This window comes from Staurois parvus, unplaced genomic scaffold (genome assembly GCF_062004578.1).
Source record: "Staurois parvus isolate SC_StPar_1 unplaced genomic scaffold, SC_StPar_1.0 ptg000251l, whole genome shotgun sequence".
Classification (NCBI taxonomy): Eukaryota; Metazoa; Chordata; class Amphibia; order Anura; family Ranidae; genus Staurois; species Staurois parvus.
In genome coordinates this window covers 6,318,578-6,390,666 of record NW_028318047.1, presented here as the reverse complement: position 1 = coordinate 6,390,666, position 72,089 = coordinate 6,318,578, and the positions used below count along the sequence as shown (strand labels likewise).

At 45.1% G+C, this 72,089-nt stretch overlaps 2 long non-coding RNA genes across 2 annotated transcripts; both read left to right on the top strand.

The window, feature by feature from the left end:
• Positions 1-25,828: 25,828 nt before the first annotated feature.
• On the top strand, positions 25,829-31,613 carry LOC149459650 (uncharacterized). Its single transcript, XR_016313236.1, has 4 exons — positions 25,829-25,918; positions 26,962-26,984; positions 28,686-28,885; positions 31,465-31,613. It is a non-coding gene; the product is annotated as an uncharacterized LOC149459650 (long non-coding RNA).
• Positions 31,614-50,564: 18,951 nt separating this feature from the next.
• Positions 50,565-61,668, top strand: LOC149459649 (uncharacterized). The gene is made up of 4 exons (XR_016313246.1): positions 50,565-50,699; positions 52,540-52,562; positions 55,604-55,821; positions 61,460-61,668. It is a non-coding gene; the product is annotated as an uncharacterized LOC149459649 (long non-coding RNA).
• The last annotated feature ends 10,421 nt before the right edge of the window (positions 61,669-72,089 follow it).

Below are 72,089 nucleotides of genomic sequence, written 5' to 3'. Positions count from 1 at the left end.
GCAGCAATGGGAGGCCGTACAGGGACCCATGACACACTCTGGACCTGGCAGCAGCATGAGGAGGCGGTACAGGGGCCCATGACAGATTACGGGCCTGGCAGAAGCATGAGGAGTCGGTACGGGGGCCCATGGCAGATTACGGGCCTGGCAGCAGCAATGGGAGGCCGTACAGGGACCCATGAAACACTCTGGACCTGGCAGCAGCATGAGGAGGCGGTACAGGGGCCCATGACAGATTACGGGCCTGGCAGCAGCATGAGGAGTCGGTACGGGGGCCCATGGCAGATTACGGGCCTGGCAGCAGCAATGGGAGGCCATACAGCACCCTATGACAAAATGGAACCCACCAGCAGTGTGAGGAGACCTGAAAGTGGCACATGGCAGAGTGTGGCGATGAAGACAGCAGCAATGGGAGGCCGTACAGGGACCCATGAGACACTCTGGACCTGGCAGCAGCATGAGGAGGCGGTACAGGGGCCCATGACAGATTACGGGCCTGGCAGCAGCATGAGGAGTCGGTACGGGGGCCCATGGCAGATTACGGGCCTGGCAGCAGCAATGGGAGGCCCGTAATCTGCCAGCACCCTATGACAAAATGGAACCCACCAGCAGTGTGAGGAGACCTGAAAGTGGCACATGGCAGAGTGTGGCGATGGAGACAGCAGCAATGGGAGGCCGTAAAGGGACCCATGACACACTCTGGACCTGGCAGCAGCATGAGGAGGCGGTACAGGGGCCCATGACAGATTACGGGCCTGGCAGCAGCATGAGGAGGCGGTACAGCGGCCCATGACAGATTACGGGCCTGGCAGCAGCATGAGGAGTCGGTACGGGGGCCCATGGCAGATTACCGGCCTGGCAGCAGCAATGGGAGGCCATACAGCACCCTATGACAAAATGGAAACCACCAGCAGTGTGAGGAGACCTGAAAGTGGCACATGGCAGAGTGTGGCGATGGAGACAGCAGCAATGGGAGGCCGTACAGGGACTCATGACACACTCTGGACCTGGCAGCAGCATGAGGAGGCAGTACAGGGGCCCATGACAGATAACAGGCCTGGCAGCAGCATGAGGAGTCGGTACGGGGGCCCATGGCAGATTACGGGCCTGGCAGCAGCAATGGGAGGCCATACAGCACCCTATGACAAAATGGAACCCACCAGCAGTGTGAGGAGACCTGAAAGTGGCACATGGCAGAGTGTGGCGATGGAGACAGCAGCAATGGGAGGCGTACAGGGACCCATGAGACACTCTGGACCTGGCAGCAGCATGAGGAGGCGGTACAGGGGCCCATGACAGATTACGGGCCTGGCAGCAGCATGAGGAGTCGGTACGGGGGCCCATGGCAGATTACGGGCCTGGCAGCAGCAATGGGAGGCCATACAGCACCCTATGACAAAATGGAACCCACCAGCAGTGTGAGGAGACCTGAAAGTGGCACATGGCAGAGTGTGGCGATGGAGACAGCAGCAATGGGAGGCCGTACAGGGACCCATGACACACTCTGGACCTGGCAGTAGCATGAGGAGGCGGTACAGGGGCCCATGACAGATTACGGGCCTGGCAGCAGCATGAGGAGTCGGTACGGGGGCCCATGGCAGATTACGGGCCTGGCAGCAGCATGAGGAGTCGGTACGGGGGCCCATGGCAGATTACGGGCCTGGCAGCAGCAATGGGAGGCCATACAGCACCCTATGACAAAATGGAACCCACCAGCAGTGTGAGGAGACCTGAAAGTGGCACATGGCAGAGTGTGGCGATGGAGACAGCAGCAATGGGAGGCCGTACAGGGACCCATGAGACACTCTGGACCTGGCAGCAGCATGAGGAGGCGGTACAGGGGCCCATGACAGATTACGGGCCTGGCAGCAGCATGAGGAGTCGGTACGGGGGCCCATGGCAGATTACGGGCCTGGCAGCAGCAATGGGAGGCCCGTAATCTGCCAGCACCCTATGACAAAATGGAACCCACCAGCAGTGTGAGGAGACCTGAAAGTGGCACATGGCAGAGTGTGGCGATGGAGACAGCAGCAATGGGAGGCCGTAAAGGGACCCATGACACACTCTGGACCTGGCAGCAGCATGAGGAGGCGGTACAGGGGCCCATGACAGATTACGGGCCTGGCAGCAGCATGAGGAGGCGGTACAGCGGCCCATGACAGATTACGGGCCTGGCAGCAGCATGAGGAGTCGGTACGGGGGCCCATGGCAGATTACCGGCCTGGCAGCAGCAATGGGAGGCCATACAGCACCCTATGACAAAATGGAAACCACCAGCAGTGTGAGGAGACCTGAAAGTGGCACATGGCAGAGTGTGGCGATGGAGACAGCAGCAATGGGAGGCCGTACAGGGACTCATGACACACTCTGGACCTGGCAGCAGCATGAGGAGGCAGTACAGGGGCCCATGACAGATAACAGGCCTGGCAGCAGCATGAGGAGTCGGTACGGGGGCCCATGGCAGATTACGGGCCTGGCAGCAGCAATGGGAGGCCATACAGCACCCTATGACAAAATGGAACCCACCAGCAGTGTGAGGAGACCTGAAAGTGGCACATGGCAGAGTGTGGCGATGGAGACAGCAGCAATGGGAGGCGTACAGGGACCCATGAGACACTCTGGACCTGGCAGCAGCATGAGGAGGCGGTACAGGGGCCCATGACAGATTACGGGCCTGGCAGCAGCATGAGGAGTCGGTACGGGGGCCCATGGCAGATTACGGGCCTGGCAGCAGCAATGGGAGGCCATACAGCACCCTATGACAAAATGGAACCCACCAGCAGTGTGAGGAGACCTGAAAGTGGCACATGGCAGAGTGTGGCGATGGAGACAGCAGCAATGGGAGGCCGTACAGGGACCCATGACACACTCTGGACCTGGCAGCAGCATGAGGAGGCAGTACAGGGGCCCATGACAGATTACGGGCCTGACAGCAGCATGAGGAGTCGGTACGGGGGCCCATGGCAGATTACGGGCCTGGCAGCAGCAATGGGAGGCCTGTAATCTGCCAGCAACCTATGACAAAATGGAACCCACCAGCAGTGTGAGGAGACCTGAAAGTGGCACATGGCAGAGTGTGGCGATGGAGACAGCAGCAATGGGAGGCCGTACAGGGACCCATGACACACTCTGGACCTGGCAGTAGCATGAGGAGGCGGTACAGGGGCCCATGACAGATTACGGGCCTGGCAGCAGCATGAGGAGTCGGTACGGGGGCCCATGGCAGATTACGGGCCTGGCAGCAGCATGAGGAGTCGGTACGGGGGCCCATGGCAGATTACGGGCCTGGTAGCAGCAATGGGAGGCCGTACAGCACCCTATGACAAAATGGAACCCACCAGCAGTGTGAGGAGACCTGAAAGTGGCACATGGCAGAGTGTGGCGATGGAGACAGCAGCAATGGGAGGCCGTACAGGGACCCATGAGACACTCTGGACCTGGCAGCAGCATGAGGAGGCGGTACAGGGGCCCATGACAGATTACGGGCCTGGCAGCAGCATGAGGAGTCGGTACGGGGGCCCATGGCAGATTACGGGCCTGGCAGCAGCATGAGGAGTCGGTACGGGGGCCCATGGCAGATTACGGGCCTGGCAGCAGCATGAGGAGTCGGTACGGGGGCCCATGGCAGATTACGGGCCTGGCAGCAGCATGAGGAGTCGGTACGGGGGCCCATGGCAGATTACGGGCCTGGCAGCAGCAATGGGAGGCCGTACAGCACCCTATGACAAAATGGAACCCACCAGCAGTGTGAGGAGACCTGAAAGTGGCACATGGCAGAGTGTGGCGATGGAGACAGCAGCAATGGGAGGCCGTACAGGGACCCAAGAGACACTCTGGACCTGGCAGCAGCATGAGGAGGCGGTACAGGGGCCCATGGCAGATTATGGGCCTGGCAGCAGCAATGGGAGGCCCGTAATCTGCCAGCACCCTATGACAAAATGGAACCCACCAGCAGTGTGAGGAGACCTGAAAGTGGCACATGGCAGAGTGTGGCGATGGAGACAGCAGCAATGGGAGGCCGTAAAGGGACCCATGACACACTCTGGACCTGGCAGCAGCATGAGGAGGCGGTACAGGGGCCCATGACAGATTACGGGCCTGGCAGCAACATGAGGAGTCGGTACGGGGGCCCATTACAGATTACGGGCCTGACAGCAGCAATGGGAGGCCCGTAATCTGCCAGCACCCTATGACAAAATGGAACCCACCAGCAGTGTGAGGAGACCTGAAAGTGGCACATGGCAGAGTGTGGCGATGGAGACAGCAGCAATGGGAGGCCGTACAGGGACCCATGACACACTCTGGACCTGGCAGCTGCATGAGGAGGCGGTACAGGGGCCCATGACAGATTACGGGCCTGGCAGCAGCATGAGGAGTCGGTACGGGGGCCCATGGCAGATTACGGGCCTGGCAGCAGCAATGGGAGGCCCGTAATCTGCCAGCACCCTATGACAAAATGGAACCCACCAGCAGTGTGAGGAGAACTGAAAGTGGCACATGGCAGAGTGTGGCGATGGAGACAGCAGCAATGGGAGGCCGTACAGGGACCCATGACACACTCTGGACCTGGCAGCAGCATGAGGAGGCGGTACAGGGGCCCATGACAGATTACGGGCCTGGCAGCAGCATGAGGATTCAGTACGGTGGCCCATGGCTGATTACGGACCTGGCAGCAGCAATGGGAGGCCCGTAATCTGCCAGCACCCTATGACAAAATGGAACCCACCAGCAGTGTGAGGAGACCTGAAAGTGGCACATGGCAAAGTGTGGCGATGGAGACAGCAGCATTGGGAGGCCGTACAGGGACCCATGACACACTCTGGACCTGGCAGCAGCAAGAGGAGGCGGTACAGGGGCCCATGGCAGAGTGGCGAAGCGTAAGCAGCTTAAATTGAAGGCCATACAGAGGCCTATGTTAAAAATAATAACATGTTTGGGGCATGATTCATGGCGGATTTAGTCAGTTGTGTCAGCAACTGGTGGTTTGAAATCCAGACTAATCCACGCCTGATTCATTTTCACAAACGTGAGTCTCTCCACACTTTGGGTGGACAGTCGTGTCCTCCGCGGAGTTACAATACCTCCTGCCGCACTAAACACGCGCTCCGATGCCACGCTACTGGCCGGGCATGACAGCCTTTCAAGGGCAAATTCAGCTAGTTGGGGCCAAAGGTCAAGTTTCGTTGCCCAGTAGTCAAGGGGATTGTCTACCTCGGTTGGCAGGGTGCTGTCCAAGTAGGTCCAAGCCTGTTGTTTGAGCTCCTGCTCCAGGTCCACCTGATGCTGCTGCTGCTGCTGCGGCTGGTTAGTAGTTTCCTCACTGCGCTGGTGAAGAAAGCTACTCATCATCGACTGCAGACTGAGGCAGCCGCTGCTGGTGGAGCTGCCACTGCTCCTACCACCCCACCCCTCCCCTGCTGCCATGGCAGCGGAACGCGAGCGCACAGGGCCCACAGTGTCTGAGGATGGACGTTGGCGCAGAAAGGCAGAGACCAACTGACTACATAGGTGGTTTTTATAGTACGTTATTTTGGCCTCCCTCTCAGCAGGTGGGAAAAAGGCCACCATTTTTGAACGGTAGCGAGGGTCCAACAAGGTGGACAGCCAAAAGTCATCCCTCTGTCTGATGGTTATTATTCGGCTGTCGCTACGCAAGCAACCGAGCATGCTATGGGCCATTTGTGCCAAGGAATGCGAGGGACTCCCTGCCTCCATCTCCACAGCATACTGCCACGGTGCGTCTGGGTCCTCTGTCTCCTCCTCCTCCTCTACCAGATGCTCCTGCTCCTCCACTCCTGTCCGCTGAGTGGAAAAACCACCCATTTCACTCAATAATTCCTGAGCACCAATGTCCTCCTCTACCTCCTCCTCTTCTTCCTGTCCTGTCCTGCCCCCACAGGGGTCATGTGGCGTTGAGATCTGTGCGCCACGTCTACCGCACCCTGACCAGCCATTGTTAACAGCATTTGTTCCAGGACGTGCAACAGAGGAATGACGTCGTTCATCCCATAGTCCTGCCGACTCACGAATAGCGTGGCCTCCTCAAAGGGCCTGAGCAAGCGGCAGGTGTCACGCATGAGCTGCCAATGGCTGACATCGAAGTTACACAGGGGAGTACCTTTATCCGCTTGTAACATCAGGAAATCGGTGATGGCCTTTCGCTGTTCGTAAAGGCGGTCTAACATATGTAGGGTTGAATTCCACCTTGTTGCAACGTCGCAGATCAGGCGATGCTGTGGAATTCCGTTCTGCCGCTGCAGCTCAAGGAGGGTGTGCTTTGCGGCGTAGGAATGGCTGAAATGCATGCAAAGTTTACGTGACATTTTAAGGAGGTCTTGCAGTGGGATGGTGGATTTTAGGAACCGCTTGACAACCAGATTGAACACGTGAGCCATGCATGGCGCATGGCACAACCTTCCTTGACGCAGAGCAGACACCATGTTCTTTCCGTTGTCGGTCAACATGGTTCCGATTTTCAGTTTGCGCGGAGACAGCCATCTGTCGATTTCTCTGTTCATTACACTCAGAAGTTCCTCCCCTGTGTGACTACGTTCGCCAAGGCATACCAGGTGCAGCACAGCGTGACACCGTTGCGCCCTGCACATGTGATATGCCGGTCGGGTAATGGGACTTGGCACGGGCGTGGCGGCTGAGGACACGGCGGAAGAAGAGGTGGTAGAGGCGGACATCTTTGCTGGACCAAGGACGTGCAAACGTGGAGGCAAAAGCGTTGTGACCTGTCCAAGTTGCTGGTGCGGCTGTGCCGGCACCACGTTCACCCAGTGGGCCGTAAATGACATGTACTGTCCCTGACCGTAGTTACAGCTCCACACGTCGGCGCTGCCGTGCACTTTGGCAGAGACCGACATGCTCAAAGACTGGCCCACCATCTCTTCTACATGTGAATGCAGGGCTGGCACTGCCTTTTTGGCGAAGAAATGCCGGCTTGGCACTCTCCTGACGCAACGCTGTAGTCCCAACATGGGCCCCCTGGCCACGCTTGACTTTCTGGCCACATAGTCGACATACGGCTACGTTTACTTCCTCGGGCGGCTTGACGAAAAATTGCCACACCGCCGAGTAGGAAACTTTGCCCCCGCTACTCCTCACTGGCTGACTGCTACTTCCTCTGTGCACACCGGCACCACTACTGGCCGTGGTGGTAGGCTGCAGTGGAGCTGGTGCTCTACTCCGTGGCCGTTTGCCTCCACTGACACTGCTGCGACCCTGCTGCCTCCTGGGCAACCCACCGACTGTTTTGCTCGCTGCCAAGCTGGCACCCTCTTCTCCTGATGATGCGAAAGCAATAGCCTGATGACGACGAGGCTGCCAAGTGCGATCAGCCTCATCATCATCATTTAGGGTCTCCTCCTCACTACTAGCCCCCTCGGCTGCGTGTGGGTCAGGAGACAGACCTGTCTCTAGACCGGCTACCGAGCCACTCTCCTCGCCAGTACTTCTTCGCCTGGCTGTTGAAGAGGCGGATGTCTCCCCCCGTTCCTGACCGCCCTCTGTTAGCTCTTCCTCACTGTACAGTGGGGCTGTGTCAGGAATGGACTGGCCAGCAATGGTGGGACTCACCTGCCTTTTGATCTGCAGTACCAGGGCTGGCCAGCGGGTGCTCCCAGCAATCAGAGACTCAACTTTGCAGCCAGCTAACACCTGGAACTGATTATGCTGGGGTATTTAAGGGATGGCCAGACCCACAGACTCTGCCTTGGTGTTGTGTTTGTCCTGGGCCCTGTATCCTGTTTCTGTTCCTTTGCTGACCCTGCCTGATCTGAACCGCTGCTGACTTCTCCTGCTCTGATCCCGGCTCGCTCCTGACCATCCCTCTGCCTGACCCTCTGTACCACGCTGCTTGCTACCTGTTCTGATCCCTGGCTTGTGACCCTGACCATCCCTCTGCCTGACCCTCTGTACCACGCTGCTTGCTACCTGTTCTGATCCCTGGCTTGTGACCCTGACCATCCCTCTGCCTGACCCTCTGTACTACGCTGCTTGCTACCTGCTGAACCTGGCCTGTGACCCCGACCAATCTCCGCTTGCTCCCCCTGTACCTACCTGCCCTATTGATATTGACCCGGCCTGCCTCACGACGCTTGCATTGTATGTACTGTTATCTGTGGGTGGTTGGTTGGGTTTGTTTGCACTGTGTTATGTTTTAGTATTGCACTGCGTTTATGTTTGTATTGTTAGTGTTAATAAATTATATTGTTTATCACATATCTGAAGTCTGCGTTTCCCTGCGTCAGTCACACACCTCTGGTCACCCAGGAGCCCTGACATTACACCAAGGCCAATCCTGACCAGAAGTGGCTGCACAGGGAAGCCATCTTGGCTTGTTGATGGGAAGGATGGATCTTGATGAGGTTGAGTATTTATATCTGCTAGTGTTTGATGACAGGGAGTATGCTTATCAAACTCTGAAGGAGTATACCCGGGATGAACTGCTAGAATGCATACGGCTCGCTCATGTTCTAGTAGATCAGGGCACAGAGTTCTCTGAGGTGCAGCCATTGATTGAGGTTTGTGCTGAGTTGGTTTCATCTGGTACCCCCGAATGCAGGGATGAATTTTTGCCACCATTTAGTGCAGACCAGGTAGAGTCCCTGGTGTGGTTCTTAGAGGATGATGTGGGTTACTTTCTGGAGCGTTATTCCACATGTTCACCACAGGTACTAAGAGATTGTATAAACGCAGTGCAGTCATTGACCAGACAGGCTTTGTGTAAGCTCAGCTTTGTTCAACCCATACTGCAGACATGGACAGATTTGTTGCACCCAGCCTCAGTCAGCTTACAAAGACCCCGTCCTGCTTCTAATCTATTTCCTCAAAACTCTATTCCTGCATTCCCAACAGCTCCTCCTGCCCTGCTATCTACCGCATGTCAGTACCCTGTTCCCACTCGCTGCACCTATCCTGCCTTTAACCCTGTAAAAAAGCCCTCTGTAGCAACTGCTCCCTCTCCTGTTCCATCCTCCAGCTCTTCTCTGTCTCCAGCTGCTCCATTCGTTTGCAGACCTGCGTTTACTTGCAGTGCTCCAGTAGTTAAAACCAGAAAAAAGCGAAAATTCTTTCCAACCAATACCATCCTGCCAGTATCCAAACCGGTGAACCTGCCGTCTGAGAACCTGCCTTCCGTGGTTCAGCCTGATGCCTCTCTTCAGCCTGATGCCTCTCTTCAGCCTGATGCCTCTACTCAGCCTGAGGCCTCTACTCAGCCGGACGCCGGCATTCAGCCTGATGCCTCTACCCAGCATGATGAACTGATCCAGCCTGACGATCCTATTAGGCCAGTTGACTCGATGCCCGCTGTTGATCCAGACGATCCGGTACCTGATCCAGTGCCCGCTGTCGTACCTGGTGACTCGGTGCCCACTGCCTTGCCAGATGACGCTGTGCCCGCTGGCGAGCCAAATGACCTGATGCCTGGTGACCCAGGGCCCGCTGTCATACCTGGTGACCCGATGCCCGCTGTCGAGCCAGACGATCCAATGCCTGGTGACCCGGTGCCCACTGCCTTGCCAGATGACGCGGTGCCCGCTGGCAAGCCAAATGACCTGATGCCTGGTGACCCAGTGCCCGCTGTCATACCTGGTGACCCGATGCCCGCTGTCGAGCCAGACAATCCGGTACCTGATGACCCGGTGCCCACTGTCGTGCCTGTTGACTCGGAGCCCACTGCCTTGCCAGATGACACGGTGCCCGCTGTCGAGCCAAATGACCTGATGCCTGGTGACCCGATGCCCGCTGTCCAGTCAGACGATCCAATGTCTGACCCAGTACCCGCGGTCATACCAGTTGACTCGGAGCCCACTGCCTTGCCAGATGACGCGGTGCCCGCTGTCGAGCCAAATGACCTGATGCCTGGTGACCCAGTGCCTGCTGTCCAGTCAGACGATCCAATGTCTGACCCGGTGCCCGCGGTCATACCAGTTGACTCGGAGCCCACTGCCTTGCCAGATGACGCGGTGCCCGCTGTCGAGCCAAATGACCTGATGCCTGGTGACCCGATGCCCGCTGTCCAGCCAGACGATCCAATGTCTGACCCAGTGCCAGCGGTCATCCCAGTTGACTCGGAGCCCACTGTCGTGCCTGGTGATCCGGCGCCCGCCGCTCTGCCTGAGGGCCCGAGACCTGTCGTTCCGCCTGGGGGTCCGGCGCCCGCCACTCCGCCTGAGGGCCCGAGACCTGTCGCTCCACTTGGGGGTCCGGCGCCCGCCGCTCCGCCTGAGGGCCCGAGACCTGTCGCTCCACCTGGGGGTCCGGCGCCCGCCGCTCCGCCTGAGGGCCCGAGACCTGTCGCTCCACCTGGGGGTCCGGCGCCCGCCGCTCCGCCTGAGGGCCCGAGACCTGTCGCTCCACCTGGGGGTCCGGCGCCCGCCGCTCCGCCTGAGGGCCCGAGACCTGTCGCTCCATCTGGCGGTCCGGCGCCCGCCGCTCCGCCTGGGGGCCCGATGCCTGTCGCCCCACCTAGGGGCCCGATGCCTGTCGCCCCGCCTGGGGGCCCAATGCCTGTCGCCCCGCCTGGGGGCCCGATGCCTGTTGCCCCGCCTGGGGGCCTGGCGCCCGCCGCCCTGCCTGGGGGCCCGGCGCCCGCCGCCCCGCCTGGGGGCCCGATGCCTGTCGCCCCGCCTGGGGGCCCAATGCCTGTCGCCCCGCCTTGGGGCCCGGGGCCCGTCGCTCCGCCTGGGGGCCCGGCGCCCCGCCTGGCGACCCGGCGACCGGCGCCCCTCCTGGGGGCCCGGCGCCCGCCGCCCCGCCTGGTGGCCCGTTGCCTGCTGCTCCGCCTGGGGGCCCGGTGCCTGCTGCTCCGCCTGGTGGCCCGCTGCCTGCTGCTTCGCCTGGTAATCCGATGTGCCTCTGCCCGGAGTCCTGCCCGATGTGCCTCTGCCCGGAGTCCTGCCTGGTGTGCCTCTGCCCGATGTGCCTCTGCCCGGTGTGCCTCTGCCCGGAGTCCAGCCCGATGTGCCTCTGCCCGGAGTCCAGCCCGATGTGCCTCTGCCCGGAGTCCAGCCCGATGTGCCTCTGCCCGGAGTCCAGCCCGATGTGCCTCTGCCCGGAGTCCAGCCCGGTGTGCCTCTGCCCGGTGTGCCTCTGCCCGGAGTCCAGCCCGATGTGCCTCTGCCCGGTGTACCGCTGCCCGGAGTCCTGCCCGATGTGCCTCTGCCCGGTGTACCGCTGCCCGGAGTCCTGCCCGGTGTGCCAGTCTTTGATATCCCGCCAGTTACCAGAGTCGGGCGGTGGAACATTTTTCCCAGCTAGGACTGTTTGGAGCGTCCTGAGGCCGCTCCTTGAGGGGGGGGTACTGTCAGGAATGGACTGGCCAGCAATGGTGGGACTCACCTGCCTTTTGATCTGCAGTACCAGGGCTGGCCAGCGGGTGCTCCCAGCAATCAGAGACTCAACTTTGCAGCCAGCTAACACCTGGAACTGATTATGCTGGGGTATTTAAGGGATGGCCAGACCCACAGACTCTGCCTTGGTGTTGTGTTTGTCCTGGGCCCTGTATCCTGTTTCTGTTCCTTTGCTGACCCTGCCTGATCTGAACCGCTGCTGACTTCTCCTGCTCTGATCCCGGCTCGCTCCTGACCATCCCTCTGCCTGACCCTCTGTACCACGCTGCTTGCTACCTGTTCTGATCCCTGGCTTGTGACCCTGACCATCCCTCTGCCTGACCCTCTGTACTACGCTGCTTGCTACCTGCTGAACCTGGCCTGTGACCCCGACCAATCTCTGCTTGCTCCCCCTGTACCTACCTGCCCTATTGATATTGACCCGGCCTGCCTGACGACGCTTGCATTGTATGTACTGTTATCTGTGGGTGGTTGGTTGGGTTTGTTTGCACTGTGTTATGTTTTAGTATTGCACTGCGTTTATGTTTGTATTGTTAGTGTTAATAAATTATATTGTTTATCACATATCTGAAGTCTGCGTTTCCCTGCGTCAGTCACACACCTCTGGTCACCCGGGAGCCCTGACAGGCTGAGCCCACAGCATGCGATACTTCGCTTGGTGAGGGAACACCAAAGGACAGGGGCAGGTAGAGGACACGTGATTTCAGTGGGCTTGCTCCCGGGCCATGCCAACTAACGGTTGTGTCTGACGTACCCACCGACCGTTGGCTGTAGGTGTCAGAGGTGACCTGGGAAGAGGAAGACGACCGAGCCAACCAATCGATGACGGCAGGGTTGTCGGTGGAGACACGACCGCTGGATGACACCGGGAGCACTGGCCTCTGGCTGCGAATAGTGCTGCCTCGACCCCTTCCTCTGCTGCCACGTCTGCTCGCTCCTAAAACATTGCCTCCTCTGCCACTCCTCTGCGTGTTGTCTGACATACTCTTTAATTCAACGATTCTGTGTCCCTGAGTACCGATTCTGTGTCCCTGAGTAACGATTCTGTGTCCCTGAGTAACGATTCTGTGTCCCTGAGTAACGATTCTGTGTCCCTCAGTAACGATTCTGTGTCCCTGAGTAACGATTCTGTGTCCCTGAGTAACGATTCTGTGTCCCTGAGTAACAATTCTGTGTCCCCGAGTAACGATTCTGTGTCCCCGAGTAACGATTCTGTGTCCCTGAGTAACGATTCTGTGTCCCTGAGTAACAATTCTGTGTCCCTGAGTAACGATTCTGTGTCCCTCAGTAACGATTCTGTGTCCCTCAGTAACAATTCTGTGTCCCTGAGTAACAATTCTGTGTCCCTGAGTAACAATTCTGTGTCCCTGAGTAACAATTCTGTGTCCCTGAGTAACAATTCTGTGTCTGTCCCTGAGTAACAATTCTGTGTCCCTGAGTAACAATTCTGTGTCTCTGAGTAACAATTCTGTGTCTGTCCCTGAGTAACAATTCTGTGTCCCTGAGTAACAATTCTGTGTCTGTCCCTGAGTAATAATTCTGTGTCCCTCAGTAACGATTCTGTGTCCGCTCAGTAACAATTCTGTGTCCCTGAGTAACAATTCTGTGTCTGTCCCTGAGTAACAATTCTGTGTCTGTCCCTGAGTAACAATTCTGTGTCCCTGAGTAACAATTCTGTGTCCCTGAGTAACAATTCTGTGTCTGTCCCTGAGTAACAATTCTGTGTCCCTGAGTAACGATTCTGTGTCCCTCAGTAACAATTCTGTGTCCCTGAGTAACAATTCTGTGTCCCTGAGTAACAATTCTGTGTCTGTCCCTGAGTAACAATTCTGTGTCCCTGAGTAACAATTCTGTGTCTGTCCCTGAGTAACAATTCTGTGTCCCTGAGTAACAATTCTGTGTCTGTCCCTGAGTAACAATTCTGTGTCCCTCAGTAACGATTCTGTGTCCCTCAGTAACAATTCTGTGTCCCTGAGTAACAATTCTGTGTCCCTGAGTAACAATTCTGTGTCTGTCCCTGAGTAACAATTCTGTGTCCCTCAGTAACGATTCTGTGTCCCTCAGTAACAATTCTGTGTCCCTGAGTAACAATTCTGTGTCTGTCCCTGAGTAACAATTCTATGTCCATGAATAACAATTCTGTGTCCCTGAGTAACAATTCTGTGTCCCTGAGTAACAATTCTGTGTCTGTCCCTGAGTAACAATTCTGTGTCCCTGAGTAACGATTCTGTGTCCCTCAGTAACAATTCTGTGTCCCTGAGTAACAATTCTGTGTCCCTGAGTAACAATTCTGTGTCCCTGAGTAACAATTCTGTGTCCCTGAGTAACAATTCTGTGTCTGTCCCTGAGTAACAATTCTGTGTCCCTCAGTAACGATTCTGTGCCCCTCAGTAACGATTCTGTGTCCCTGAGTAACAATTCTGTGTCCCTGAGTAACAATTCTGTGTCTGTCCCTGAGTAACAATTCTGTGTCCCTGAGTAACAATTCTGTGTCTGTCCCTGAGTAACAATTCTGTGTCCCTCAGTAACGATTCTGTGTCCCTCAGTAACAATTCTGTATCCCTGAGTAACGATTGTGTGTCCCTGAGTAACGATTGTGTGTCCCTGAGTAACGATTCTGTGTCCCTAAGTAACGATTGTGTGTCCCTGAGTAACGATTCTGTGTCCCTGAGTAACGATTCTGTGGCCCTAAAGTCTCTGTGGCCCTAACTCTGTCCCTCAATACAGACAGGTCTGTCTCTCTTGAATGACCGGAGGCTAATGGAGAATTTCAAGATGGCCGCTATTTATAGCTCCACCATTACACAGTGCTGGCTGGCTGGCTGCTGATTGGCTAATGCGATCACATGTCATGAATGAATGCATTATGGGTCTGCGCGCCTTGTCTGCGCGCCTTCCCAGAGATCCCCGCTCCGTCGCCACACATGTCGCCGCCATTTTTGGGAAAATTCGATTCGCGCATCCGAAGTGTGCTAATTTTCGGATTCGTCGCGAATCGAATATTTCCCAATCTTCGAAACGAATTCCACTTCGCCATGTTCAATTCACTCATCTCTAGTCATGACCATATAGGTTCTATCCCATAGAGGGGAATTCCCAAATATTATACCAAAGGTATGAAATATCACATGTATGCAGTGCAGCGAGCACAGTGTGCGTCAAAAGAGAGGCATAACCATAAGCCTATGTTAGGCAGCAAAAGGATATCACAAATGAAATGCAATACAGTCCCATGCCGGCACATGTGGTTGGGGCCCATTCATCTGTAATATAAGTGACTGATTCACTTATTGGTCCTGACGAAGCTGAGTGAGATACGCCCATCGGCGAAACGCGTTGACGTCATACGTCAGCTACGTCACTTCCGGTCATGCGCACTAGGTGGAACGCACGCTGACCTACAAGGAGGTAGCCATCTTCACATGCCATGAGGCATTCTTAGGCGGCACAGGCGCCATGGAGAGGTCGGAACCCGCGGTATGTCGGCTGATGTTAGCGGTGGTTCCTTGGTTCCATACAGCAGTACCTTTTGAAGGGCAGTACTTATGAAGGATATCCTTTTCTTTCCTACTACCCATTGCACAGGTGGTGAGTGGACTGTTACAGGACATTAGATTAAAGGTCCCTTGTGACCTATATGGCATAAACGTCTATTATCGAGTGAAAGCTCTTACAGTGACTTCCCTCATATTGTTTGTCTTACTACAGGATGGGGACATTATGGTGCTTTATATAGGAAACAAGGCATGCAACATATATTTCAACGGGCAGAGGAGCCGCTGGGCCTTATCTTGTTTTCAACAAAAAGTGGTCTGTAGTCCACATGCTGTGGTGAAGAAATCACTTGAAGCAGTGTTCTGCTACTTGCATCTGTTTCTCCATCCAGGCAACAACTGGGGCGTTATTTACATCTAAGAGTCCTAAGAATCAGTCACTTATATTACAGATGAATGGGCCCCAACCACATGTGCCGGCATGGGACTGTATTGCATTTCATTTGTGATATCCTTTTGCTGCCTAACATAGGCTTATGGTTATGCCTCTCTTTTGACGCACACTGTGCTCGCTGCACTGCATACATGTGATATTTCATACCTTTGGTATAATTTTTGGGAATTCCCCTCTATGGGATAGAACCTATATGGTCATGACACATGTCTTTATATTTATTACATGTGACACTATATACCTATGGTATAATTTTTGTGTATACCTCCTTTGGGAAGTGTTAACCTATGTGCCAGTGCTACAAAGACTTTAGACTTTAGTGGTCATTGTCTTTGCAGCACATCTATCCAGACCGGTCTTGGTGTTATTTTATATGGTTTTAGGTCTGTGTGTATTGTCTCATACTGAGCTGATGGTAAACCAGGGCGATTGCCCATATGTCAAATATTTATATGTAATAAAGCATAATTTTTGGAAATTTTTCTGAGTATCACATTCTGTTCATAATGTAGCCGCTTTTCTGTGAATTCCTTTTCACAAACCCTTCTTTTTTGTATGCCTCTTTGGGCTACTGAATGGAAGCCATATATTGGGTGATACAGTAATTTATTTTGTAACCTCCAAAAAAACTATCTTTAGTCGGTGGGGTAGGCTTCCCTGAAGAGATGGGTTTTCAGGGTGCGCCTAAAGGAGAGGAGAGTAGGTGATAATCTGATGGGTTGGGACAGGGAGTTCCAGAGGATGGGTGACACCCTGGAGAAGTCCTGGAGGCAGGCATGGGAGGAGGAGACCAGGGAACTAGAGAGAAGGAGGTCTTGTGAGGAGCGGAGTGTGCGTGCTGGGCGGTACTTTGATATTAGCTCAGTGATGTAGTTCGGGGCAGTATGGTGGACAGCTTTGTATGTCAGTGTTAGGATTTTAAATTTGATCCGTTGCGCAATCGGAAGCCAGTGGAGGGATTGGCAGAGGGGGGTGGCTGAAACGGAGCGGTTGGAAAGGTGAATGAGTCTGGCAGCCGTATTCAGAATCGACTGAATCCTGAATCGGACATGTACTGGCTTAAGCAAGGGGACACGTCTGGCATTGCAGGATCTGAGTCCCTGGCGGCGTAGTGTGTTACTGATGGTAGCCTTTGTTACGTTGGTCCCAGCTCTCTGAAGGTCATTCACTAGGTCCCCCCGTGTGGTCCTGGGATTTTTGCTCACCGTTCTTGTGATCATTTTGACCCCACGGGGTGAGATCTTGCGTGGAGCCCCAGATCAAGGGAGATTATCAGTGGTCTTGTATGTCTTCCATTTTCTAATTATTGCTCCCACAGTTGTTTCGTTCACACCAAGCTGCTTGCCTATTGCAGATTCAGTCTTCCCAGCCTGGTGCAGGTCTACAATTTTGTTTCTGGTGCCATTGATACAGGTAATGAGTGCAGGACAGAGGAGCCTCTTAAAGAAGAAGGCACAGTTCTGTGAGAGCCAGAAATCTTGCTTGTTACTTATTTTCCACCATAATTTGCAAATACATTCTTTCCAAATCAGCCAATGTGATTGTCTGGATTTTTTTTCTCATTTTGTCTCTCATAGTTGAGGTCTACCTATGATGCCAATTACAGGCCTCTCTCATCTTTTTAAGTGGGAAAACTTGGACAATTGGTGGCTGACTAAATACTTTTTTGCCCCACTGTATAATTTATCTATGTATAGTATCTATGTATTTGATGTCCAGCCATGTGAAGGGTTGCTTGGCTATCTATATGACAAAGATACTTGAAAAAGGGAGTAAGGCGCCTCTAAGTGCATTATTGACAATTTATTTAGTAAACAATAGATAAATTGCACTTACAAGATAAATAGTTAAAAAGACTCATCATGTGATGTAGTAAGATCCAGGTAGGACATCCAGCCGTCCAATAGCACACTCTGTCTATAGGATCAGGAATTAGAGTCCAGGATGTGCCTGTGCATCAAAATGAGGCTTGGAGAGCAGAGTTGGATGTAGGAGGTGAAGGGGGCGGAAATGCATTTCGGAGCATGCTCAATAGGCTCCTTCTTCAGACCTCTGCTTAACAGAGTGCTGAGATGGATTAGTCAGGTCCGCTCATGATGCTCTGGTGTTGCTGAGTTTGCCTTGAGTTCTGCCCGCCTTCAGGAACTATGAGAGCTTCCAGAACCTGGGAGGGAACAAGGCAAATGAGCAGCATGAATATGGATACAGCCCTGGCCAATTGCAAGGGAGGGCAGTCCCATTGCATGCTAGGAGTGATATTTATGTTCTGTGATCACGTGTTCAGCATCTTTCCCGGGAGAGGATTAAACCAAGCAAGGCTGGAGGCAGGCTTGCCTCACCTGGCACTGGCTGCCATGCGGCCTTAGGTGAGTCGACCTGAGGGCTTGGAGTCAGAGAGAGTGACCCTGGTTCTGGTTCTACAGGAAGCTGACTGAGGGGAGCTGTCTGCCAAATCTCTGTCTGGTATCATGGGAGGGTTTTGCTTGAAAGATTGGAAGGAAGCAACTATTCTGTCCTTGGGCCTTGTTAGTACAGACATTGAGGAATTTTGGGACTCTGTGTGCTTGCTACCCTGTTGGTGCTTGATAGTCAGCGTGAAAGGAAAGGGAACACTGGCTTGTGTTCTGAAGAGCTTGTCAGTATGTTGCTACTGCAAAGGACTTTGTCCAGCTATGTTACCTTTAGGCTGTCACAGTCTGGTATAAATGGCTTATACCTGAGGAGCTCAGCCCTGTAACCACTACTACTGCAAAAAGGGACTTTGCTCACTCCTAAACTACTTGCTGCTATAAATTAAAGGGAAGTCTGATATCTGCTTCAGCCAAGACTTCAATAGTGCTCAACTAAGAAATCAACTAAATGTTCTCAGTAGTGATGGGCCGAACAATCCCCTGTTCAGTTCGCGGTCGAACATTCAAACCTAATGAATGTTTGACTGCAACCTTCAAACTTAATGCAAGTCTATGGGACTCGAAATTGTAAATTCAAGAGTGCCCATTTTGAAGGCTTATATGCAAGTTATTGGCCATAAAAGGGGTATGGAGACTCGGATACTGTCCTGAGGGACACAAATCAGTAACAAAACAAATTTCAAAAAGTACCAGGAGGCAGTCAAAGGGGTAGTCATTTTTCATTGCTTAAAGTAAAAAAAAAAAAGAAAAACTCCTTTAAATATCATGCCTGGGGGTCCCCTTAAACTACTTGCAAAGTTACACATCTGTACAATTTATAGAACCTGCTGCAGCAGGACTGATATTTTTTTTTAAATGACATTTGTAGAAAAAAGAAGAAAAAACAGCCTGGTCCTCCCTCCCCCAATCCATACAAGACCCTTTAGGTCTTGTAGGAAGGTTAGGAGAGACCTCACAGTAAGAAATTAAAAAACAAAAGTGCATGGAGTTCCCCCTAAAAGCCATATCAGGCCCTTTAGGCCTGGTAGGACCTTTAAGGGGAGCCCCACCCCCTGAAAAATGGAGGAAACAAAGCATGGGGTCCCCCCTAAATTTCTACTAGACCCTTGATCCAAGTATAGGTCTGGCAGGCCATGAAAGGGGGGGACAAAGGAGAGCCCCCCCTCTCTGTGTCTTACCAGGCCACGTGCCCTCGACATCGGGACCATGTCCCCATGCAGATGGGGACAAGGGCCTCTTCCCCACAACCCTGGCCCGGTGGTTGTGGGGGTCTGAGGGCAGGGGAGCACATTAGCATCAGGGTACCCCTTTAAATACTTGTATCCCTACTCATTCACTAAAGAGTTAAATTGTAAAGAAATAAACATGCCAAACTTTTGAAAATATCCTTTATTGAACAAAAAACAAAACAAAAGCCAAAAAATGGTTCCATTGTTGCAATCCAGCATCAGTCAAGATGTCCAGCATTGTCACAACGATGCTGACTCGCTAAAAAAAAAAAAAACAACACCTGCCGACCTGTCTGCACCCACCAAACACTTGCCGCAATCTGACAGGTCTGACAGTTGCCATTTAGATGTAAACAATTGGGCGGAGCTAGTGGTGATGTCACGTTGTGCTGTGATTGGCCAAAGCATTGCACCTGACCTGTGGTCAGGTGCATTGCTTTGTCCAATCACAACGCACTGTGAGAGCGCAGTGCATTTTGTGGTGCAGCGAGCGAACAACCCGCCGAATGCCTTTACCTTTCATGTGTTCGCCAAACACTCGAATGGCCGATGTTCTTTCGTTACTTACGTTCGCCTCGACCATCAAGGCCATCACTAGTCCTCAGTGTGAATAGATCTAATTTTAGAGTATCCTACTAAATTTCCCATCCCTATCCCCAGTTCTACTATAAAACTCCAAAAACAAACAATCCCCTAGACTGATCATTGACAACAAGCGTAAGTGTGTACCTGGCTGTAGAAAATACCTTGTGCCTGCCTGCAGGGCAAAGAAGGGGGGAAACCTGGGGGGGGGGGGAAACAAGCGTCTCCTCCGGGGGTAGCATTACATTTAAAAATCTGAAGCTTTTGTGCACAAAGGGTTAACAAACTATATTTTTAAGCTGCTTATTTTCAGTAGTATAATTTACCTTACAGTTAAATTTATCTAATCAGTATATTGGTGAACAAAATGATACTAATAGGATTCCAGTCTGAGCTGTGTAGATGCTTGTGTCTTACATATACCCATACACATATATGTTCATAGTTCAAAAACACTTTAACAGCCATGAGTCAATGAAATATGATACAGTGAAATGAAAGCAGAGGTTTAAAAATATTACATTATTTCGTTATTTTAATTTTAGAAGGAAGAGATGTGTTTTTTTTGTATTTTTTGGCCCACTGATAACTGTTACACATAAATGTGGACCACAGCACTACAAAGCATGGCACTCCCAGGGAGAGATGTATGCAGGTGACTATGGCGTCTAACAATGCTACTTGCCATGCAGTAATGGTAATTATCTGACTTCAGTGCTTTCAGAGTCACTAACCCAGAATAATTAAGTATTTGATTAGCTCAATTAGGTCAGCAATGGCAATCTTTGTATTCCTTACAATACTTTCCAGTCACTCATAAACCATGTAACTTAGTTCTTAACTCACGTGTTTATTAAAAAAATAAGCACATACTGTATAAATGGGGTAATTATTGCAATCTGTCAGTTATGGACAGCCTTTTTTTTTAGCTGCTGGTGTTGCTATTTTAAGTATTTAATGGTGACTCGAACATAAAATGTATTTTGATTATTCCTGATTATATCAACTTGCATATTTACACTTATGCTATGGCAATCAGTATGTTAATATGTAGGTGGCTTAGACAAAAACCCAGTAATTACATTCAGTTGTCTGGATCTAAAATGCTACATTAATGTACCCTATATTTATTTCATTGTTATTCACCTGTTGCTATCCTATATTTGTTATTCCATTGCTTGCATATCATGTTTTACAGTGTGAGTAGGTTCCTGTATAATACCCTGTCATTATATATTTATTGCTGGCTGGCTGGCTGGTTTACCAGATGTAAATAGAAGGAAGAAAGCCTAAAAAAAGGAAACTAATGCAGCCATCACATCTAAGTATTGGTAAACTGCAATACAATAAATGTTTTCTTTTGAGTTTAATACTGCTTTAATCCCTTAGGTATTTAATAGTCAGGTTAGTCAAGCTGAAATCTAATATGCTTATATTTTGCCTTCCTTGGCTCTTCCACATTCCCCCATCAACATGCAAATGCTTTTTTTTTTTTAAAAAAAAAACCTTATTGTTTTCATGAAATACTTTATTTTAGACCCAGTGATGTTATCACTAGGTACAGGATCTGTACTTCTCTATGCAATTCAGGCAGATTATGGGTGGTGGTAGGGTCCCAGAGCTTGTTCACACCAGCTTTTATACTTTGTGCAGAAGTCAGTAAGGGGCTGTGGAATGTGTTGTTACAATTTAATCGCATTGTTAACCTTTTCACTTTTTTGTATTTCAATGGTTTTTATTATTTTAAACAGTATAAAACAGAGGCAACAAAACACGCCCACGCAGGGGCTATCAATTGCACCGATAGAAAATGCATAATAGAGCAGACAACGCTCTAATTCCAATAAGGCAAAACGTATGCCCATGCAGGAGCTATCAATGGCACATAGGTTACAGTAACATCAGTGAAACTCAGATTATCGCAACTAAAGACAGCTGTCCACTGTCACATCAAAACAAACAGAAAAGGAGAGAAGAAGAGCAGAGAAGAAAGAAAGAGAAAAAAACAAAAAAAAAACAAAAACAAAAACACACACCAAAGAGCAAGGGCCATGAGCACCAATACAAAACTCCATCACCTCCCTACACTGGCCGGGGGGAGCGTGGGAAAGGCATATTGCAACCACGGCTCCCATATTTTCAAAAATGTATGTTGAGAGTCGTTGCATATACTCGACATCTGTTCATTGAGCATCTTAGTAGTCATACGATCCCGCACCCCCTGAAAAAGTACAAACGGACTCTTCCAGGCCTGAGCAATTGTCCTAGTGGCCGATAAAAACAAATAGGAAGCCAACCGCTGCTGATGAGCCAAGAGGCCCGGTATGGGGCAATGAAGCAAAGCATACCGAGCATCCCGGCATATGGAGAGATGAAACAAAGTGAAAAGGAGGCCAAACACACGAGACCAAAAACGAACCAACCTCGGGCATGACCACCAGATATGCAGTACATCGCCACGATGGCCACAACCCCGAAAACATCAATCACTACAGGCAGGGTTAGCCTGGGCCAGACGAGCCGGCACCCAATACCAACGAAACAATACCTTATAGGCTGCTTCCAGCGTGGTCGTATTAAACAAACATTTAGCTATGAGTGACCAGGCTTTATTCCAGTCCTCCGGATCCACAGCCACTCCCAGGTCGCGTTCCCACTGAACTACATATGAAAGAGAAGTGTGCGACGAGCATCTGTTCAAAGCTGCGTAAAGAAGGGAGATAAGGCCCGGGGCGCCCGGATGCTGCTGGCAAAGCCGTTCAAAGGCAGATTTCTGATATGGGAAAGCAGAAGTGGCCCTCAGAGAAAGTAGCCAGTGCCGTAATTGAAGATACCGAAAAAATTCCGCTGGGGAAACATCCCGAGACTCCCGGAGGGCATTCCAGGTGGGAAAGGACCGAAAAATCAAAAAGTGTCGCACCTGTGAGAAACCATGAGCCACCCACCAAGAAAATGCCCTCGGGTGATCTAGACCCGGGGGGAAAAGAGGGTTGTTAACGATTGGAAGCAAGGGCAAAAAGGGTGACATCAGGCCACTGGAGTAACGTACCGAGTCCCAGACTCGTAGGCCATGGAGCAACATCGGACTCAGCACCATAGGGCGCAGGGCAGGGCGAAGCCATAGAAGTGTCGACAGAACCTTTTCACTTTTTTTACTTGGTAAAGTGTCACAAATTGACACGTATTTCAAGTTATGCACCACAGCATGTTGTGACGCAATTTGTTAACATGCAGTTATGTGTGCTTGCCAAGATTTCAGACATGCTGAATTTTTATGCAGCACACCACACCTTTGGAACAGCATTATGGTGTGAACAGGGCACCTAAAAAACAATTGGCTCAATCCAGGGGGAACATAGAAAACAATTGGCTCAACCCAAGGGTACATAGAAAAAAATAGTTTTTTTTGGCCCTAGTGTTGAACCTACATTTTCTTTAAATACCATCTATTTACCAACACAATAAATATAAGTCAGTGAGCGCACTCAAAAGAGCGACCAATGCACTAAAAGGAACAAGACCTTTCTACTAAAATCATAAAACAGCGAGTGCAGCGCTATTTTTTTTTTTTTTTTTTTAATATGAATAATAAATTTATTGTATCAGATAAGAACATTGACGTACAAAAGCAACTAAAAAGGTTACAAGAGACTGCTGTGAGCAATCATAAGAAGCACCCAAACAAGCACTGACCAGTACAAATCAAGTGTGGGCCGCCGGACCTCCTGATCCGGCGGCGTGACGTCAAGGCGTGCGAAGTCTCCTCCTAGACGCGTTTTGTGTAAACACACGTCTGTAGTAGGGGTGATGCCATGCAGGCCGGACGTCACATTAGTCATATATATAGGCAAAATTTCACTTAATCGCACCAGCGCCATTTTGCCGAAGACCGGCGTACTGCGTATGCGCGGGCGCCAGTGATTTGCCGGAAGTTAAGATGGCCGCCATATGCCTCACCGAGCATGCGCGGGTGTCCCGGCTGCCATTTTGTTGGATAGAAAACTACCACGTGGCCGCATCAAGGTGCGCATGCGCGGACCGTGCGGCCGCCATTTTCTTGAGGAGAATAGTACAGATATGAGGGCACAACTCAGTGTCCTGTGTGCAAATGAGAACAGAACTCGGTACCTCATATCAGGCTGTAATTACCCACAGGTGGAACCTAAATAGATTCAATGTGCGTATATTAATGCACACGAGCGGGGAATACGGCCGCCATTTTACTGGAGCTCACTGCTCATTCACTGCAGGTATTAACTCTGCCAATTGTGCACAAGTATTCATTGAAAACTAGTGAAATCTCAGAAAAGGTGCATAGCTGAACTAAAACAAACCTAAAAATAGTACAATCCATATACCAAAACAAATAAAATTAATAAAAGCATACAAATATAAGAAATGCTTATATACCTCATGATAATATATGGCATGAATACATTAGATAAAAGTGAAATAAAATAAATATACACATCCATTGCTTAATGTCTGAAACGACCCCATTTAGGGTCAATAAAAAAGAATATACAGAAATAAAACATCTGTTGGATAATCTAGAAACTTCAAAATTGGGTGACAGGCTGATCATACATAGGGTCGGCTATTGTCAGCTATTGTCAATAAAGCAGTTTATATCCACTTCCACATTCAAGCCTGACAGGGTCAAAGATTTCACTTCAAAAATACATTTTGTTTCTGAGCGTGAGACCTGTCTACTCCTGTTAGTACCCCGCCAGTGGTATTGTGCAACATCAATCCGTGTAAATTTAAGGGAAGATGGATCCCTGTGGTGGAGATCCCTATAAAGCCTCGATAAGGAGTGCTCCCGGAAGCCCCTTTTAATATTATAAACGTGATTCCGAAATCGGTCACGAAGTCTTCTGGTGGTCCACCCTATATACTGTTTTTGGCACGGACACTCCAGAAGGTATACTGCATAGCGTGTGTTGCAGGAGATGAAAGAGGTTATGTCATAAACCTTACCGGTTACAGTAGAGGTAAAAGACTCAATTTTCCTCTTCGACATCCTGCTATGTTTACATAGTTGACATTTTTTACATGGAAAGAAACCTTTAAGATTCTCAAGAAAGGCCGGGCGTGTGGGGGGTCCATGATATTTGGAGCAATGGTATTGCGTAATGAGGAGGCTTTCTTAAAAATAATCTCCAGGTTTTGAGGCAGGGCTTTTGAAAGAATCGGATCTGCTTTGAGTATTTCCCAATGTTTTTTCACAATGTGGCGAATAGTTTTATGCTGTATTGAGTAAGGGGTAATAAACGGGCAAAAAATCTCTTTTTATTATTTACCAACGCAGCTCATGGATAAGGTGTGAACAAGCCCTAACAGTGAAAAGCTGTATCCTGTAGGATGTAAAGCAGTTATGTATCCTCAATGTGTGCAATGTGTGCCGTGCATACGGACCCCAAGGGGGATGGGGCCCACTGTGCTCTCACACACTGAACATTAGGATTTCCTAATAAGCTCTCCGCTTCTTCCCCTCTTTTGCTGCAATCAACTTTGCTGTCATTGGCTAATAGGACCACTGGCATCCTAGTAACCAATGGAACGCTTCACTAGGACTCCGGTCATGCTAGTGGCAGCAACAATGTTTATGTAGGTGTCAAGTAAAATCCCAATGAATGGCAAGACCCAAGGTTTACCAGCAGAATATTGCCATATTGCATCTCATATTGCATTACCGCCTTCGTCGACTTGTCTTCTTCTCAAACTACATGCCGCTGCCATCTCTTCCCCAGGTAAGCTATACACACAACTGTGCGAGTTAAGAAATCTTGGCTCATCAGTTTAGACCATCTTCTTCTATTGTTCTGTGGTCCAGTTTTGATGCTCATGTGCCCATTATAGGCACTTTTGGCTGGGTAAGCATGGGCACCCTAAACGGTCTGCAACTATACAGTCCCATATACAATAAACTGCATTGCCCATTTTTTTCTGCTTTTAACATATCAGCTTCATGGACAACATGTTTACTTGCTGCCTAATATATCCCACTGACGTTCAGATGCCATTGCAATAAGATAGTCAATGTTATTCACTTAACCTGTCAATGGTCAAATGTTATTTCTGATCAGGGCATAAGGGGTGCACATGCCCAAACAGCTGAACATGGTCCTTTTTCTTCATTTGTTTATCAAACCTTTCAGTGAGTTGATTCTACAAATGTCTCAGAGGAAGGGAATGTCATGCCATTTTTCTGATATAATTAAAGGATGATGAACATAATAATACACTGAAGAATGCAAATTGGGAGCTCCTTCCCAGATTAGATAACTGCTATTAATAACTGTTATTCCCTCCCTATCTTTGTGCAGATATAAAAGTTCTCTAAGAGTGCCAGTCACACAATCTTCTCCTCTAAGGGCAGTTTTAGGTAAGTAGACAACTTGAGAAATATGACCATGAATACATAAACTATATGAAATGAAGATGGAACTCTATGATAAACCCAAGCTTTAGGCACATAGAAAGGGGTTAAATGGTCATCCCACCATAATGATACTTCCATCTATCCACTGACTCGCTATTTCTTTGAGATTTAAGTTGTAAGATCTCTGCACCTAAATTCTTAAATCAGTATTTGGTGGGAGGAATATGGCTCCTATAGGATTCCTTCTGTTGTGGCAGAAAGGGTAAGGCTGTCTACAATTGAGCAGATGTCTCAGAGAGAACATTAGCTGGTAAGACATTTGCCTAGTGGTGGATCTAGGAGGTTTTTAGTGCTAGCTAGTATTGACTCTGCAAGCAGGGTAGCTTTTCAGATTGATCATCACCATAATGAACCAGTCTAGTGAGTAGAGACTCATGTGCCTCAACAGCTAGGATATGCGGAGTATGGCTACTATTGGGGCATAATGATTAGGAGTACCGTAGACACTCATAAGACTTCAGGCTTTGGTCTGTGTGACAAGTGTTGAAACTAGGGACAGATACCTGGTCAGGTACCTGTTGCTATTAAGAAGGTCAACACTGAGGCTAGAGTGTCCATACTGGATACTCCCATCCTCAGTGCATGTTCAGCACCAGATACACTGTGTGCATCACTGGTGTGTTGGCTACACAGCTCACAGCATCTTAGCAAACCCTGACACATTCCAGGCCCCATTCAGCTTCCAGCCATGAGACACTGGACATCAGTTGAATATAAAAAAAGGGATGGGGATGCTGTAACTGAACAAATATTTCCATTGTCAGCCAGCAACCAAGGAGCCCAGTACTCAGACAGACAGGGGGAGAGGTGGTCACAGGCTGGGAGAGCAGTGGGGATTACGAGCCCAAGAGCACCAAGGGAAGAGCTGGGGGAGAAATCAGAGCACACAGAATGATGGCTGAGATATCGATCCATCCATCTATCCATCTATTTGTCTATCCATCTATCTATCTATATGAAAATCTTATGCATTTTATGTTTTTCAGGCGTTCCATCATGTCTGGTTACGGTGAGTATCTTTTTAGTATCTACATTACTAATGTTTTTTTGTAACTAGTTTCACATGACTTTTCATCATAGTTAAACAGGGTTGGTAGTGGGGAACACATTTTTCATGTGTAATCAAAGAAGAAATTATACTATATTCCCTTTAAAATGACAAAATATTCTCAGTTATCTAATTAATATAGTAAAATTAATATTTTAAGGGGTTATCACAATAGATTAATATACAGTATATCTGTGACAACCTTCTGATTATAAATAATTGCTGATTTACAATACTTAGCTGACTAGTCTAAGGCAGCCCATAGATTAGTCATTTTCTTTCGTTCAAGCAGCGGGTTGAGTACCTGATTGGCTGGGATACATCTCCACCTCGTCCAATCAGAGAAAGCCTACCAAAAGGCCACAATACTAATAGTGCAAAATGAGATTCCTTCTGAAAGGGGGACAGATACCAAAAATATGCATGACAGCAAAGAGAAAGGAGAAAAGACACAAAAGAGATTGCATGAGGGGAAAAGTACACACAACATTTTAGGAACAAAGCATAAGAGGTAATTTCTTCAGCAGGGCCACTGAATCATCTCTTGGGTGCATGTAGCTGATCCAAACCCTAGGCAAAGCAAAACAAGCAAGAAAATAAACCATTTTAATGGAAAAATCTGTAATGTCACAATAACATATACAAATCCCTATTAAAGCATAACAAAAGGGAAAACGTGTTTTTTTTATGTTTTGGCTAGAGTGGAGACTGATTAGATCTGCATGTGCTTTCTGTGCCCCCGGCAGGGAGGTTCACCCCCTCTATTGTCCTGTTTACTGTTAGCATTGAGAGTGAAAGTCAAAGAAAATCTCAACTTTTGGGTTGCCATCAGAACAGGAGTAGAGAGGAAATATTCCAATGGGGACACTAGTTTTGTTGATCAAGGTGACAACCAGGGATTTCTTTAGTTTGCATGGATTTCCTCTCACTTCCTGTTTTGGTTATGGGACAGGCAAAGATAGGAAATCTTCCCAGAGGGACACAGATGGCAAAAAAGACAGGGGTAATAACCCTCCCTTTATCCAAAATGAAAAAAAAAGGTTTTGTTTTTAGTTTTACTTTAATGTATCAAAATTGCAAGATCCTGTGCATTCTTCAATGAACCCCCAGTACAGCAAGTTAAAATAGACAACATTGTCAAAAACAATGAACCTCAAGATCTTGAAAACCAGCAGATATTTCAAATCAGTAGATTCTGAAGAACTATGATTAGTAAGCACAATTCAAACATTCTTTTTAGTTTGGTGGTAAAATGTATACATAAATCATAAGTCTATATCGACTCGGCTGAGTTGCTTAAGATTGCAGAAAAATGCAGTTTAGGATTCTCAAATGAAACTATGTAAAGCAAAACAGCAATGGGATTGGCTAAAGTCAGTGCCTGACATACGGTATATTGGTCATCGAAAGAGATATATCTGCAGTCTAGTCTTAGGTGACCCATGCCGTTTAGGGCCAGAGTAACATCTCTATCAGTGTTAAAAGACAGCTATACTACATTTCTAAATTATATATATATATATATATATATATATATATATATATATATATATTCCTAAATTATTGTTCTTTTGTACTATAATCACATATTACGTATGTATGACCAGAAAAAATACTACATTTTAGCAATGGTCATGACTAACTTAAGTCCTTTCACTTTAGGTTATCCATCATGGAACAATGGTTATCCCTCAAGACCTGTATATCCACAACCACCACCACCACCACCACCACCACCACCACCACATCATCCACATCCACGTCCTCCTCCACCACCTCCTTTCTATAGACCTCCTTGGAGACAACCCTGGCTTCCTACCAATTACCCCCCAGGTTATGGATACCGTTGGTAGCAGCCTGAGGTAAATATGTTTTGGAAAAAGGAACCAATTTGATATGTTTTATTTTACACCAAACCTTTGTTGAGAAATAATCTTATCCTAAATTTAGGAAATGATGCAAATTTACTTCAAAATCATCGTATGACATTTGCTAATCTGACAAGATACATACCTTATTGGCCAAATATCTTGTTTTAACCAATAAGATGAAAAGCTCCAAATGGGAGAATGGAGATTGCAGGGGAGGGCTTGGATAGTCTGTTAATGCTCCAAACCTCCTGAAAGAGTAGACAGCAGTTCATATATGCTCTATTTTCTACCTGCTAGTGAGTGCATATAGGACCAATGACCTTTTTTATAACACAGGTGGCTTAGCAGCTTTTTTTTTAATATTTTTTAATTATTCAGTAACGTTTTTAAAGTGGAACCTTACCCATAGCAACTTGACAAAAATAATGTTCTTTAGCAAGGAACATACATTCCACATTACTAATATTTATGGTACCAAAATTAGTGTGTGCTGTAAATTGCCTCCAGCATTGTTCCTGTTTCTTGTGGCCATTTTACTAAAGCCTAGAGCCCCTGAGCAGCAGTAAATCATTAGGCTGCCAGCAGATCCGCCTCTACATTTTAGGCACAGTGCTAAAAAATAGAGTGCAACTGAGCACGTGCAGAGTTTAGACAGTGTTTTACTGGATTTTTAACAGTATAGGCACTCATTATTAACTGCAAAAGGGGCCAACCTAGAGTGATCTAGCAGGACTTAAGTTTTTGACTAAAGTTCTACTTTAAAGATGAACTCCAGGCTTATGAAATGTTGTCTCAATATAAAAGTCATTGGTGGTCTTAGCTTAAATCTTGCTGTCCTTGGTCTATTTTATCAAGGTCTGTGCTACAATCCAGCATGAAATACCTCCTGTACTTTGCTTCTGTGCAGGAGTTACCTATAACAAAAACTGGTCCTTGATGTTCTCCCTCCTTGTACATGGTGACTGGTTTTATATCTGCCCTCTGTAGTTTTCTGTAGCTAGCCTATAGAGGACTGCACTTAGAAAGGTGCTGTATTAAAGTACAAACTCTTCAAAGTACCCGGCTAGGAGACTGCCAGATAAATGTGCTGAACTGTTAAGCGCAGGGGCGGACTGACAACTCGTGGGACCCCACGGGCAATAGTGGATCATGGGGCCCCTGTGTCTTTGCCCAACTCAAAAAAGACTATGAAAAAGGTACCAGGGGCATCTCATGGGGCCCCCTACTGACCCCGGGCCCTCGGGCAGAGCCCGAGTTTCCAAATGGTCAGTCCGCCACTGGTTAAGCGTATTGGCTTAGTACATTTTTCACATTTTCTTTTTTTTTTATTTGGCATTTGTGACCATCAGAAATTCTCTTCAGGTACTTCCTATGAATTTCCATTTGAACAGGGCTGTTGAAAATCTTTAGCTTTAGTAATGGTTTATCTTGCCAAAATAATGAAAAGTGAACATGTGTTCCTTATTTATGACACGCACTTAAGGGGCTTACTTATAAAGCAATCATTGTGACATTTATTAAACATTCCATATAGGTGAATCTTTTTGACCAATTTACAGTGAATGATTTACCAGCTTAAATGTCACATACCTGTAAAAGACAACAGCACATGTACTCTGAAGGAACGACATGCCCGTGCCTTTCCTTTAGAGCTGTGTGCCGTAAAAATTGACATCATCACGGCTCGGTCATTCAAGGGATTTTGTTTTAAGGTAAGTTTCACATAATGTGCTAATATGTGATGCATACTAGCACATTATGACATTGTCTTGCAAGTTTTTTTTTTTTTAAAGTCATTGTTTATATTTACTTCAGCTTTAAGTTTTACCCAAATAGTATGAAATTTTGTTTCCAAAATCCTTATATTTTCATTATATATTTATCTCCTTCCATTCGCCCCTCCAATTATCTTTCCTGAACCTCTGGTTGGAAGCATGCCCTGTGGACAGCAGTAAGGGCCACTGGCATTGTGCTCGCCTGCACAGTATGGGGGCTGCTGGAGCTGTGCTCGTCTGATGCATGAACATTACAGCCTGATGGCCTTTCTGCACTCTGGCACTGAGTCCACTAGGTGCATGTGCAATTCTGTGCTTAGATTTCTGCCCAAGCGCAGAATGCACAGTGATCCATACTGCACATGAGCCAGCCAGACACCGTGTCAGTAGCCTCTACTTTGCATGAGTTCCAGGAGCAAGACACCAGAATCATACGTCAGGGTGGCACCAGGGAGACACTGGAGACAAAGGAGACACCCTATAGGCAGAAACTCTACAGAGTAAACGTTCATAGGCTGGTAATGCTGTAAAGCCTGCACAAAACTAGAGACAGGAAGCAATTGTGACATAAGGTATTCAGCTACATTTATTCTTTTGTTTTCAAGGGGGGGTTAAAGCACTTATTTTAAAAGCACTGCTACCCATATCAAAGAGCCATCAGAACAGTCATTTATTATCTGATGTGACAGCAATAAACTATTGCTTGCTGAAAGTTTTTGCAATAGCTCATAAAAGTAGTAGTTTATTAAACAGGTTTACTTGCATTGTAACCTCTAAAATGTTTTCTTTTGACAGGTGGAACGTGGATTTACAAGCAATAAGAAAATTGACAGAAAGGCTGTTTGAAATTGATTTTACACAAAAATGTTAAAAACGTTCAGCAATCGTGTGTCTGTCTCCACTGTGCTTTTTCCACATAGAAAATAAAATCTCTTTAGAGCAAATGTACGTTGTTTTTTATTTTAAACTAAATGCCCACCTATATTATTTTATCAGACAGTTTGTTCTAGAAAAAATACTCACCTAGTTTATGTGCACTTGGATCCATGTATGAGCTCTGGTCCGCATGTCAAATTCTGATATGCGATAGTGTCCAAGCAGCCGCTGCCACTTCTTTGGGTTGCCTGCACACAGCTCCAAGGTAGATTCACATCCAGCAGATGGAAGAAAGTAGAATAATAGAAATTCCCCACCTCAATCCTCAACTGACTTTTTCCCTCTTTACTTCCTCCCACAGAGGACCCCCAGTGCCTGGGTATCTGTGTGGGTGCACTGTATGGTTAGGTGGTGTCAGAAGAGGGTAATGCGCAGAGTGCATGGGTCAGGAGTATGTGACACCATAGTTCAGTGGTCAAGAGTATGTACCTTACATAGTCAAGGTGTCAGGAGTATCTCACATATACAGTGCATGGGTGTGGAGTAAGGTGCAGAGTTCAGATAAATTCTCTTCCCAAGCAAAAAATGTCTCTGTCTTCCCAATACAAGCCTTCCCAAGACAAAAATGTCAGATTTTCTGCACATATCTAGCCTAGGGGTTTAAGTAGAAACTGCTGCCATTTAGTATGTGATCAAAACACATTTATAGACTGTACTTGGGACTGCTAATGTTATACCCCAAAAATCTGCCATTGGTTATCTGTGCAATGCAGTAATAATTAATCTGGCATTTCTACACTGGCATCACTGTAAATGTAGGCACATATTTCTTAACCTATTGCTGCCCGTTCCCGAGTTTATATCCCTTTATTTTTCTGGGGGTGGAACACAGTCCTTCCTTAAGCATATTCAGTCAAAGCTTAAAGTATACTGTATGTATTGGTAAAACCTTTTTTATTTTTGGATATCCCTCCAAAGTTTACGAGGAGGGAGGGGGAAGGACAACTTCCTCGCACCGGAAGTTGGAGCGGGTACCTGTCAAAATTGAGTACCCACTCTGCAAAAGTTCCAAACCTTAATGGGGATCGGGCTACAAGGCCTTAAAGTAGAACTTCGACTTATGGGTGGAGCTTCGCTTTACGGTTAGTGTCAGGGTTACTTTATGCTGAAAACTAACAGCACTGTCCTCTACCCACCTTTTATTTTTCCCTCCATCCAACAAGCCATTTAATTATTCCATCCCTGCCACATCTATCTATCTACATACTGTATCTATCATCTATCTATGCATCTCTTCTTCCTTTCACAAACTTTACATACAAAATAAACTTCTCTTGGTACACTTTTTTTTTTAAATTAAATATGCAATTGTTACTGAAAAAAATTATTTGATGGACAATGTAGGCATCAGCTGGGGCAAGCAATATAAATGAATAGACAGCTGTGGCCTGAACATTGCATTCATCACTCAGGCTACTACACTTGCAAACAAGGCAAGCATCCTCTGAACAATGCAGTTACACTACACATGTGAATTCTTTAGCCTGTAAAAGGATTTGTAATTCCTTGTATTTGATCTTCTTTTTTATACACCTCTGCCACATCAGACAGCCAGAAGATCCTTCTACTTTATAGCTCAGCTATACATCTTTTAGCTGGACTGAGATGTTGCTTATTCATTGTTCATTGAAAAGATATAGGAAGCTGAATTGGCAGTGGGTTTCTGGTGAATGTTCTATCATCTAGCTTGGTTACATGGGTTGAAAGTTGTAAATGACTTAAGCTTGTGAGTAAATTGTATGCTCATTTGAATTTATTTGAAAATTGATTTTCTACTCTATAAGGCAGTGGTTCTCAACCTGTGGGTTGCGACCCCTTTGGGGGTTGAACAACCCTTTCACAGGGGTCGCCTAAGACCATCGGAAAACACATATTTCCGATGTGTAAAGAGCAGCTACTGTGTAGAAAGCAGCTACTGTGTTGAAAGCAGCCGTATTGGGCACTGGTGCGCAGTCAAGTTGGAACAGGAAGGGGTGGCCGGGGCGGAGCCTAAACATGGCGGCGACGGAGAGCACGATGTGAGTGCTCTCCGATAAACCTTCAAACTGACCCTCCCGAGACCCTCATGAAGAGAAGTCCTACCTGACTGAGGAGGGCTCCAGGCGGGGAGAGACTGGCGTGGTGGGGGGAGAGGAGAGCGGGCACGGACCTCCGGGAGAAGAACTTGCTGCGGCGATTCCAGTGTAACTGTCGGGTTGCCGGGAATCGAAGCAGGGCGGTGTAAGCACGCTGCTTGCCGCAAAGCACTACTGGGAGGCAGAGACGCCGGCCGGCTCCCTGTCAGAGCGGCAGTGACACGCTGGCTCTCCCCTGCACTACATGATTGGAGTGATGTTGCTGGGAGTGGGGGCCCGACTGCGGAGGACTCTTGAGGGAAGGATCCTGGGTCTGGTGACCCAATAGAGTAAAGAGAGTCACCCTTCTTTCTGGTGAAGATCCTGGACAAAGAGCACGAGGAGAGGAGTGAAACCCAGAGGAATCCCCCCTTGGACTGAGCTGCTGCGAAAGCCCTATCCCTTAAGCTCGGAGCCACTGCCTGGAGAAGATGGGTGAGTGAGAGCTGTTGGGGATCGTATGGGGGAACCCCGAGTGATATGGGAAACCTAGGGGTGAAGGAGAGGAGGGGAGGATTCCCTGGGCTAAGAAAGAGAGGATGAGAAGAGCTCCAGGTGTCCTAGGAGAGTATAAATATAAGGGAAAACAGCTTGTTTTGTCTGGTGTATAAATTAAAGGACTGATATAATTCCATTTTGAGAATAAGAGAAGAAATCAGAGATTTAGAGGAAATGAAGAACAAAGGTCCTAAGGGAACAGGGCCCAAAGGGTCTCAAACAGGTACGATAAAGAAATATACATCGCAAGGAAATATTACGCCAGAAAGGGCCCAAGGCGCAAGCGCAAAAGGGGAAATGGACATTTCTCTGGGAAACAGTCCTAGATTATCAATGGGTATGAACGGTAGCTGTGGCCGCCTAACAACAGAGGGCTTGGAAAAAAGGGAATTGGACGGTGAACTACAAGCACCAAATAAAAAGGAGATGATAGAAATGTTTAAAAATTTGGAAAAAATGATAAAGCAAGAAATGACAGTCGTGCGGAATGATCTAGGACACCTGCTATCGAGAGTGGAAGAAACAGAGGATAAAGTTAAAAATCAGGCCCAAACCATAGATAATCTAGAGAAAAAAATAACTTACTTGGAGAATACCCAGAAAAAATTGCTCTACAGGATGGAAGTTCAAGAAAATAAAGAAAGAAGATGTAACCTTAGAGTTCGAGGAATTCCAGAGCAAGTAAAAGGGGAATCACTATATGACCTAATTGTAAAAATTCTAAACTCCATAAGAGACAGACCTGAAACAGACGGGATTAAACTGGGTGGAGTGTTTAGAATAGGAAAGTTTAATCAAGCTGCGGAGAAGGAAAGATCAAGAGATACAGTGGTCCAGTTCCAAAAATTTGGGGTCAAAGAGGAGATATGGAGGAAAATTAAAGGAAGATCAATAATTAAGTATGGAGACTTAAATATCCAAATTTATGCGGACCTAACACCAGAGACCCTATGGAGGAAGAGATCCCTGAGACCCTTGTTGGAACAAATGAGAAAACAGAACGTTCAGTATAGATGGGGTACCCCAGCTTGTTTAATTGGCTGGAAAAATGGCGTAACAGCATATTTGAGATACCCGGAGGACCTGAGGGATTTCTGTGACAGACTGAAACTGCAAAGATTGGCGATAGTGGGCTGGGAAGAAGAAGAAAAAGAAAGAAGGGAAACAGAAGATACAAGAAAAGAGGACTGGCAGCGGGTCGGGGGGAGGGGAGGCCCGGGGGTGGGGAGAGAGGAGAGGGAAAACTGAGAAAATTGTTTTTTTTTTTTTTTTCCTCTCTTTTCCCTCTCTTCTATCTCTCTCGACCCCCCAGGCCCCATCTTTGTTGAAATGGTAATCCCGCAGGAACTTCGGCTGAGGGGGGAAGTAAAGATTTTTGTATTTTCCTGTGGATAGAGAGGGGGGATCTGGGGAGGTTGAGGGAGAGGCTAGTTGGCCATGGGTGGAGCTTACTCCCAAAGCATCAAATCAGTGGTGGAAATCGATCCACAAATGGTTTATAGGCAGTATTCAAGCCTAAATATGGGTAGAGGGGAAAAAAAGATCGAGGGATGGGGGGTGGGGAGGGATGGGAGCTGGGTTGGAGGGAGGGAGGGGAGGAGGTTTTGGGCTAACACTCTGCATGACAGTAAGGGTAAAGAGGAAGAGGCAAGTTGGAAGAGCAATGTAGTGAACTGGGAAGGATGGAAGAAATACAGTTTATAACCTATAATGTGAACGGGTTGAGTTGTCCAGGGAAGAGATTTAAGTTGTTTAAGGAGTTACATCATAGGGCAACGTCAGTGGTATTTTTACAGGAGACGCACTTTGAGATAGAGGCAAATGTGAAATTGAAATCTAAATACTATCCAATATGGTATTATGCAGACTCTCCAATTAAAAGAGCAAAAGGGGTTGCAATAGGTTTGGCAAAGAATATGAGATTTGAGCTAGAGGACAGAAGAACCGATCCGGAGGGGAGATTTTTATTCTTAAAAGGTAAACTTCAGGGGATTGAGTGTACTTTAGCCAATATATACTGCCCTAATAAAAACCCGGAGATGTATATGAAGGGTCTGTTGAAAAAATTAATGGAATTTAAAAAAGGGCGATTGATAGTTGCAGGAGACTTAAATTTCTGTATGGACCCACAAAAGGATAATACCTCCTCTGTGCAAAGAGAGGGGAGTAGGTCTCTGAGAGCTCTGAGGAGAGTGATGCATGAGTACCAACTAGTGGACACCTGGAGAATAATGCATATGAAAGACAGAGACTACACCTTCTTCTCTAATGCACATGAGACGTACTCAAGATTAGATTACATCTTAATAGACCATCAACTTATAGAACATCTGGTTAAAATTGATATAGAGACAAGAACGTTCTCGGATAATGCCCCGGTCATAATGAAAATGGGATGGGGAAGAAGGTTGACTGGAGGATTGGGGTGGAGGTTAAATGAGGCTCTTCTTCTGGATGAGGACTTAGCCCAGAAAATAGAGAAAGAGATAAAGGTCTATTTTAAGGAGAACGAAACAGAGGAAGTATCGACGGCTATAGTTTGGGAAAGTCACAAGGATTTTATAAGAGGAATCTTGATTGCGGCAGGAGCAAGGAAGAAAAAAGAAAGAAGAGAGAGGGTCAGTGGGCTTCTAAAAGAAATACTGGACCTAGAGCAGATCCATAAAAAGAAGATAACAAAAGATACAAGACAGAAGTTGATGGATAAAAAAGATGAGCTAGAGAGGTTGATGGACGAGGAGAAGAGAAGAGTATACAACAGGGTTTTAAATGAGAGATATAGATGGGGAGATAGACCAGGAAAATATCTAATGAGAGCTTTGAATAAAAAGAAAAATAGGAATTATATAGAAAAGATAAAAAGTCCTAAGGGGGAGTTGGCACACTCAACTAAAGAGATTATTAAAGTGTTTACGGAGTATTATAGAAAGTTATATAACATTAGTCCCCAAGGTCCTCTAAAAGAAGCTCAAGAGGGAATTAATGAAAAAAAGATGATATATTTAAAAAACGCGGGATTACCAAAACCAAGTGAAGCACAGTTGAACTCCTTGGACGTGGAAATTTCCCAGGAAGAAATTAAAACAGCATTAAGAAGTACAGGGGGGGGGGAAAAGCCCAGGCCCGGATGGCTATACAGTTAAGTACTATAAGAAATTTAGTGAAGTGCTGTTACCCAAACTGGAAAAATATATGAATGCTTTGGGAGGTGGGATGGAAGTGAGGAGAGAATCTTTACAGGCCCACGTAGTACTTATTCATAAGGAGGGAAAAGACCCATCTCAGTGCTCCAGCTATAGACCTATTTCATTATTGAACACAGATACTAAACTGTATGCAAAGGTTTTAGCAAACAGGTTGAGAGATCTGATGCCTGAATGGATCCATGGAGATCAGGTGGGTTTCGTACCTGGGAGAGAGGGTAGAGATAACGGCCTGAGAACCCTGATGCTTATTCAGAAAAGTAGAAAAGGGAAAGCCCCGGTGGTGCTCTTGTCAATTGATGCAGAGAAGGCATTTGATAGAGTGGACTGGGGCTTTATGATGGACAACTTAAAAGTGCTGGGGATAGGTGATAGAATGCGTGAGTGGATAAGTAAATTATATAGGGAGCCTACTGCAATCATCACGATAAATGGGGAGAGATCAGAACCCATTGGAATGTCTAATGGAACAAGACAGGGCTGCCCACTGTCCCCTTTACTATATGTGTTGTCACTCGAACCTCTGTTGTCAATAATAAGGAACAGTGGAGCGGTAAAGGGAATTCAGATAGAAACTATAGAACATAAAGTAGCGGCCTTTGCGGACGACTTATTGTTCTATGTGGGGAACCCCCGAATAACTCTCCCAAATATAATGAAGATTCTGAAGGAGTACGGTGAACTATCAAATCTAAAAATTAACCCAACGAAAACAGAGATCTTGAATATTAATATATCAAAGAAGGAGAAAGAAAAACTACAAAAAGAATTCCCCTTTATATGGAGAGAAAAAGAGATAAAATACCTAGGAATAAAACTCACTGCCTCATCTAAGCATTTGTATAGATTAAACTATATTTCTTTGATAAACGAGATCAGGGAAGATTTAAAAAGACTAGAAGGAGGAAACCCATCCTGGATAGGACGTATAAACTTAGTCAAAATGGTAATTATGCCTAAAATATTGTATAGATTTCAAATGGTACCAATTAAAATTCCAGAGGCCTTCTTTAAGATAATAAAAAAAATGTTAACAAGATACATATGGAAGAATAAAAAACCTAGAATAGCACATGAAACATTGAGTAGGACTAAAGAGAAAGGGGGATTGGGTCTTCCAGATGTCAAGAGATACCATAAAGCAGTCGTTTTAGCAAGAATATATGACTGGACATTTAACCACAAGGGGAAAAGTTGGGTAACTATTGAAAATGATCTTAGTGGAATTAGATTGAGTCAGATGATATAGGTTCCAGCACAGTTTAGGGGAATTAAAGAAAGCACAAGTATCTACACTTTAAATGTTTTAAGGGTATGGGACAATTTGCACAAAAACATGAAATGGGAATTTAATTCAATACTAATGCCTCTCACAAACACTGAGTACTTTCCCCCGGGAAAAGATAAGATATCAGGGAGATGGTTTAGAAAGGAGGATACCCAACTGAGAGATGTTCTGGTGGAGGGGGAATTGAGATCACTTAAAGATTTAATAGAGAAGAAGGGAGATATTTTTATTAGAATAGATGAGTGGAAATATCATCAATTGAAATGCTTTATTGGAAACCTCCCGAAACCCCTGAGATTAAAACAGGAGTGGAATATGTTTGAAAGGTTGTTAGAAACACGAAGGGATGGGAAGCACGGTACTTCAAAAATCTATAGAATACTCACTGAACTAGACACAAACACAAAGTTAAGTTTTATAACAAAATGGGAAAGGGATATGGAAGTTGGGTTCGACGAGGACAAACAGAGAAAGATGTTTAGATTGATACACGAGAATGTTAGTATGAGAGAGGTTGAGATTAATTATAAGTGTGTGACACGATGGCACATTACACCGAGTGTTGAGCACAAGATGAATGGGGAAAATTCAAAAATGTGTTGGAGAGGATGTGGAGAGATAGGCACGGTGTTTCACATATGGTGGGAATGTCCGAAAATCCAGGTTTTTTGGAAGGGCATAGTTAAATTGATTGAAGAAATAACTGAAATTGACATAGGGTTAGACCCAACGAAGTGCCTCCTACATAACGTGGAGACATCTGTAAATAAATATAAAAACTCAGGCGTCTGGTACTTCTTAAATGCGGCGAAAGGGTTGATTCCCAAGTTTTGGCAGAAAACTGAGGTACCGAAGGAGGAAGACTGGATTAATAGAGTAAACCAGATAGGCAGAATGGAAAGATCATACCATATGCAGGAAGATAGCATGGGAGTTTATTACATGAGATGGGAAAAGTGGGAAAAAGCAGGATTGAAAGAGAAATATAGGAAATTATGAACTAGGATGTCAGCCAAAAATGCCTCTAGAGAGTAAAATGGGATAGAGACTGCAGAGGGGATGGAGGGGGGAGGAGGGGTGGGAAGGGTCGGGGTGGAAGGGGAAAGAAAAGAGTTTTTAGAAGGGATAATGTAGAAATGTTATAAATGTATATTTATATCTGAATTGTTTCCCTTTGTGGGTATTTGTATTAATATGAAAAATTTAATAAATATTTAAATTAAAAAAAAAAAAGAAAGCAGCAGTATTGGAGGTAAAACGACACTTCATGAATTATAATTACTGGGTAAATAATTTTATGGTTGGGGGGTCACCACAACATGAGGAACTGTATTAAAGCATTGTGGCATTAGGAAGGTTGAGAACCACTGCTAAGGTCTTTTTCTAATTAGGATACATTCCATGGTGACTGAGTTGAAGAGAAAAAGACATATCTTGAAGAAGAGATTTCCAAAGACCTTGAAGCGAGCTGATTCTTTACGAAAAAACATTGAATGACTCACTTTTTATAAGGGGTTAGTAAACTCTGATAAGCCTCCTTTCCACTTGAGGGACAAGCAGGGCCGGTGCTAGACTATTTTGTTCTCTAGGCAAGACCAGTTATTTGCACCCCCACTTTCTCCCCTAAAAAAATAAAATTTCACCTGTAGTTCTACTTGCCCCTCCTCGCACATCCTCTTTCTCCTCAAATTTTCTACCCTAGCACATATCCTTTCCCACAAATTCCCCCTCCTATCATAAATTCCCCATTCCTGCCTCCTAGAACAACCCCCTTCAAATTACCTTTTCCAGCACGAATCCTTCCTCCCCACCCAAATCGCCACTAGTAGCAAAACCCCTCCCAATCCTGCCTCTTAGCACAATTCCCCCCCCCCCAACACAAATCCATCCGATCCCACTCTTCAAGCACAAATTTCCACTATTCCCTATTCCACTCTCCTAGCACAAATTATCCCCAGTACTCTCTCCATACACAAATCACCCCAATCCCCTCTCCTATCACAAATCCCCCCTCCCCAATCTCATCTCCTAGCACAAAGTATCCCCAATCCCCTCTCGAAACACAACCCACCCCATTACCCTCTCCTAGCAAAAATTACCCCCCCTCCTAGCACAAATTATCCCAATCCCCTCTCCTAACACAACCCACCCCAATCCCCTCTCCTGGCACAACCCACCCCAGTCCCCTCTCCTAGCAAAAATTATCCCCTATCTTTTCTCCTAGCACAAATCCCCCCCCCCCCCCAATTCCCTCTCCTAGCACAAATTATCCTCACTGCCCTCTCCTAGCACAACCCACCCAATACCCTCTCCTAGCACAAATTATCCCCAATCCTACCTGCTAGCACAAATTAACCCCAAACCCCCTTCCTAGCACAAATCCCCCCAATCCCCTCTCCTATCACAAATTATCCCCAATCCCCTCTCCTAGCACAACCCATCCCAATCCTTTCTCCTGGCACAACCCACCCCAATCCCCTCTCCTAGCAGAAATCCCCCCCCAATCCGTGCTCCTAGCACAAATTATCCCGAATCCCCTCTCCTAGCACAACCCACCCCAATCCCTGCTCCTAGCACAAATTATCTCCAATCCCCTCTCCTAGCACAAATCCCCCCCCCCAATTCCCTCTCCTAGCACAAAGTTCCCCCACTGCTCTCTCCTAGCACAACCCCTCCAATCCCCTCTCCTAGCACAAATCCCTCCCCCAGTACAACTTCCCCCACAATTCCCCCTCCTAGCACAAATCCCTCCTCTAGCTAAAACCCCTCCACAGTACCATTCTCAACATAAAATCCTCTCACCTTACCCAAACCCCCCCCCCCCCAAACCTCCCTCCTACTCCTAGCGCATATCCCCCTATTACTTCTCCTAGCACATATTCCCCTTATCCTCTTTCCTAGTACAAACCCCCCATCCCCTCTCCTAGCACAAATCCCCCCAATCCCCTCTCCTAGCACAAATCCCCCCTCCTAGCACACCCCCCAATCCCCCCTCCTAGCACAACTCCCCCCAATCCCCCCTCCTAGCACAATTCCCCCCCATCCCCTCCCCTAGTACAAGTCCCCACCAATTCCCCCTCCTACCACAAATCCCTCCTCTGGTGGAACCCCCTCCAAATTACCCTCAACAGAAAATCCTCCCACCTTACCCAAATGCCACCCCCAAACCTCCCTCCTACTCCTAGCACATATCCACCTATTCCTTCTCCTAGCACAAATTCCCCCCAATCCCCTCTCCTAGCCCACATCCCCCTCCTAGCACAAATTCCCCTCAATCCCCTCCCCTAGCACAAATTCCCCCTAATCGCCTCTCCTAGCCCAAATTCCCTCCCCATCCACCCTCCTGGCAGAAATCCCCCCCAATCCCCTCCCCTAGCACAAATTCCCCCAAATCCCCTCTCCTAGCACAACCCACCCCAATACCCTCTCCTAGCGTAAATTATCCCTAATACCCTCTCCTAGCACTAATTCCCCCCAATCCCCTCTCCTAGTACAAATTCCCCCAATCCCCTCTCCTACTACAAATCCCCTCCCCCCCATTCCCCCCTCCTAGCACAAAGCCCCCTCCAATACCCTCTCCTACTACAAATTCCCCCAATACCCTCTCCTAGTACAAATTCCCTCTCCCCCAATTCCCTCTCCTAGCACAAATCCCTCCTCTAGCAAAAACCCCTCCAAATTAGCTTTCTCAGCATGAAATCCTCCCACCTTACCCAAATCCCGCCCCCCAAACCTCCCTCCTACTCCTAAGACATATGCCCCTATTCCTTCTCCTAGTACAAATTCCCCCCCAATCCGCTCTCCTAGCACAAATTCCTCCCCCCCCCCCCCAGCACAACCCACCCTAATTCCCTCTCCTAGCACAAATTCCCCCCAATCCCCTCTTCTAGCATAAATCCCCCCCAATCCCCTCTCTTAGCACAAATTCCCCCCAATCCCCCCTCCTAGCACAAATCCCCACAATCCCCCCACATAGCACAAATCCCCCCCAAACCCCCCTCCTAGCACAAATCCCCCTCAAACCCCCCTCTTAGCACAAATCCCTCCAATACCCTCTCCTAGCACAAATTATCCCCAAGCTCCTCTCCAAACATAACCCACCCCAAACCCTCTCCTAGCACAAATAATCCTCAATCTCCCCTCCTAGCACAAATTCCCCCCAATCCCCTCTCCTAGCACAAATTCCCCCCAATCGCCACTCCTAGTAAAAATCCCCCCACTCCCGTCTCCTAGTACACATTGCCCTCTCAATTCCCCTCCTAGTACAATTCCCCCTCTAGCTAAAACCCCTACAAATTACCCAGCGCCCCCCTAGATCCAGCCATGGCAAAGAGTATGGAAAACAGTGACCATGGCTGCGCCCTAGGTAGCAACACAAATGACTGTTACCCCTCCCCTGCCCCCCTTTCATTGTATTCAGTTCCCCTTGCCTGTGAGCTCCACCCCAGCACCCCCCTAGAGCCAGCCATGGCAGAGAGTAGGGAAAACAATGCCCATGGCTGCGCCCTAGGCAGCAGTTCGCCCTAGGTGGCTGCCTAGTTTTGCCTAGTGGTAGCACTGGCCCTGGGGACAAGAATGGTGATAACATTCATATATTTGAACATTTTTGGCATACGAGAATACAGTACTTTTATTGTGGTGATCTAGGGGACATTTTCTTTTGGATTCAAATCAACATTTTATATGGCTTGGTTACTATTTTATACACTGTTTATTTTATGGGACTGGATTGTTATTGTATTCCACTTAATTAGACACTGTTTATTTCACGAAAAGAGAAGTGTAAAGTTTTTAATATTTTAGCACATTTTTTTATATTCATTAACCTGCAAATGAATTTAGCTGCTACCATGTGTCTCTTCCTGGACACCCCATTCCCACAAATCCCAATCCCAGTGAGTGAATCCTAAATAAATGAATGATCCAATTCCTAGAGAGTCCAATGATATAGTTAGGTTTTAGACAGTAAATTAGTGAGATAAGTGAATGACCCCCCAAATAATTTATCCAATTCTCACACAGTTCTGTGATATGGTTTTATTATAATTAAATGTCTGTGCTCTCCTACACCATACAAAAAGCTCCCATCCATTGTATTGCAATTCACTCTAATATCTTATATGAATGTTACAATATACAGCACAATGTGTCCGTATGTTAAGTGATAAAACTAGTAAATAAAGTGCCAAAGTGCAAACAGTAAATCCTTAAATTTATGTAACAAACCCGTTTTTCTTCGTGCAATCAATAAAGCATAAATTGATCTGTGCAACTTTAAAGAATATCATATCATTCCAACTTTATGAAAAAAAATAAAACATACAACCTACTGTATAATTCATTTTAAAAATGTCTCATGTTTCAACTTCAGTGAGTGCCCAGTGCTTCACAATATTCAGATTACTCTACTCCATCTCTCACTGTGTACTGCTGTTAGATCATCCTGTGATTTATTCACCCAATTAGATGAGCAATTGCCTGACCCTAAGACCCCTTCATTAATAAGTGGGTCCATTCTGCTTATTACCACTCCAGGAGCCGGAATCACCATTTATACAATTCCCATTATAAGAGTAAGATTAGGAGAAGACAGAAAATCTCATAGCATAAAACCTTTTATGTAATTAAAATCAATTCATAACATTTACAATAGTCGGTGCCCAATCCCAGCACTGAGGCTAAATTAGCATGATCCTGTGCCAGATACTGGCTCCACTGGCATTCCTTGCCTGGTGCGAGCAGGTACTCTGATGTGCAGGGTGATGTCAACATGCCTAGATCTGATCAACACATCATGAAACGCATTGGACTGGTGAGTGCTTGTCTGATTGGGTGAATAATCCACAGCATGATCTAACATCAGCACACAGTGGGAGACCTAGTAAGAGAGTGATTTGAATATTGTGGAGCATTGACCACTGTTTGGACCCTGAAGTTGGACTATAAGAATTGTTAAACAAGTAATATACAGTATGCCTAATTTGTTTCACAAATCTCTCACTTTATGCTTTATTGATTGCAGAAGAAAAAAAGGGGTTTGTTACAAAGATTTGAAAATGTTGTATTTACACATCAGCCCTTTATTTATTAGTTTTTATCACTTTACATATGGATTTATAGAGCTGTATATTGTAACATAAATAGTTTTAGTCAGTAACTAGGGTTAGCTTAGTTCTCCACTTTCTAAAGAAGAGGGCTGCATCCATATGTTTCTTCAATCCTGGAACCCAACCCATACAGCCAGCCAGCTCAGCAGCATGCTTCCAGCATTTCCCAGGGCATGGGCACACCCATGAGGGGTTAAGCGGTCTAAAAGTTTTAATAATGTATATATTTTGGGATTGCCCGACCATATCTATGATTTGGTGCAAGATATCTGAGGTGGCTACCTCACTGGTGGGTACCCCAGTACGATTGTCTTTACAGACCTGTCTATTGGGGGCTCATATCCCGGGGGTCTCTGATACCATTATGAGATTAATACATACTATATGTATTGCCACTTTATGGTCTATTGCCTTACATTGGAGGTCCAATTCTGTACCCTTGGCCTCCGTTTTACACAGAATAGATGCTGTAATGCTCATGGAACGTATTCATTATACCCTATTGGATAAGATGCACTTATTTGATAAAAAATGGGAGTCATGGAGGGATTATAGACATTTATTGCATAATTAACAACATCCCCAATGAAAGTTGACTGGCATATACTGTTGACAGATATATCATTCAATCTACCTTATCATCTACGTATTTCATGTACTTGCAACCTACTCTTTTCTATTTCTTCTCTTTCTTACACTAATATATTTTTCTGTATTGTACTTTTCAAAAGTGCCTTGTTTTTGCTGTATGTATCATTTGTAAATGTACTGTTGTTTTACAGTCTACTTTCGTACAATAAAACCGGTGGTAAACAAAAAAAAGTTTTAATAATGTGAGCATTTTGAATAAAGTTCTTTTACTGGCATATTTCTGGCAGTATCATACTATTTTGTCCTCATATGTTTATATCCATACAGTGCCTGGTATATGGAGAAATGGAACATCATGACTTATGGACCTAGATAGTGCCTTGAATACAGTGTAAACCTTGGGGAGCTCTACAGGAGGGCCATCTCCCACCAGATATTATATGATATTGAAAGCGAGTTTGTTTCGGGTTAGTGGTAAGGGTATGCATTCCTTACTACAATTAGAAGTGTCACAGTGTTGGTTTGTTTTGGAGCACTGAAGAGTGATTCACATAAACAGTGCTCTTCACTGTTTGGATTCACGATTCCTCACTTTGTTCACCTTTTACACTAATTACCAATTTTATTGGTTTTTCACTTGAGTGTTGTCACTATTTTTATGTGGTTAAAAAGGTAATACACTATGTGATATTTTTCTTTCTTTTTTCTTTTTTTGAGGGTATATCATCGTGGAAAGCATTGGAAATATCTGAAGGAGACATTAGAAGAAGATATATGATATACTATACATTCTAATTTTATTTAATGTGTGGACTTATATGGTTTTTGATTGTAAGGACACTGCTATGGAATATAATTCATTTTTGGCACTTTTTATTTAATTACAATTGTACATCTTCAAGGGTGAAGGTGGTGATGGTGCTGTGGGGGTTAAATTTAAATTTATTTTAAGGAAGTGGTCTTAATTTATATAGTTATAGTGGTTGGTGCAGGAGGATGCTGGGAGGAGAAGATGGCGGAAGTCTGGATTTCCAGCATCTTATATACAATTAACTAGTTGGACCTTTGTGCAAGGAAGGTCAGATGGTTCTCTTTTAAACTGATTTATTAAAAGGAGTTTTATGCCAAACAAGACCCAGTGTTTCTCTGCAGATCTGGCAAGGAAACGTCTTTGCACAGAATGGTAGCAAATGTTATTTATGTGCTATTCATCTCATGTAGTATGGCTTAACCATGAGGTCTAGTTTACCTAGTAAATATTTGCTGAATGAAAGTATAACTAATAGGATATTGATCTGAGCTCTGAGTATGCTTTTTTGTCATAAAAACACACACTTATACACCAATGTTAAAAATCATCATGTTTTAGGATTATAAAAATCAGTTTGTGTGCAGACTGGAATGGGGGGACCATTCTTGGGGTGCCAACATCGCTGCCTGGTGAGTAGACACTTCTTGTTGAACTTGCAGGTTCTGAAGATGCCAGCAACAGCATGATGATGTCACAAAGAGGGGTGACAACAAGACCAGCCAGGCGCGATCACCAACTATAACTCCCAGAAAAGGAGCAATTGATCAAATAACAGTGGACTTAGGTGAGTACAAAACTGCTTTTTTAGGAATGAAACAAAAAACAAACAGAAAACAGTTGGTGTAGGAGGAGAGGGGGAGTTAGGGGGTTCAGATTTTGCTTGTAGTTAGGCTTTAAGGTGCATTACTATTGAACTCTATATGATATGCATTTTCATGAAAAAGCATAAAATATGCAGCAAGCAGGACTCTTTTTAATGCACTGCCACTAAAATACAGATAAAATGTACATGTGTGAACGGGGCCTTAATGTAAGAATACCAAGGAATGGCAACTGCCAGGGAGAGACATGTGCAGGTGACCATTGCTGACCATTGGATACATAAAAAGGAATTGTCTACACTCAAACCAACATTCAATAGGATTAACAGATTTGTGTACTAAACCAGATCTTGCCATCCATATAAGTTATTTCTTAGCTCATGCGTGTATTAAAAATCAGCATTTATTGTATAATTCATAATATCATTATTGCTATTTGGCATTTAGAACCAACTTTTTTGTTTTAGTAGCTTGCATTGCTGTTTTCAGTACATACGTGTGACCTGAGCACAAAAACAATTTATTTTCAATATTTATGAGCACATCAAATTGCAAATCTATACTTGTACTATATTATTATGGCAATCAGTATTTTAATATGCCTTTTGATTAACAGCCCAGTAATTACATTCAGATGTCTGGACTTAAATACTACATTCATGTGTCCTGTATTCATATATATTCATACTTACCTGTCCCACATTTGTTTTTTGCACTTCTTGCATATCATGTTTTACTGAATGGTATACTGACCTCATTCTTTTAACAAGACTGCCTGTCTCTGCAATCATTAATGAGTTATTGGAATATAATAACACAATTTGTCACGTGTCCATGCTATTTTGAAGTCATATGTATATATATATATATATATATATATATATAGTGCATTGAAAAAGTATTCATACCCCTTGAAAATTTCCACATTTTGTCATGTTGCAACCAAAAATGTAAATGTATTTTATTGGATTTTTATGTAATAGACCAACACAAAGTGGCACAACGTGGTACATAATTGTGAAGTGGAATAAAGAAAATGATAAATGGTTTTCAAACGTTTTTTATAAATATCTGAAAAGTGTGGTGTGCTTTTGTATTCTGCCCCCCTGAGTCAATACTTTGTAGAACCACCATTTACTGCAATTACAGCTGCAAGTCATTTTGGGTATGTCTGTGCCAACTTTGCACATCTAGAGAGTGAAATTGTTGCTCATTCTTCTTTGCAAAATAGCATCATGACTGGATGGAGAGCTTCTGTAAACAGCAATTTTCAAGTCTTGCCATAGATTCTCAATTGCATTTAGGTCTGGACTTTGACTGGACCATTCGAACACATTTTGATCTAAATCATTGCTTGATCTAAACCATTGTAGTTCTGGCTGTATGTTTAGGGTCGTTGTCCTGCTGGAAGGTGAACTCCGCCCCAATCTCAAGTCTTTTGTAGATTCTAACAGGTTTTCTTCTAAGATTACCCCGTATTTGGCTCCATTCATCTTCCCATCAACTCTGACCAGCTTCCCTGTTCCTACTGAAGAAAAACATCCCCACAACATGATGCTGTCACCACCATGTGTCACAGTGGGGATGGTGTGTTCAGGGTGATGTGCAGAGTTAGTTTTCCGCCACACATAGCGTTTTGCTTTAGGCCAAAAAGTTTAATTTTGGTCTCATCTGACCAGAGCACCTTCATCTACATGTTTGCTGTGTCCCCCACATGGCTTCTTGTAAACATTTTTGTTTTATTTTATTTTTATTATTTTGTTTTATTTTATTTTTTACCGATTAACCACTTGCCCTCGTGAGGATTTACCCCCCATAATGACCAGGCCTATATAATTGCGCAGTCATGCAATGCTGCACCCAAATGAAATTTATGTACTTTTTTTCACACAAATAGAGCTTTCTTTTGGTGGTATTTGATCACCTGTGCGCTTTTTATTTTTCACGTTATAAACAAAAAAAGACCAAAAATTTTGAAGAAAAACAATATTTTTTACTTTCAGCTATAAAAAATATATAGTAAACTCAAAGTTGGTTATAAATTTAGGCCAAAATGTATTCTGCTACATGTTTTTGGTAAAAAAAATCCCAATAAGTGTATATTGATTGCTTTGTGTGAAAGTTATAGCATCTACAAACTATGGTATAGATACTGCAATTTACACCATTTTTTTGCTATACAGCGCTGCGCTAGTTTAACGGAAAATTGCGCGGTCATGCAATATGGTACATAAATGAAATTTATGTTATGACGTTTTGCTTTGCATTTGGTGATGTAAAGCTTGGATGCAGCTGCTTGGCCATGGAAACCCATTCCCTGAAGCTCTCTATAGTGATTTAAAGCTTGGATGCAACTGCTTGGCCATGGAAACCCATTCCCTGAAGCTCTCTATGCACTGTTGTGCCACACGAAGTTTGTCAGTCTTTAGTTATTGACTCTGCAGACAGTTGGCGACTTCTGCACATAAGCTGATCCCGCTCTGTCATTTTAAGTGGCCTACCATTTCGTGGCTGAGCTGCTCTTGTTCCCAGTTGCTTCCACTTTGTTATAATACTGGGATCGTGGAATATTTAGTAACAAGGACATTTCAAGGATGGACTTATTGCGCAGGTGGTAACCTATGCTACCACACTTGAATTCTCTGAGCTCCTGAGAGCGACCCATTCTTTTAAAAATGTTTGTAGAAGCAGTCTGCATGCCTAGGTGCTTGATTTTATACACATGTGGCCATGGAGGTGATTGGAACACCTGAATCCAATGATTTGGAGGGGTGTCCCAATACTTTTGGCAATATGGTGTATGTGTGTATTTTGCCTTTCATATCAACTTTAAAAATAATGCGTTGTCTTACAGGGTAATGTTCACATATACTTTAATCTGGAGTCTCATGGACTCTACAATTAAGCTTATTATTGAGTGAAAAGCATCAGAGGCTGGAGATTCGGGTGGGATTTGTCTCTGCATTGAATGAATCAATAAATCCTTTGTTACAGCTTTTCAATTGACATGTTCTTCTTGTGTGGTATGACTGTGAACTAGATAGGGACCACTGGTGAGTCTGCACTAATTTTATCAGAAGTGCACTCTTCTTTCTATCATAAGATCTCACATTCTGCCTATTCATTCTGCACATGTTTTATTGTCATGTTTTAAACACAGTACCCTGGAACTGTCTGAAGTTTTCACCCCATTTCCTGCTAACATTGGGAAGGATATTTGCTAAGTGATCAAGCCTGGGCTTGTTACATCATTGCCCCACATCAAAGGGTGTTCAATCTGTGATCCAGCAACAAGCAGAACAGGAGCTATACATGTAATTTGTAGTAAGAAATTTCCAGTGTATTCAGGCATAATTGAGATGCACGTGCCCTAAACCTCGGCACATGCATATTTTTGCTTCGTAGTCCTTTGGCATTGCTATATTTGAGATATTTCTATAAATGTCTCAGAAGAAGAGAATGTCATTCAGTGTTTTCTGTTATAATTAAAGAATGACTAACATAACAATAGACTATAGAATGCAGATTGGGAGCTCTGTCCTGCATCAGATCATTGTGCTTTATAACTGATATTCCCTCCCTTTCCTTCTGCCGATATAAAAGTTCTGACGTCTCTACGATTGCCAATCATACACTCTACTCTTCTAAGGTGCAGTTTTAGGTAAGTAGACTATATGACAAATATGACTATGAGCACATAAAATATATGTGCCTTGCAGCCAGATTGCATAAGAACTCTCCAAAAATCATCGAAGTGCATAGAACTGTGTTAAGTGACAGCCCACCAGTTCGGTCCACCCACTGACTTCCTGGAAGAAATGAGGCTCCCGTAAGGGTTGAGCAGATGTCTCACAGAGAATGTTGGCTACTAGGATATCTACCCTAGTGTTCTGCAAGGGATGAAGATTGTCAGGTTGATCATCATTCATCATAATTGGCTAGTGTGGTGAGTGCAGACTCCAGTGCCTCAATGGCTGGAGCATGCACAGCATGGCTGCTGTTTGGACATGAAGAGTTAGCACAAAGCAGCATTAGCAACAGTCCCTGCCTATACTTAGTTCACATTGACAATAGCAGGGGAGTATAGTTGGGCATTGAATCTGACTGACTTCATGGCACATCTCCAGGAAGATGAAAAATAGGTGGGTGGAGCACAGTCAAAATGTATGGGTTATAAACAATAGCCAGTCAGTACATAAATTTTCAGTTTTTGTTTTCAGTGAGATCACATGCCTGATGAAGGGGTCCTGCGAGACTCCGAAATGTTGCCTTGCTGTAACTATGTGATCTTTTATTAAAACTTTTGGACCCATATTGGTGATCCTCAGTGTGCTGGTGACATTTTCCTTTGCTGATTCTGTTCGGTTCCAGCCGACGGTCGCTGCAGCACCCAGTTATACACAAAGCCATTTTTAACGCAGGAATGTGTGTGTTTGGATTGTACACTTGCTATCTATGTGCTAGCCACATAAGAAATGAATTGCTTGGGTCCACTTATTAAGTGGAAAACGTGAGCCTAGATCATACACATTGAAACAGACACATATTCTGAACAATCTGAAAAAGTAGTTTAAAACAATCCCCCCAATCATCTCAGCATCTATAGACACTGTAGAGAAATTAATCTTCAAAATTTACACTGAAATCTTTTTTTTTCTATGATGGAAACTTTTGGTAGCCTGCCAGCCTTCTATTGCAAACACACAGAAGATATTTCTAAGCTATGAGAAACTGAGTGCTTGTGTGGGTTTCCTCCAGGTGCTCTGGTTTCCTCCCACACTCCAAAGACATGCTGGTAGGTTAATTGGATCCTGTCTAAATTGGCCCTAATATGTGTATGTATGAATGTAAGTTAGGGACCATAGCTTGTACACCCCTTGAGGGTTAGGGACTGATGTGAATGTACAATATATATGTAAAGCGCTGCATAAATTGATGGTGCTATATAAGTACCTGAAATAAATAAATAATAAATAAATAACTGGCAAAAATTCAACTTTAAATCTTTGAGAATGAATAGCTTCTCATTAAAATCAACTACTGAGGTGAGTGAGTGAGGGCTTTTTAAAAGCTCTGTGTAAATAGTTGAAAGGCCCTAGTCTGGGAAAAGGTGCATCTTAAGGATAAGATAATTTTAGTGCAATTATGCTTTCCTACAGCCCCCCAACCCCCCAACCCCCCAATAATCAAACTATAGGCTGAACTTACCTACAGCATTGCTGTCCTGAAAGCTAAACTGTGTGGCCCGCAGGTCTCCATACAGTCCTTGCTGAAATCTTCAATCTTCAATCTGTGCTGGCACTTGCATACTATTCAGTGAGAAGCTTGTTCGATAGCCTGTCAGAATTGAATCCAGGAGATTTATAGTAGCTGTGGCTATACAGTATGTAATAATCACGAGATGTGAGGAAGCTGTGTATAAAGTGAGGGCAGTCAGACTGTTAGGATGTTGTCTATCTATTTATCTACCTAAAATCATTTTCATACTTTCTGTTTTCCAGGCTGTCCATCATGGCTAATTACGGTAAGCATCTTTTAGTGCCAACACTACTCTTTTAAACTAGTTTCACATGTTTTTACCAGACAGGAAGTGAGAGAAAATCTGCGACAGGGACACAAAGAAATACAAATATGACCAGAATTCTAGACTTTTTATGTGTTGCTGTTGGAGAATTCTTTTCACTTTCTGTCTGGTATAACATCATCCGCAGGACAGGGGAAATCTCTCTAAGTCCTCTCTCACATGGGTGTGTGTGTGTGTGGGGAGGATTTTTCACATAGGCGCCATGTGCACTAAAATTAGGTGGTTGAGCCAGGGTTTTACTGTCCCCCCCCCCCCCAAAGCCTACAATACAACTGGAGGGGGCATTTCACATGTTGCAGCTGCAATGTTTTGCATCTCAGCCATCGCAAATTTAATGTGGCATGTCTAATTGACAGGTGGTACTGCCTGTCAAACTCAATCATTTAAGTTAATGAGCCACGCAGTCCATTGACATTTGCTGCATTAGTCCCATTGACAATTGCCACTCACCAAAAAAAAAACAGGCATTCAGGAGGTGGCAAAATCCTGAATGCCTGACAGTGGCTGCTTATTCATATTCTGAAAAGTGATCCACCGGGGATCACACACAACAGAGTCCTGAATGACAGTAAAAACTCTTTTTGGGTTCTAACTATTCCCCACTATATCCAGGACAACAGTTTTTGGCTTGACCAACATTCTAATGCAGTAAAATGTAAGGGGTTATCAGCAAAGATTAGCTTGTATCTTTGGTAATATTCTGATTAGAAATGTTTGGTTTTTACAACCCACAGCTGAATAGTCTCAATTAATAGCACTGCAGCTATTTCGTATGAGTTCCACTAGCCTGGATCTTTCATAAATGGAAAAAGAAGCTGAGAACTAAAGATGGCTATAGACATGAGAATACAGTCAAATGTGCCTGCACATCCGAAAATGGAAAGATTGAAGGACTGTCATAAAAATCTTTTTTTTTTGTAGTAAATGTATAAATAGATATATACAAACACAAGTGTTGTTTATAAATATTTAGTAGATTAAAAAAAGATTCCCCAAGCTACATGAATAACATAAAAAGACTGGGCAAAGTGCTTTGATTGAAAGCCTGGACATAGCCACAGGGTGAGAGTCTGCTGATGATTCATATAGTTGTGTAAACAACAGGCTTCTTTCAAAGAAGCAAACCAAAAGCCTTTAACCACTTGCCCTCCTGAGGATTTTACCCCCCCCCCCCCCCGCTGTGTTACTTTAACTGACAATTGCACAGTCATGCAACGCTGCACCCAAATGAAATTTACGTCCTTTTTTCCCCACAAATAGAGCTTTCTTTTGGTGGTATTTGATCGCCCGTGTGTTTTTATTTTTTGCGCTATAAACAAAAACAACATTATTGACTTTTTGCTATTAAACAGGTCCAATAAATTTTTTTTAAAAAATTCAAATTTCGTCATAAATTTAGGGCAAAATGTATTCTGCTACATGTTTTTGCTAAAAAAAATCCCAATACATGTAAATTAATTGTTTTACCTAAAAGTTATAGCGTTTACAAAAGGCGGTATATATACTGGAATTTTTTTTTTTTTTTTACTGGTAATAGCGGCGATCAGCGACTTATAGCGGAACTACGGCTGGCATTCTGACACTGTGGGGAACTGACTTGGTGTTACTGACATCCCCAGTGATACCAATACAGTGATTAGTGCTAATAAAAAGCACTGACACTGTACTAATGGCACTGAGCAGGAAGGGGTTAACATCTGGGGGCGATCAAAGGGTTAACTGTGTGCTGTGTGTGTGCTTTCCACTGTAATTACCCTGCTTTGTATGGCTCTGCTATGCGGAGCTATACAAAGCAGTGTGCAGGAGCTGACAGGGGAGAAAACTGTATTGTTTACATACAGTACAGATCTCTCCCCAGTCGGGAATACTCGGCAATCACCAGGTGCTGGCGAGTAATCACCGGCCGGGACCCAGTGATTGACAGCCGAGGCCACGAATGGCGGCACAGGTAGGGCAAGTTCGCGGCTCGCGCACACCCTCTACCAGGAACTGCAAAATCACTTATACAGTATATATACACGTGATTTTGCGCACCCCTGATGCCCTGTAGCAGTATTTCTGCTATAGAGCAGAGGGGAAGCGGTTAAAATGTGAAGATGAGCTCAAAGGCTAAAAGCAAAATAATAATATGAAAGAAATTATGTAGAAAACCACTACACAGTTTCTTTAAACTCTATATAAATTAAAGGTGCAATGATAAATGTGTCACTATGGATTGCACTTATTGCAACCTGGATATGGCCTCAATACTAGGGAGAAGCTAGGAATGCCAAGCTTTGAACACTGATGAAAAAGGATCTACAGTGAAAGAAGACTGTAAATACTCCTCATCTGCAGAACCGTTATGTTAGTCATACATGCATAGATTTCTATTCCAACTTTTTTTTAATACATGTGATATTTAACTTCAACTATCTCATCATACTTATGACATTTCAGCTAAAATTGTTTAAGGCTTATTCATTAAATTAAATAAAAAACAGACCCAGAACTGATCCAAAGAGTATTTTTAATAATACAGATGAAAGACATTTCCAAGTATTGGTCTATGCATGAAGTGAAGCTGTGAGCTACTTCTGAGAACTGTGGTTCTTTGCCTGGGATCATAGTCAGCAAATGGCATAGAACTTTTGGAGTTCTGTCGGAAAGGAGACAGATACCAAAGAAAGGGAAACAACTAATATAGAAGAAAAGGGAGAGAAGGATAGAGAAAACATCATGGGGTACACGGGGGATGTTAAGCTACAAGCCCCACCACATTTCAGTCTAGGTGTCTAGGGATACCAATACCTTGTAGGACTCTACTAGCATCAATTCTCAGCTGTACTGCCTCTATAAATGTAAAGATCTTTTTTATGTTTTTACTTTCATTGTTCTTATTGTTATATAACTTGATACGCATACTATGTATGCACAGCTAGAAAAAAAAGCTACAACATTTTAGTAAGTCATAATTAACTTAAGTTTTTTTCCCACTCTAGGAAGGTATTACTCAGGGGGATATGACCATCGTCCTTCACCTTCACCTCCACAGCCAAACCCATTTCTACCTCCTCTTCCTCCTCCTCCTCCTCCTGCTCCTCACCCTCTTCCTCATCCCCCTCATTTTAACCATGTGACTAACCGGCCAAACCCGCCATACAGGCCTCCTCGCATATATTACAACCCATCCAATGGATACCATTATTAGCAGCCTGAGGTAAATATATTATTAAAAAAAATTAAAACATATGACAAATTTTCTTTAGGACATGAAATATTCCTAAATTTAGAAAATGTTGCAAGTTTTTTTCATATATTTGATAATCCAAAAAGATATAAAACTGCAGAAAATCCTGTTTGTGCCAACAAGATTTGAAGAAGCCACTAATGAGAGATTAATTATAATACAAACCCCAGCACACAGGAAAACCTTACAATAGGTGATAAAGGTAAAGGTATGCTGCCGCGCACTGGTGCAATACACCAATTAATAAAAAATAATGAATAAACAGCGCAAAAAAACCTCCTCACCAGATAAATAACATCAATAAACATCAATAATAAAAAACATTATATATAATAGTTTTAACGTGTCCAAAAAATATATAAATGGTGTACACAAAAATAAATTAAATATAAATGAAAAGTCCTTCTTCCCAAAATATAATCCAAAAAATCTTCTCCCAAAGAATGTGCTTCCACCATTAAATATTTAAAACAGAGGAATTCCCACAAACAATACAAGTTGCGAATCCACATATATTGTGTGCTCATCCATGATCTCTGTGCACTCAATGTACACACATATATGTGCCCATATCTGTAATCTAAAAATAGAAATATAAATAAAATACAAAATAAAAATGAAAAATGAAAATGAAAATATGAAAAATAAAATATCAAAAAATAAATAAAAAATATATAAAATAAAATACAAATAAAATAAAATAGAAAATGAAAAATAAATTAAAAATGAAAAAAGAAAAAAAAGAAAAAAATAACAAAAATAAAAAAAGAGTGGAAGGAGAGCATCAAGCCATTCAAGGCGGATAAGGAGCTCTGGAGAAACATAGAGGGGGTTTAGGATCCGTAAAATCCTAAAAGGCGCAATACTCACCAATGTCTGGTGAGTGCGGTTGATGTTAATTTTGCACTGGTGGATGGTGGAAGCACATTTCTTTGGGAGAAATGTTTTTGATTATATTTTGGGAAAAAGGACTTTTGATTTATATTTAATTTATTTTTATTTTTGTGTGCACCATTTATATATTTTTTTGGACACTTTAAAACTATTATATATAATATTTTTTATTATTGATGTTTATTGATGTTATTTAACTAATGAGAGATTACACATTGCAAATTTTATGGTTTGCTCAATAATTAAACAGCTTTTTATATAAGCATCACTGAATACCCGTTAGTTATTGCATATAGGACCAAACATGTGTTAACTCTTTTGTGTTAAAGTGTTACTAAACCCACAACAGTAAAATCAGTCTGTATATGCAGTAAAGCATGTTTGTTATACTCACAGTGGAACTGAAGGGGTTAATTCTCTGCAGTGTGTAAAAAAAGAATGTTTGATCCTAACTTCTCCAATCCTCCCCTTCTTCCAGTGTCCCCCTTTTATTTCCTGATAAAACTTATTGTGTGGGAAAACTCTGCACATGCTCAGTTTGGTGTGTATTGATAAAGGGGTTTTTTCTTGGGGGAGTGCATGTGATCAGCACAGGTCCAATGAGCACTATCCAGACAGAGGTCAGGGGTTCTGCATCCTCCTAGAGCAGAAAGAAAACCCCTCCTACAAGCTTGAACCAGTGCTCAGCTGAAGTCACAAGACTGCTCTAACTGCTGATGAGAAAAGGTACTTAGCAGTTTATATATTCTAAACCAGCGTTTTTCAACCACTGTGCCGCGGCACACTAGTGTGCCGTGAGATATTGTCTGGTGTGCCGTGGGAAAAATTGCAATTTCATCCGTAACATAGACCTTTTAATCCGGCCCGCGGAGCGTGATACTGTCAGGATGATCTGTCCCCCTCGACGTATCTGCGCATGTGCCGGAGATCGCCGATCGGCTGCTAATGCCTGAAACTGGCACATGCGCAGATACGTCGAGGGGGACAGATCCTCATAGGAGACAGATTTTCATGCTACACCGGAACAGCGGGAAGACGGCGAGAGGAACGCGCGGAGCAAAGGTAAGTGAATTGACACAGGGGGGGCTTGGGGACTTAATATGGGGGATGAATTAATATGGGGGATGAATTACTATGGGGGATGAATTACTATGGGGGATGAATTACTATATGGGGGATGACTTACTATGGGGGATGAATTACTATGGAGGATGAATTACTATATGGGGGATGAATTACTATGGGGGATGAATTACTATGGGGGATGAATTACTATGGGGGATGAATTACTATATGGGGGATGAATTACTATGGGGGATGAATTACTATGGGGGATTAATTACTATATGGGGGATGAATTACTATGGGGGATGAATTACTATATGGGGGATGAATTACTATGGGGGATGAATTACTATATGGGGGATTAATTACTATAGGGGGGATGAATTACTATATGGGGGATGAATTACTATAGGGGGGATGAATTACTATATGGGGGTGAATTACTATGGGGGATGAATTACTATGGGGGATGAATTACTATATGGGGGATGAATTACTATATGGGGGATGAATTACTATGGGGGATTAATTACTATATGGGGGATGAATTACTATGGGGGATGAATTACTATGGGGGATGAATTACTATATGGGGGATGAATTACTATGGGGGATGAATTACTGTATGGGGGAATAATTACTATGGGGGATGAATTACTATATGGGGGATGAATTACTATGGGGGATGAATTACTATGGGGGGATGAATTACTATATGGGAGATTAATTACTATGGGGGATGAATTACTATGGGGGATGAATTACTATATGGGGGATGAATTACTATGGGGGATGAATTACTATATGGGGGATTAATTACTATGGGGGATGAATTACTATGGGGGATGAATTACTATATGGGGGATTAATTACTATGGGGGATGAATTACTATGGGGGATGAATTACTATATGGGGGATGAATTACTATGGGGGATGAATTACTATATGGGGGATTAATTACTATGCTTACTATGGGGGAATATTACTATACTTACTATGGATGACACATACACATCATTCATCTACTCTTGGTCCGGCCCCCGGGTCCAATTATAAAATACTTTATTATTTCATAATAAAGTAATTATAAAATAATTTCTTTGTGTTTGATTCCTATTCAAGAGAATTACTTTATATATAGTCAATATAGGCACAGAGGTAAATTTTTTTAACATTTTCTAATGGTGGTGTGCCTCGTGATTTTTTTCATGAAAAAAGTGTGCCTTTGCACAAAAAAGGTTGAAAAACACTGATCTAGTGGACAAAAACCATACCACACTTTACATATATGTGTACAATGTCAACCGCAATAAACCCATCCTCTGGCATCTTAATAAGGGTTCATTACTAGCAAACCAAAGTTAAAATATAATAGAAACAAAAAAAAGTTGCTCAAATGGATACAAAATAACCATCAGCCTTTTTCAACATTACACTTCCAAAGTTCTAAAATATCACTGTGTATACAGAATGAAACCACAGGAAAAACCTGTGGAAAAACCAAACAGTAAATGAAAAAAAGGGGGGGGATGAGATAGAGTCAGAGGAGGAGATCACATCAACAAAAATTGAACAAAGCTTAGGCTTTCATTAAGTCCCGGGGGTTTAGTGGCCTCAAGCTCACATATCCATCTTGCTCCGTGTTGAAGCAGCAATCTATCAAAGCCCCCCCTCGTGTCCTCTGGGACAAATTCCAGAACCCAGCATCGAAGAGATCTAGGATCACTATTGTGTTTCAAACAGACATGTCTTGCCAGTGGAAACTTGAGATGATATGTAGAAATCTCATAAATATGGTCCTGGAATTGTTTGTAAATCGTACGTATGGTCTTGCTCACATAAAAGGATCTACAGGTGCATATGATAACATACACAACTCCAAGTGTGCCACAATGGGCTCTCTGTCAGCACCTCAGGGTCCTTACCGTTGGCAAAACCAAACTGTCATCCTCAATCACAAATGGACAGATATCACAACTTCCACATTTTTGCATACCTGATGTATAGTGTAATCTCGGTGGGGACCAGTTAATATCGCTATTAAATCTGCCAGGGATTGAGCCTTCCTATAAATCAAGTTGGGACGGTCATTGACAAATTTATTAACCCAGGAATCCTCCTTAAGTATGTGCCAATGTTTGGCACAAATACTCTTAATACTTTCTGATAGTTCTGTATACTGTATGTTTAACTTAGTAGTTTCCTGACAGTATAAAGGTCTATTTTGTTCTTCCTCCTTACTAAATAGAAGTTTTTCACAGTCTGAATCCCTCGCTCTTTGATATGCTTTGGGCAACCATTTTTTCTTATATCCACACTTAGTAAACCTCTCACGTAGATCCCCTCAAAGTCCAGGGAATCAGAACAATTACTACGTGCCCTTAGATATTGACCAACCGGGATGCCCTGTATCAGATAATGAGGATGAAAACTCCTCGCATCCAATAAATTGTTCGTGGTCGTGGGTTTCCTAAACAGCTTTGTTTTTACTCCGCCATTCTCATCTAGTCCCACTTCCAGATTCAAAAAAGTCACTGTATGGGTATTAAACTCACTGGTAAACTTCAAATTATAAGGATTCAGAAGTGTCTCTTATAATGTGGGCTTTATTGGTTCTACCATGCAATATGGAGCTGATATAGTTACTTTGGAATTATACATATTTCAGTGTTTAGTTCACTATGTTCCCCAACCTCAGGGGTTTAGTATGGGATCTGTGGAGTGTGGTGCTTTATTGTTTTGTTTTGTATGTTTTTTAAAGATATTTTTTCATTAAAGAAGTTGCTCATTGAATAACCTTTTTACCATCAGCCTGTGTATTTATGCCAATACACTATGAACAAGCATTTACATATATATATAAAAAACCCATGAATCCTGGTTGAATCCATAACCACTTTCTTCAGTTTGGTATGCATATAGGTGTTTGATTGGGGATTCCCAGACTACTGCTTTTGAGACCTTGAGGTCCTCTTTTTCTGGGAGATTTTAAATTAGTTACATTGAAAATAGAATACAAAGTGGACAGGTCTTTATTTATGGGCATATTTGTAAAGCAGTAAAACTGCAGTAAAGCAGTACATGTGAAATTCACCAAACATTCATTACAGGTATATCTTGGTGTATGTGTTTTAAAAGGCAATAATTGATTCACCACCAGTGAATGTTTGGTGAACGTCACATTAACCTGCTTTCTAAATATGCCCTTTAGTGAAAAATATTCAACAGATAGCTAGGTTTGCATCTTATTAACTAAGCTTGTGTAAAATGTAGTTGACATTAAAAAAAGTACAGCTACTTATATCAAATACTCATAAATAATTCTTACCTGATGTGAAAAATGCATTTAAATCTGATTGGTTGCTTTGGGATCAGGGGCTGACTGACCATTTGGAAACTCGGGCACTGCCCGAGGGACCAGGGTCAGTAGGGGCCCCATGAGATACCCCTGGTACCTTTTTCATAGGCTTTTTTGAGTTTGGGCAAGGACACAGGGGCCCCATGATCCCCTATTGCCTGGGGGGCCCCATGAGTTGTCAGTTCGCCCCTGTTTGGGATATTTTATTTTGCCCATAGTATTTCTGTATCTCAAATGTGTATTAAATAGGTTTACTTGCATATTGATATCTAAAATGTTTCCATTGACAGGTGGGAAGTCATCTGCAAAAAAAACTGAAAACTGACAGAATGGCTCTTTGCAATCCATTTTACAAAAAAAAATTCTAAATATATGCCATGATTCTGTTTATATTTCTTTTTTTTTCTTAATAAATATCTGAACTGCAAAAGCAATGACATCATATAAATCTCCAACAAACTCTTCTGCATTTATCAAAAATAAAACTCCATGGACCTTACTATTGTGTTTTGTTTGTGCTCTAAAATAAATACCTACCTAAGAGATTTTTTTCAAATGTTTTTGTACTAAAATATATACCCACCTGTTTATTATTTTATAATTATTGTGCTTTTCACAGGTGTCAGGTGCCCAGGTGCAAAGTACATTCGATCTAGTGTGGGTCCGATTTATGATAACTAGGACAAAGAAAGCTGGAGTGAAAGGGAGAGGCTATTCATAGCAGCCAGTTGGCTTACAAACAGTCATCAAATTTTACAAGGGACCTATAAAGGGGAATTTAATAAAACTGGTGCACCTGTGTCTGGTAGGCAATGAACTTCTAACTTCAGCTTATTCAATTAAGCTTTGCACGCTGTAGTTTTATTAAATAACCCCCCATAGTGTATATGGTTGCTATATTTTTTTTTCCTACAGTTCATTTTAATCCATTTGTTTGGATCCATTTGCTTCATTATCCTCTACCACGTTATCAATCTCTATTCTATTTGTATGGCATATCCTTTTAATACACTGTTTCTAAGGCCCCGTTCACACTTGAGTGATGCTACTGTTTTGCGTTTTTACTGCTTTTATGCGTGTTTTTGAAGCAGCACCATTCATTTAAATGGGCCTCTCTTTGCTCCAAAAACACGATAAAGAAGCTCATGTACCAAATTTTGGACATGAGCAAAGCACGTTATGCATAGCACATTTTTCCTGCATTTCGTCGCTCTGAAGATTCATGGCAAAATGCGTGACTGCTACTTATGTTTGGACTGCCATTAAGAAATAATGGAACTGTCAATGTATCTCATGTTTTAGAGCATTTTTACACATTTGTAGAAACATGGGAAGACACGCTCATTTTTGCCTGCATTTCTGCTATGCCCAGGTGTGAATGGGGCCTTAGACGTGCCACATAATGGAGTAAGAAAGTGATTTCTGTAAGTAAAGGTGAACCCCACATACTTTTTACCCTCGGGATTTTTATCTAAATACTTGTCAATTCTCATCATGATAAGTAGAGATGAGTGAATCGAAGTAGCCGAAGTGGAATTCGAGTCGAATATCGGAAAAATTTCGACGCGCGAATCGAAATTTTTCCGAAAATAGCGGCTGACATGTGCGGCGACGGAGCGGGGATGTCTGGGAAGGCGCGCAGACAAGGCGCGCTGACCCATAATGCATTCCTCAACGACATGTGATCGCATCAGCCAATCAGCAGCCAGCCAGCCAGCACTGTGTAATGGTCGAGCTATAAATAGCGGCCATTTTGGAATTCTTCATTTGCCTGCAGTCATTGAACAGAGGCAGACCGCTCTGTATTAGGGACAGGGACAGAGTTAGGGCCACAGAAACGATACTTGGGGACAGAGAAACGTTACTTAGGGACAGAGAACCATTACTCAGGGACACAGAATTGTTAATGAGGGCCACAGAATCGTTACTTAGGGACAAAGAAACGCTAGTTAGGGCCACAGAATTCATACTCAGGGACAGACAGAATTGTTACTGAGTGCCAGAGAATTGTTACTTAGGGCCACAGAAACGCTATTAGGGCCACAGAATTGTTACTCAGGGACAGACAGAATTGTTACTGAGTGCCAGAGAATTGTTACTTAGGGCCACAGAAACGTTATTAGGGCCACAGAATTGTTACTCAGGGACAGACAGAATTGTTACTGAGTGCCAGAGAATTGTTACTTAGGGCCACAGAAACGTTATTAGGGCCACAGAATTGTTACTCAGGGACAGACAGAATTGTTACTGAGTGCCAGAGAATTGTTACTTAGGGCCACAGAAACTTTAGTTAGGGCCACAGAATTGTTACTCAGGGACAGACACAGAATTGTTACTGAGGGCCACAGAACTGTTTCTTAGGGCCACAGAATTGTTACTCGCACAGACACAGAATTGTTACTCGCACAGACACAGAATTGTTACTGAGGGCCACAGAACTGTTACTTAGGGCCACAGAATTGTTACTCGCACAGACACAAAATTGTTACTGAGGGCCACAGAACTGTTACTTAGGGCCACAGAATTGTTACTCGCACAGACACAGAATTGTTACTCAGGGACACAGAATTGTTACTGAGGGCCACAGAACTGTTACTTAGGGCCACAGAATTGTTTCTCGCACAGACACAGAATTGTTACTCGCACAGACACAGAATTGTTACTGAGGGCCACAGAACTGTTACTTAGGGCCACAGAATTGTTACTCGCACAGACACAGAATTGTTACACAGGGACACAGAATTGTTACTGAGGGCCACAGAACCGTTACTTAGGGCCACAGAATTGTTACTCGCACAGACACAGAATTGTTACTCGCAAGGACACAGAATTGTTACTGAGGGCCACAGAACTGTTACTTAGGGCCACAGAATTGTTACTCGCACAGACACAGAATTGTTACTCGCACAGACACAGAATTGTTACTGAGGGCAACAGAACTGTTACTTAGGGCCACAGAATTGTTACTCGCACAGACACAGAATTGTTACTCGCACAGACACAGAATTGTTACTGAGGGCCACAGAACTGTTACTTAGGGCCACAGAATTGTTACTCGCACAGACACAGAATTGTTACTGAGGGCCACAGAACTGTTACTTAGGGCCACAGAATTGTTACTCGCACAGACACAGAATTGTTACTCAGGGACACAGAATTGTTACTGAGGGCCACAGAACTGTTACTTAGGGCCACAGAATTGTTACTCGCACAGACACAGAATTGTTACTCAGGGACACAGAATTGTTACTGAGGGCCACAGAACTGTTACTTAGGGCCACAGAATTGTTACTCGCACAGACACAGAATTGTTACACAGGGACACAGAACTGTTACTTAGGGCCACAGAATTGTTACTCGCACAGACACAGAATTGTTACTCAGGGACACAGAATTGTTACTGAGGGCCACAGAACTGTTACTTAGGGCCACAGAATTGTTACTCGCACAGACACAGAATTGTTACTCGCACAGACACAGAATTGTTACTGAGGGCCACAGAACTGTTACTTAGGGCCACAGAATTGTTACTCGCACAGACACAGAATTGTTACACAGGGACACAGAATTGTTACTGAGGGCCACAGAACCGTTACTTAGGGCCACAGAATTGTTACTCGCAAAGACACAGAATTGTTACGCGCACAGACACAGAATTGTTACTGAGGGCCACAGAACTGTTACTTAGGGCCACAGAATTGTTACTCGCACAGACACAGAATTGTTACTCGCACAGACACAGAATTGTTACTGAGGGCAACAGAACTGTTACTTAGGGCCACAGAATTGTTACTCGCACAGACACAGAATTGTTACTCGCACAGACACAGAATTGTTACTGAGGGCCACAGAACTGTTACTTAGGGCCACAGAATTGTTACTCGCACAGACACAGAATTGTTACTGAGGGCCACAGAACTGTTACTTAGGGCCACAGAATTGTTACTCGCACAGACACAGAATTGTTACTCAGGGACACAGAATTGTTACTGAGGGCCACAGAACTGTTACTTAGGGCCACAGAATTGTTACTCGCACAGACACAGAATTGTTACTCAGGGACACAGAATTGTTACTGAGGGCCACAGAACTGTTACTTAGGGCCACAGAATTGTTACTCGCACAGACACAGAATTGTTACACAGGGACACAGAACTGTTACTTAGGGCCACAGAATTGTTACTCGCACAGACACAGAATTGTTACTCAGGGACACAGAATTGTTACTGAGGGCCACAGAACTGTTACTTAGGGCCACAGAATTGTTACTCGCACAGACACAGAATTGTTACTCGCACAGACACAGAATTGTTACTGAGGGCCACAGAACTGTTACTTAGGGCCACAGAATTGTTACTCGCACAGACACAGAATTGTTACACAGGGACACAGAATTGTTACTGAGGGCCACAGAACCGTTACTTAGGGCCACAGAATTGTTACTCGCAAAGACACAGAATTGTTACGCGCACAGCCACAGAATTGTTACTGAGGGCCACAGAACTGTTACTTAGGGCCACAGAATTGTTACTCGCACAGACACAGAATTGTTACTCGCACAGACACAGAATTGTTACTGAGGGCCACAGAACTGTTACTTAGGGCCACAGAATTGTTACTCGCACAGACACAGAATTGTTACACAGGGACACAGAATTGTTACTGAGGGCCACAGAACCGTTACTTAGGGCCACAGAATTGTTACTCGCACAGACACAGAATTGTTACTCGCACAGACACAGAATTGTTACTGAGGGCCACAGAACTGTTACTTAGGGCCACAGAATTGTTACTCGCACAGACACAGAATTGTTACTCAGGGACACAGAATTGTTACTGAGGGCCACAGAACCGTTACTTAGGGCCACATAAACGTTAATCAGGGACACAGAATTTTTACTGAGGGCCACAGAACCGTTACTTGGGGCCACAGAAACGTTAATCAGGGACACAGAATTGTTACTGAGGGCCACAGAACCGTTACTTGGGGCCACAGAAACATTAATCAGGGACACAGAATTGTTACTGAGGGACACAGAACCGTTACTTGGGGCCACAGAAACGTTAATCAGGGACACAGAATTGTTACTGAGGGCCACAGAACTGTTTCTTAGGGCCACAGAATTGTTACTCGCACAGACACAGAATTGTTACTCAGGGACACAGAACTGTTACTGAGGGCCACAGAACTGTTACTTAGGGCCACAGAATTGTTACTCGCAAAGACACAGAATTGTTACTCGCACAGACACAGAATTGTTACTGAGGGCCACAGAACTGTTACTTAGGGCCACAGAATTGTTACTCGCACAGACACAGAATTGTTACTCGCACAGACACAGAATTGTTACTGAGGGCCACAGAACTGTTACTTAGGGCCACAGAATTGTTACTCGCACAGACACAGAATTGTTACTCGCACAGACACAGAATTGTTACTGAGGGCCACAGAACTGTTACTTAGGGCCACAGAATTGTTACTCGCACAGACACAGAATTGTTACTCAGGGACACAGAATTGTTACTGAGGGCCACAGAACTGAGAGTGGCTCGGTAGCCGGTCTAGAGACAGGTCTGTCTCCTGACCCACACGCAGCCGAGGGGGCTAGTAGTGAGGCGGAGACCCTAATTGATGATGATGAGGCTGATCGCACTTGGCAGCCTCGTCGTCATCAGGCTATTGCTTCCGCATCATCAGGAGAAGAGGATGGCAGCTTGGCAGCGAGCAAAACAGTCGGTGGGTTGTCTCCATCGCCACACTCTGCCATGTGCCACTTTCAGGTCTCCTCACACACTGCTGGTGTGTTGAATTTTTTGACATAGGGTGCTGGCAGATTACGGGCCTCCCATAGCTGCTGCCAGGCCCCTAATCTGCCATGGGCCCCTATATACCGCCTCCTCATGCTGCTGCCAGGTCCAGAGTCTGTCATGTGTCCCTGTACGGCCTCCCATTGCTGCTGTCTCCATCGCCACACTCTGCCATGTGCCACTTTCAGGTCTCCTCACACACTGCTGGTGTGTTGAATTTTTTGACATAGGGTGCTGGCAGATTACGGGCCTCCCATAGATGCTGCCAGGCCCCTAATCTGCCATGGGCCCCTATATACCGCCTCCTCATGCTGCCGCCAGGTCCAGAGTCTGTCATGGGTCCCTGTACGGCCTCCCATTGCTGCTGTCTCCATCGCCACACTCTGCCATGTGCCACTTTCAGGTCTCCTCACACACTGCTGGTGTGTTGAATTTTTTGACATAGGGTGCTGGCAGATTACGGGCCTCCCACAGATGCTGCCAGGCCCCTAATCTGCCATGGGCCCCTATATACCGCCTCCTCATGCTGCTGCCAAGTCCAGAGTCTCTCATGGGTCCCTGTACGGCCTCCCATTGCTGCTGTCTCCATCGCCACACTCTGCCATGTGCCACTTTCAGGTCTCCTCACACACTGATGGTGTGTTGAATTTTTTGACATAGGGTGCTGGCAGATTACGGGCCTCCCATAGATGCTGCCAGGCCCCTAATCTGCCATGGGCCCCTATATACCGCCTCCTCATGCTGCTGCCAAGTCCAGAGTCTCTCATGGGTCCCTGTACGGCCTCCCATTGCTGCTGTCTCCATCGCCACACTCTGCCATGTGCCACTTTCAGGTCTCCTCACACACTGCTGGTGTGTTGAATTTTTTGACATAGGGTGCTGGCAGATTACGGGCCTCCCATAGCTGCTGCCAGGCCCCTAATCTGCCATGGGCCCCTATATACCGCCTCCTCATGCTGCTGCCAAGTCCAGAGTCTCTCATGGGTCCCTGTACGGCCTCCCATTGCTGCTGTCTCCATCGCCACACTCTGCCATGTGCCACTTTCAGGTCTCCTCACACACTGCTGGTGTGTTGAATTTTTTGACATAGGGTGCTGGCAGATTACGGGCCTCCCATAGATGCTGCCAGGCCCCTAATCTGCCATGGGCCCCTATATACCGCCTCCTCATGCTGCTGCCAAGTCCAGAGTCTCTCATGGGTCCCTGTACGGCCTCCCATTGCTGCTGTCTCCATCGCCACACTCTGCCATGTGCCACTTTCAGGTCTCCTCACACACTGCTGGTGTGTTGAATTTTTTGACATAGGGTGCTGGCAGATTACGGGCCTCCCATAGATGCTGCCAGGCCCCTAATCTGCCATGGGCCCCTATATACCGCCTCCTCATGCTGCTGCCAAGTCCAGAGTCTCTCATGGGTCCCTGTACGGCCTCCCATTGCTGCTGTCTCCATCGCCACACTCTGCCATGTGCCACTTTCAGGTCTCCTCACACACTGCTGGTGTGTTGAATTTTTTGACATAGGGTGCTGGCAGATTACGGGCCTCCCATAGCTGCTGCCAGGCCCCTAATCTGCCATGGGCCCCTGTACCGCCTCCTCATGCTGCTGCCAGGTCCACAGTGTCTCATGCCATGTGCCACTTTCAGGTCTCCTCACACTGCTGGTGTGTTGAATTTTTTGACATAGGGTGCTGGCAGATTACGGGCCTCCTATAGCTGCTGCCAGGCCCCTAATCTGCCATGGGCCCCTATACCGCCTCCTCATGCTGCTGCCAGGTCCAGGCGAACGTAGTCACACAGGGGAGGAACTTATCAGTGTAATGAACAGAGAAATCGACAGATGGCTGTCTCCGCGCAAACTGAAAATCGGAACCATGTTGACCGACAACGGAAAGAACATGGTGTCTGCTCTGCGTCAAGTAAGGTTGTGCCATGCGCCATGCATGGCTCACGTGTTCAATCTGGTTGTCAAGCGGTTCCTAAAATCCACCATCCCACTGCAAGACATCCTTAAAATGTTACGTAAACTTTGCATGCATTTCAGCCATTCCTACACCGCAAAGCACACCCTCCTTGAGCTGCAGCGGCAGAACGGAATTCCACAGCATCGCCTGATCTGCGACGTTGCAACAAGGTGGAATTCAACCCTACACATGGTAGACCGCCTTTACGAACAGCGAAAGGCCATCACCGATTTCCTGATGTTACAAGCGTATAAAGGTACTCCCCTGTGTAACTTCGATGTCAGCCATTGGCAGCTCATGCGTGACACCTGCCGCTTGCTCAGGCCCTTTGAGGAGGCCACGCTATTCGTGAGTCGGCAGGACTATGGGATGAACGACATCATTCCTCTGTTGCACGTCCTGGAACAAATGCTGTTAACAATGGCTGGTCAGGGTGCGGTAGACGTGGCGCACAGATCTCAACGCCACATGACCCCTGTGGGGGCAGGACAGGAAGAAGAGGAGGAGGTAGAGGAGGACATTTGTGCTCAGGAATTATTGAGTGAAATGGGTGGTTTTTCCACTCAGCGGACAGGAGTGGAGGAGCAGGAGCATCTGGTAGAGGAGGAGCAGGAGGAGACAGAGGACCCAGACGCACCGTGGCAGTATGCTGTGGAGATGGAGGCAGGGAGTCCCTCGCATTCCTTGGCACAAATGGCCCATAGCATGCTCGCTTGCTTGCGTAGCGACAGCCAAATAATAACCATCAGACAGAGGGATGACTTTTGGCTGTCCACCTTGTTGGACCCTCGCTACCGTTCAAAAATGGTGGCCTTTTTCACACCTGCTGAGAGGGAGGCCAAAATAACGTACTATAAAAACCACCTATGTAGTCAGTTGGTCTCTGCCTTTGTGCACCAACGTCCATCCTCAGACACTGTGGGCCCTGTGCGCTCGCGTTCCGCTGCCATGGCAGCAAAGGAGGGGTGGGGTGGTAGGAGCAGTGGCAGCTCCACCAGCAGCGGCTGCCTCAGTCTGCAGTCGATGATGAGTAGCTTTCTTCACCAGCGCAGTGAGGAAACTACTAACCAGCCGCAGCAGCAGCAGCATCAGGTGGACCTGGAGCAGGACCTCAAACAACAGGCTTGGGCCTACTTGGACAGCACCCTGCAAACCGAGGTAGACAATCCCCTTGACTACTGGGCAACGAAACTTGACCTTTGGCCCCAACTAGCTGAATTGTTTTAGAGCATTTTTACACATTTGTAGAAACATGGGAAGACACGCTCATTTTTGCCTGCATTTCTGCTATGCCCAGGTGTGAATGGGGCCTTAGACGTGCCACATAATGGAGTAAGAAAGTAATTTGTGTAAGTAAAGGTGAACCCCACATACTTTTTACCCTCGGGATTTTTATCTAAATACTTGTCAATTCTCATCATGATAAGTAGAGATGAGCGAATCGAAGTAGCCGAAGTGGAATTCGAGTCGAATATCGGAAAAATTTCGATTCGCGCCGAATCCGAAAAATAGCTTAATTCGGACTCGCGAATCGAAATTTTTCCGAAAATGGCGGCTGACATGTGCGGCGACGGAGCGGGGATGTCTGGGAAGGCGCGCAGACAAGGCGCGCTGACCCATAATGCATTCCTCAACGACATGTGATCGCATCAGCCAATCAGCAGCCAGCCAGCCAGCACTGTGTAATGGTCGAGCTATAAATAGCGGCCATTTTGGAATTCTTCATTTGCCTGCAGTCATTGAACAGAGGCAGACTGCTCTGTATTAGGGACAGGGACAGAGTTAGGGCCACAGAAACGATACTTGGGGACAGAGAAACGTTACTTAGGGACAGAGAACCATTACTCAGGGACACAGAATTGTTAATGAGGGCCACAGAATCGTTACTTAGGGACAAAGAAACGCTAGTTAGGGCCACAGAATTCATACTCAGGGACAGACAGAATTGTTACTGAGTGCCAGAGAATTGTTACTTAGGGCCACAGAAACGTTATTAGGGCCACAGAATTGTTACGCAGGGACAGACAGAATTGTTACTGAGTGCCAGAGAATTGTTACTTAGGGCCACAGAAACGTTATTAGGGCCACAGAATTGTTATAAGGGACAGACAGAATTGTTACTGAGTGCCAGAGAATTGTTACTTAGGGCCACAGAAACGTTATTAGGGCCACAGAATTGTTACTCAGGGACAGACAGAATTGTTACTGAGTGCCAGAGAATTGTTACTTAGGGCCACAGAAACTTTAGTTAGGGCCACAGAATTGTTACTCAGGGACAGACACAGAATTGTTACTGAGGGCCACAGAACTGTTTCTTAGGGCCACAGAATTGTTACTCGCACAGACACAGAATTGTTACTCGCACAGACACAGAATTGTTACTGAGGGCCACAGAACTGTTACTTAGGGCCACAGAATTGTTACTCGCACAGACACAGAATTGTTACACAGGGACACAGAACTGTTACTTAGGGCCACAGAATTGTTACTCGCACAGACACAGAATTGTTACTCAGGGACACAGAATTGTTACTGAGGGCCACAGAACTGTTACTTAGGGCCACAGAATTGTTACTCGCACAGACACAGAATTGTTACTCGCACAGACACAGAATTGTTACTGAGGGCCACAGAACTGTTACTTAGGGCCACAGAATTGTTACTCGCACAGACACAGAATTGTTACACAGGGACACAGAATTGTTACTGAGGGCCACAGAACCGTTACTTAGGGCCACAGAATTGTTACTCGCACAGACACAGAATTGTTACTCGCACAGACACAGAATTGTTACTGAGGGCCACAGAACTGTTACTTAGGGCCACAGAATTGTTACTCGCACAGACACAGAATTGTTACTCGCACAGACACAGAATTGTTACTGAGGGCCACAGAACTGTTACTTAGGGCCACAGAATTGTTACTCGCACAGACACAGAATTGTTACTCGCACAGACACAGAATTGTTACTGAGGGCCACAGAACTGTTACTTAGGGCCACAGAATTGTTACTCGCACAGACACAGAATTGTTACTGAGGGCCACAGAACTGTTACTTAGGGCCACAGAATTGTTACTCGCACAGACACAGAATTGTTACTCAGGGACACAGAATTGTTACTGAGGGCCACAGAACTGTTACTTAGGGCCA